The sequence below is a fragment of the Aquarana catesbeiana genome, linkage group LG04 (genome assembly GCF_042186555.1).
Source record: "Aquarana catesbeiana isolate 2022-GZ linkage group LG04, ASM4218655v1, whole genome shotgun sequence".
Classification (NCBI taxonomy): Eukaryota; Metazoa; Chordata; class Amphibia; order Anura; family Ranidae; genus Aquarana; species Aquarana catesbeiana.
In genome coordinates, this window is record NC_133327.1 from 320,022,730 (window position 1) to 320,094,818 (window position 72,089).

The 72,089-nt window shown below is 44.3% G+C and overlaps 1 protein-coding gene and 1 pseudogene across 1 annotated transcript; both read left to right on the forward strand.

The window, feature by feature from the left end:
- The first annotated feature begins 31,041 nt into the window (after positions 1-31,041).
- LOC141140067 (nuclear receptor subfamily 0 group B member 2-like) lies at positions 31,042-36,796 on the forward strand. The gene is made up of 2 exons (XM_073626853.1): positions 31,042-31,698; positions 34,586-36,796. The coding sequence occupies exons 1-2, from the start codon at positions 31,074-31,076 to the stop codon at positions 34,828-34,830; spliced, it is 870 nt and encodes a 289-aa protein (XP_073482954.1). The 5' UTR covers positions 31,042-31,073; the 3' UTR covers positions 34,831-36,796.
- Positions 36,797-64,388: 27,592 nt separating this feature from the next.
- Positions 64,389-64,507, forward strand: LOC141141668 (5S ribosomal RNA; annotated as a pseudogene).
- The last annotated feature ends 7,582 nt before the right edge of the window (positions 64,508-72,089 follow it).

Genomic DNA, 72,089 nt, shown 5'->3' on the forward strand with positions numbered 1-72,089 from the left:
GTATGGCAGAGTATGGCAGCGTATTGCAGGCTATTGCAGAGTATTGCAGGGTATTGCAGAGTATTGCGGGGTATTGTGGGGTATTGCAGGGTATTGCGGGGTATTGCAGAGTATTTCACAGTATTACGGGGTATTGCAGAGTATTGCAGGGTATTGCAGAGTATTGCACAGTATTGCGGAGTATTGCAGAGTATTGTGGGGTATTGCAGAGTATTGCGGGGTATTGCAGAGTATTGCACAGTATTGCGGGGCATTGCGGAGTATTGCAGAGTATTGCGGGGTATTGCAGAGTATTGCAGAGTATTGCGGGGTATTGCGGAGTATTGCAGAGTATTGCAGAGTATTGAGGGGTATTGCAGAGTATTTCGGGATATTGCAGAGTATTTCGGGGTATTGCAGAGTACTGCACAGTATTGTGGGGTATTGCAGAGTATTGCACAGTATTGCGGGATATTGCAGAGTATTTCGGGGTATTGCAGAGTATTTTGGGATATTGCAGTGTATTTTGGGGTATTGCAGAGTGTTGCACAGTATTGTGAGGTATTGCAGAGTATTGCACAGTATTGTGGGGTATTGCACAGTATTGTGGGGTATTGCAGAGTATTGTGGGGTATTGCAGAGTATTGTGGGGTATTGCAGGGCATTGCAGAGTATTGCAGAGCATTGAGGGATGGCTGAGCATAGATGGATGGATGGCATTTGTCACTGAGCAGCGTGGTGGGCACCACAGATCCAGCCCACAGCGCTGCTGCCATCTGATCTCTCCCCTTCTCTGCTCACAGTGTACCGATCGGTACAGAGAGAGGAGGAGAGGAACCTGCGTCATGACGTGACGCCGGTTTGTTTACATGTGATCGCTCCGTCATTTGACGGAGCGATCACATGGTAAACGGCCGCGATCAGCAGCCATTTACTGGGATCCGTGATGCGCCGGGTCCTCTGGACCGGTCACAGATGTTCTCGGGTGCGTGAGAGAAAGGAATTCTGGAAGGACGTCACTGTACGCCCTCCCAGAGTTAAAAAAAACACCCGGTAGCCGTCATTTGGTGTTTAAGTGGTTAATAGAAAACACCAGTTGTCTTTCACTAGAAACATTTGTTAGTCCAGTCCTGGAAATCTGCATCTGCTTTACTATTAATTTCCATAAAAATTGGGTTCCTGCAGCTAGCTGCACCAAATGCATCTAGATGCGCGACCGCTGTGTATGTGAGATATGCACCTGCTGTATGCGCAGAGGTATGTACCCATGGCACATATCTGGTTCCCAGAAGCGGTGGCCAGCACACAGGCATGACATCACGCCCCTCCTTGTACTGCTGCTAATTTATTTTACAAGGGATGGTGTTTGTGTGGGTCATGTGTGTATGTCTAAATGATTTGGCCTCAAAACACACACCTACTTCCTGAGTACAGATTCACTTCTAGGCCAATGTTTATTGCTTCCTGCTTCAGTGTGTGTGTATATACATAGATATGTCTATAGATATATAGATATATCTATAGATTTAGGTTCTTGTGTCCACCAGCAGAAAGAAGTTGGGTAGATGCCACACTCCCAATTCTGGAGGCATAATAATGGTCTAGCACAGGGGTCTTCAATCTATGGCCCTCCAGTTGTTCAGGAACTACAATTCCCATCATGCCTAGTCATGTTTGTGAATGTCAGTTTTACAATGCCTCATTGGATGTGTAGTTCCACAACAGCTGGAGAGCTGTAGTTTGAAGATTCCTGATCACTCTTGCGTGTCTTGAAAAAAGGTGGTTTCTCATGTGTCTTGTATAGTGCCCAAGAAATATTGTTGGGAAATACAAGTGGGTCATGGCACATCTACAGTACACTCCTCGCATTTTTGTAAATATTTTATTATAACTTTTCATGTGACAACACTGAAGAAATTACACTTTGCTACAATGTAAAGTAGTGAGTGTACAGCTTGTATAACAGTGTAAATTTGCTGTCCCCTCAAAATAACTCAACACATAGCCAATAATGTCTAAACTGCTGGCAAAAAAAGTGTCCAAATTGGGCCCAATTAGCCATTTTCCCTCCCCGGTGTCATGTGACTCCTTAGTGTTACAAGGTCTCAGGTGTGAATGGGGAGCAGGTGTGTTAAATTTGGTGTTATGGCTCTCACTCTCTCATACTGCTCACTGGAAGTTCAACATGGCACCTCATAGTAAAGAACTCTCTATGGGTCTGAAAGAAAGAATTGTTGCTCTACATAAAGATGGCCAAGGCTATAAGAAGATTGCCAATGCCCTGAAACCAAGCTGCAGCACGGTGGTGAAAACCATAGAGCGGTTTATCAGGACAGGTTCAACTCAGAACAGGCCTTGCCATGGTCGACCATTGAAGTTGAGTGCACATGCTCAGCGTCATATCCAGAGGTTGTCTTTGGGAAATAGATGTATAAGTGCTGCCAGCATTGCTGCAGAGGTTGAAGGGGGTGAGGGGGGTCAGCCTGTCAGTGCTCAGACCATATGCCGCGCGCTGCATCAAATTGGTCTTCATGGCTGTCGTCCCAGAAGGAAGCCTCTTCTAAAGATGTTGCACAATAAAGCCCACAAATAGTTTGCTGAAGACAATCAGACTAAGGACATAGATTTCTGGAACCATCTCCTGTGGTCCAATGAGACCAAGATAAACTTATTTGGTTCAGATGGTGTCAAGCGTGTGTGGCGGCAACCAGGTGAGAAGTACAAAGACAAGTGTGTTTGCATCATCAAGCATGATGGTGGGAGTGTCATGGTCTGGGGCTGCATGAGTGCTGCCGGCACTGGGGAGCTACAGTTCATTGAGGGAACCATGAATGCCAACATGTACTGTGACATACTGAAGCAGAGCATGAGCCCCTCCCTTCAGGGACTGGGCCGCAGGGCAGTATTCCAACATGATAACAAACCCAAACACACCTCAAAGACGACTACCGCCAAGAGGAAAGGGGGTGGACTGGCCAAGCATGTCTCCAGATCTAAACCTATTGAGCATCTGTGGGGCATCCTCAAACGGAAGGTGGAAGAGTGCAAGGTCTCTAACATCCACCAGCTCTGTGATGTCGTCATGGAGGAATGGAAGAGGACTCCAGTGGAAAGTTATGGTGAACTCCATGACCACGAGGGTTAAGTCAGTGCTGGAAAATAATGGTGGCCACACAAAATATTGACACTTTGGGCTCAATTTGGACATTTTCACTTAGAGGTGCATTCACTTTTGTTGCCAGCAGTTTAGATATTAATGGCTGTGTGTTGGGTTATTTTGAGGGGACAGCAAATTTACACTGTTTTTTTTTACATTAAATTTACATTCAAGCAGTACACTCACTACTTTACATTGTAGCAAAGTGTCATTTCTTCAGTGTTGTCACATAAAAAGATATAATAAAATATTTACAAAAATGTGAGGGGTGTACTCACTTTTGTGAGATACTGTACATTCCAAATTTGGCACTTAAGATGGTCATACACTATGCAATCTGATTGGCCAATCTCTGTACAACTCGATATTTAGGCAAAATAGGTAATAGGAAGACGCACTTGAACAATTAATTCAAATTATAGGAAATCAAACAGGCTCTTGCACTACATCTAATTTATTTAAGATCTGATTGTAGTGTATAGTCACCCTTAAAGATCAAGATCTGAAAATATTAATTTATTGCGTTTAAAAACACTTCTCTGTTCTTTGTAATGTATGAATGAATGAAGGATTTGTAGAGCGCTGCAAATGCGAACTAAATCGCCTCAAGGCGCTAGAATGCGTTCTGTTGCCAGCTTCTTAGAAAAGGAAGGTCTTTAGTTTTTTCCTGAAGGCCTGATGGTTTTCTTCCATGCAGATGTGGGTCGGAAGAGCGTTCCATAGTCGAGGTCCTTGGACTGCAAATCTTCATTCTCCCTTTGCTTTGTAGTGATATTTTGGAATGATGAGGAGGTTTTGGTTAGCTGATCGAAGGCTGCTATTGGGTGTGTAGTGTTTTATTTTCTCCTGAAGATATAGCGGAGCATTTCCTTGTATGCATTTGTGGGTGAGGCAGAGGGTCTTGAATTTGATCCGATTCTTTACGGTTAGCCAGTGTAGGCACTTTAGGGATGGTGAAATGGATTCCCATGGTTTTTTTCCTGTTAACAGTCTTGCCGCCGTGTTTTGAATGAGTTGTAAGCGCGCAAGCTGATATTGGGGTAGTCTTATGTAGAGCGAATTTGCATAGTCGAGTCGGGAGTTGACGATTGTTCCCACAACTGTCGGTTTGTCTTCTTCTGGGATGAAGGGAATGAGTCTGCGTAGGAGGCGGAGGAGATGGTGGGATCCGCTCACCACTGATCCTATTTGAGCATCCATTGTCATTCCTGAGTCAAAGATGACTCCGAGACTCTTGGCTTTGGGGCTTGGAGTGATGGTCTGTCCGAGGATGGTGGGGGGTGTCCACGGGGTCTTCATTTTGGAATTTTTGTTGGCATGTAGGAGAAGAAGTTCTGTTTTTGAACCGTTAAGTTTGAGGGAGCTGATGGTCATCCAATCATCAATTGAACTGAGGCATTCTTCTAATTGTTGATGATGGTTTTTTTGTCCGGTGATGCGAAAGTAGAGTTGGGTATCATCGGCATATGAGTGGAAACAGAGGTCCGTTTTCCTGATGATATTGAGAAGTGGGCGGATGTAGATGTTGAATAGCACTGGTGACAGGGGTGAGCCCTGGGGAACTCCGCAGGAGACTGCCCGGGTTTCTGAGGTGAATGTTCCTAGTTTCACTGTCTGAGAGCGATTCTCTAGGAAGGATGCAAGCCATTATAGTGCCAGACCTGTGGCTCCTGCCACTTCTGAGAGGCGGGCAAGTAAAGTATTGTGGTTCACTGTATCAAATGCTGCGCTGAGGTCCAACAGTACCAGGAGACTAGATTCTCCGTCATCTGCTGCTTCAAGGGCGTCGTCCCATATTTTGAGGAGTGCTGTTTCTGTGCCATGGCCCGGGCGGAAGCCTGATTGCAGTGGGTCCAGGAGTTGATGTGTGTCCAGGTGGCGTTGTAGTTGCAGTACTACTGCTTTCTCCATAATCTTGGAGATGGTGTTGAAGCTTGTTATCGGTCTGCGGCAGTTGGGGTCCTTAGGGTCAAGACTGGGTTTCTTCAGCAGAGGTTTGACGATGCCTTGCTTGAGGGAGGTTGGTACAGTCCCTTCTTTGAATGATTGATTTATGAGGTGTGTCAGAGTAGGTGCCAGGATGTCGGAACATTCTTTAAGGAGTTTTGTGGGGATGATGTCATTTGGGGATGTGCTGTCTCGAAGGCTTCTGATGATGTTTAACCACCTCAATACAGGGCACTTACACCCCCTTCCTGCCCAAGCCATTTTTCAGTTTTCAGCGCTGTCGCACTTTGAATGACAATTGCGCGGTCATGTTACACTGCACCCTAATTAAATTTTTATCATTTTTTCCCCACAAATAGAGCTTTCTTTTGGTGGTATTTGATCACCTCTGCGTTTTTTATTTATTGCGCTATAAACAAAAGAAGAGGGACAATTTTGAAAAAACACAATATTTTTTACTTTTTGCTATAATAAATATCCAATTTTTTTTTTTTTTTTTTTAACAAATTTTTTCCTCAGTTTAGGCCGATATGTATTCTTCTACATACTTTTGGTAAAAAAAAATTGCAATAAGCGTATATTGATTGGTTTGCGCAAAAGTTATAGCGTCTACAAAATAGGGGATAGATTTATAGCATTTTTATTATTTATTTATTTTTTACTAGTAATGGCGGCGATCTGCAATTTTTATTGTGACTGCGATATTGCGGCGGACACATCGGACACTTTTGACACATTTTTGGGACCATTCACATTTATACAGCGATCAATGCTATAAAATTGCATTGATTACTGTGTAAATTTGACTGGCAGGGAAGGGGTTAACACTAGGGGGCGCTCGAGGGGTTAATGTATGACCTAAGGAGGTGATTCTAACTGTGGGGGGAGGGGACTGACTGGAGGAGGTGACCGATCGCTGTCCCTATGTACAAGGGACACGCCATCGGTCTCCTCTCTTCTCTGACAGGACGTGGATCTGTGTTTACATGCACAGATCCACGCTCCTGCTCTGTTACCCGGCAATCGCGGGTGCCCGGCGGACATTGCGGCCGCCGGGCACGCGCACCGGGTCCCGAGCGACGCAGCGCCGGCGGCGCGCGCGCGCCCCCTAGTGGCTCGGGAGGGCGAGGACGTCATATGACGTCCTCCCAGAACAACAGAAGCCTCGTCCCGCCGTCATATGACGGTGGGCGGTGGCTTAGTGGTTATAGTCGTGTCAGCGGTCATAGGGGACAAAGAAAATTTTGGTGGTTGCGTGATGTTTGTGTTAATATCTTCTTTTTGCTTTGGTTGAATGAGGTTGGTTGTTCTTTTCTGATGAATCGATTTCCGAATGTTGTCGATTTTGTCGATGAAGTAATCTGATAATTCATTGCAGAATTCTTGAGTATTCTTTTCGGGTGGCTCTAAGCAAGTCGGGTTCATTGACTGAGTGACTAGTTTGAAAAGTTCTCGTGGACGATTTAGGGCAGTTGAGATGGTGTCCGAGAAATGTTCTTTTTTGGCTTTGAAGATTGCCTTGTGGTATTTCACAGTAAGTTCTTTGTAGTTGGTACGGTTTTCCTTAGTGGGATTTCTTCTCCATGCTCTTTCAGCTCTTCTACGTTCCTGCTTGAGTAGGGTGAGCGTGGCATTAAACCATCTCGAGTTTTTATTGCGGATAGGTGTTCTGCGTTTTGGCGCCACTAAGTCTGCTGTTTGTAGTAATACCTTGTTTAGGAAGTTGAGTGTTTGTTCCGTTGATAGGTTTGAGTTTAGCAGAAGTATTTTTTTTGATAATGTGGTTTTGAAGAGTTCGGAGTGTAGTTTCTTCTGGGATCTATTCCAGTTTGTTGTTGTCCATTTCTGTTTTTGGGAGGTGGTGTTGATGGTGATTTTGAATTTGATAGCGTGGTGGTCCGTCCATGGTAGTGGAGTGTTGTCCAGTATGTTGATGTCCATATTCTGTTTGAAGATGAGGTCTAGAGTGTGTCCTGAACCGTGTGTGGGAGCGTTTATCAGTTGTTGCAGGCCCAGTTCTTCCATTTGGTTGACGCAGGCGGTTGCGATACAGTCTTGGGCAGAGTTTGCCCAGAGGTTAAAATCCCCAAGTACCAGCAGGTTTTTGGTTTTCAGGGTGTGTATTGAGAAGAATTCGGTGAGTGGAGTAAGGAGATTGGTCTTTGATCCTGGTGGTCTGTAGCATAGTAGTATGTGGATGGTGTCTTGAGGTGTTGCTTGAAGGTGCAGTGAGAGAGTTTCCATGAAGGGCACTGAGTTCTGTAACGTTGGTTTGGTGAAAACAAGGTGCGATTTGAAAATCACTGCTAGGCCTCCTCCTTTTTTTCCTATTCTATGCTCCGTTAGGATACTGTAGTTTTCGGGCACCAATTCAGCTAGGATGGTGTTGCAGTCAGGAGTTAGCCAGCTTTCTGTAATGAAGAGGCAGTCAATGTTGTTTTCGATGATAAAGTCGTAGATTTCCAGCCTGTGCTTGACTGCAGATCTGGTGTTGATCATGGCGCATGCTAGTTGTTGTGCTTGGATCGATGTCTCCCTGTTTCTGATGGTTGATTGTGGCTTGGTCCTTAGTAATTGTTCTTTTTTTAGTCTTTTTTCAGTGGCGGTTGGCAGGATTGAGGCAGCGTTTCTTAGCCTGTGAAGGGCGTCTGCTGTGTATTTGAAGTTGCACATGATGAGGAGGCAGAGTTGTTGAAGGAAGGTTGATCTAATGATGATGATGATACTGATGTAGCGATGACGAGCTTGCAGGAGAATGTCGGGATCGGATGGTCACCACTGCTTCTGGAGTGGTGTGGGTGACGGGTTAATGTGGTGCGGAGGTCCTGGCGGAGGTGGTGTGTCTACCACCCTCTTGTTGATCCAGAGGAAGGCAAAAAACCTCCGCTGCGGTAGCCAATAGCGCAGCAGAGGAAAAAATTCCTTCCTGACCCCCCGAGGGGCGATCGGGCTCGGCCCCTGGATCAACTGCTAGTGAGCTCGGTGCTTACCTGTAGGATGGTGGGTGGTGCGGTGGCTGCGTCTAGGGCGATCTGCGGTGGATTGGGATCAGGTGAGTCATCAGTGCCCTCTCTGGTGAGGTCCAGTAGCGGGGGTGTGTTCCAGGTGTGGAGGGGGAGGGCTCTGTTGGGAGAGGGGGGGGTGTGAGGCTGCTGGAGCTGGGCCGCAGCCGTGGTCTGTCCCACCAACCTAGCGGCTGATCGGGGTGGCTAGACAGCGGCTGCGGTGGTGTCCGGGGGGGGGAGGGACTGGGGTCGATTCAGGAGGTGATGCGGCCGAAGTGCTTGCGGCCTAGGGAGGGAGGCCCAGAAGCTGTATCGTTCAGCCTAGGTGTAGCAAGATGGCCGCCGGCTAGGCCTGAGCGGTGAACAGGCCAAGGAGAGGAGTACTAAGATGGCCGCCGGCTAGGCCCAAGCCACGGGCTGTCCTAGCGTGGTTACCCGGGCCCTTATGCTGTAGTGGGCGGGTGGAACCGGTGGATAGGCTGGCAGGAGGGGGGCGCGGGTCCGCCGGACGAGCTACCAGGCGGTGGTGTGAGGAGTGGCAGTGATGTGCTGCCGGCAGGCAGCCGGAGCTGGGCAGGAGCCGGAGTGTCCTGGGCGGCCGGCCGGACTGGCTGAGTGCAGCGCCCCGAGGAGGTCAGAGGGGGGGATCCTAGTGTACCGCTAGAGGGGCGGCGGCTGAGACTAGATCCGTGGGTATTGTATTGAAAGATTTGGGTAAAAAAAGAAAAAAACACATTTCAAGGATATATTAGAAGTGATAGGAATGAGATTAGCATCAAAAGGGTTAATTAACTGAGAACACCTACTAATTGCCTAACAAGACACATCCAATGAGATGAAATTAACCAATTGTATTGGGCATGCGCTATTATCAATGAGAAAACCGCAGTTACCCTAGCGACAGTTGCAGTTTACATATGTGGGTATTATCGCTATTTGCGCTTCAATCACACGTTCAATTAATTACTTTTCCAGTGCACCAATTAATGTATGAACTGGTGCAGTGCCTTCTTCTTAGTAATCCCCCCCCCCCCCCTGTATGAACTGAGAGGAGAGTAGATCATTTTTGGGGGAGTTTGAGCTGTTTAAACAAATATGTTAAGAAGGATTGGTGGTGTCAGGGAGTTCCAATTTAGTGACTTTATCCAATAAATATTTGTAAGTAATGGTTTTGGTATAGCTGAGGAAGGTGGGGAAGGGGTATTTAATTAAAGGTGAGGGAATGTTAAAAGAGATTCAGGATAAAAAAAAAACAAAAACAAACACACATACTCACCTAGGTGGATACTGCATCTGTCCCCCACCACCTCTAAGACTGAGAACGAGAAAACTGGTTTCCCCCCGGATGGTGGGACTTTAAAGGCACAGGAGCATCAAAAATAATTTTTTAAATTTTAACGTTTAATTGTATCAAAATGTATTACATTAGTAAAAAAACAAATGAATAATAAATAGAATACAAAATTTCCAAAATGTAGAGTCTAAATTACCGCACCATACTGAACATGGCAAAGAACCATTAAGGGTAAAGTTTAAGTCAAAAAACACTGCATGAATATATCCAACACATTTTGGAGTAATCTTCACTGCTTCCTTGGGGACAATTAATTTGCAAACATTGTAGGTACAGTCTGTGAGATAAAAATCAAGTTATAAAGCATTCATTAAATTATACAAAAATTGGCTGCTTATTGTCAGAGCTGGGCTCAGCCCTTCCTTCTCTGAGCTGGCCGCTCTGCTGTCGGCTAATTGCCAGCTCCCATCTCTCTCTACAGTTACTCAGCTGTTGTCCATATCTTGCTCGTCAGTCCTGCCTACTTAAGCCGTCCAGTCCAGAGGGTCTCTGCCTTTGCCTTGGTCAACATCACAAGAAACATCTCCTGCGTTCCTGTTTAAAGACTGGCTTTGCTGACATCCCTTCTGGCTTTAGATCCTGCTTGCTTTTCCACTACTTTGATCCCTGATTTCTGTCTCGGTCTGATTCATGGTTTTTGACACTTATATAGCGGTGAATGGGACAATTGATGTGGTTCTCACAAAGCTTCTGAGCCCAGGACTCAACACTGGTCAGCACATAAAAACAAAGAAGATAGTGTGCAGTGGCCAACTGTTTGGACATGCAGTCTGCCAATAAGAAAAAAATAAATAAACACACAGGGGTTTTATTAATAGCCTATATTTTTAAATAAAATATACAGGGACCTACCTAGAGAACCTGAATCCTGGGTATAGTCACCAACATATAGTGAAGTGGACTGGCAGATTCTCAGTATTATAGGGGCAGAGGCTGCCCACAGTAGCTAAATCAAACAAATAAAACAATTTATCAATGTTGTTCACATAGCAATGGGAAATGCCACATATGCAATACCATTGAAAATTAGAAAAAAAGAAGGGGAAAACACAAAGGAGAGCGTACCTGAATATGTCTGCACTTGACAAACTCTGCGTCTGAATATGTGAAGGAACCAAAGGCCACTGATTGAGCCCCCTTTCCTATTGCCCCTATTTTATAGCTGGTACCTAAGGGAGGTGACTTCCCCCATATTAAGTAGAGTTGTCCCGCTCTGTATCTCCGCCATTGTATTGGATCTCCTGGGCGAGTGGCACGTGGCGTCACCCCACCCAATGTGGTGACGCTGGCGGGATGGCATCATGCGTCAGCCACCCGCCAAGCGCAGGTCCAATGTTGCCAAGCAACCACCAGGAGGGGGGAAGCCACGGCTGGTGAAGGGCATGGGACTGACAGCCCGCCCTCATCTGGAAAGACTGGCGCACGTATAGAAGATACGTAGACACAGCTCCATGTGTTGCCTAGCAACGGCTGGAAAGGGGAAGTCGGGACTGGCAGAACCCATGGGCTTAAAGCCTGCCCCTACCCGGTAGGATGGGCGCAATACATAAGCCAAACGGCCAGCTATCAAAAAAGCGGAAGGGGGACATCCACCATCCCAAGACTGCAGGCTGAACGGCCCACACATGCCGGGCGTACACATTCACGAGCCCCCTCCAGGTGGCCCCAGAGATGGTGAAGTGGAAAGAGGAAACAAACAAAAGAAAAAAGAAGGGCAGCCTGTACAGCTGGGCTGGGGAGGAGAGAGTCCGGGAACGCGCACCACAGCACTGTGTGCAGACACTCCGAGCAGAGATGGCAGGATGATCGGTGGAGCCGGGAGTGTATGAGATATTTTCGTATCCAGGCGAGGTTAATATCCTACCAGGAAGGAGCTTGTCAGGTCTGCTGAGCCCAGGTGACAGATGAACCCCATTGGGGTCACGAATGCACCGCTAAGATAGTGGACCCTAAGGCTAACTGCTGCGGGTGGAACTTGGGGTGGTTCAGTAAGGCAGGTCCCCTGGAGCACCAACACAGGTCCCACAGGGAGTTAGAGCATAGATTCCCCAGGGTGCAGAGTCTAAGAGCCAGCAGGTGTTCACCAGAGCCTCTAGTGGTAAGGATGGACTGGGCTCCAACTGGCTCCTGGTCGCAGCCCCCAGGGTCTCCCAGCTCACGCTGGAAACAGCAGCCCAGGACAGCAAGGGATAGTAAGGAGGTAGCCAAATGTCGGGGCGACTAGCAGACAAGGATAACAGAGAACACGCCAAAGGTCAGGGTCACAGGCAAACAGGGATAGTCGAGAACACGCCAAAGGTCAGGGTCACAAGCAGACAGGGATAGTCGGGAACACAGCAAGATCGGTATCAGAGATAAACTTAGCGCACGGCAATATTGCACAGCGAGGCAGGCTTGAAGAATACGGTGTTAAATAGTGGTTCCTATTGAGGCTAGGGTGGAGCCACACTGAGAGAAGATTACTTAAGCATGCAGGTGTGAGAGTACAAGCCTCAAGGCTGATACACAGACCAGGTAAGAGACAGGTCATGAAAGTATTACTGCAAGGTCATGACAGAGCTTTCTTACTGAATTTTTTAGGAGTGTAACATCGCAGCTGATTAATATCATAACAAGCGTGTGAGATTCCCATCATCTGGGATTCATTACTTCTGGTAAGAGGCGCATAATTCCCTGTATATTAGAGAGAGCACAGTTTTAAGCACAGATGTGTATGAACTCACACAGAGTGACACATTTTTTATTGTAAGATAGTAATGACACCTTCAAGTGTGGACTTTTCTTTTTGCTGAGCTTTTTAGCACTGTCATTATATAATAGGTTGCGCACTTACTTGTTATATATACAATTGATGTTAAACTCACTGGACTGTAAGTGCCAGCTTCTACCTTGCTGCCCTTCTTGTGGATTGGTACAATATTAGCTGTCCGACAATCATGGGGAACTTCTCCTGTTAGAAGAGATTGTTTAAAAAGATCCGTTAATGGTCCAACAATTATATTTCTAAGTTCTCTTAGAACTCTGGGATGAATACCATCAGGGCCCATTGCTTTTATTAAGCTTTAACTGAGCCAGTTCCTCTGCTACCTCTGTCTCAAGAAATCCTAAAAATAAACCGTCAATACTAGAATCAATATGATTCCCCAACTTGTTATCATTAGTGCAATTTATTTCTGAGACGACCAAGAAATAATTGTTTAAATGGTTTGCTACATCCTTATTTAAATGGTTTGCTACATCCTGGTCTACCTCAACATATGCATTGTGCCCAGTTTTCATTTTATTGATCCAATTGCACTTCTCTCGGGCAAAAGTCCAGGCCCAGATGGCTTTTCAAGCACCTTTTATAAACAATTTCAAGACATTGTAGCTTCCATCTTTGATGTTACGTCAACTCAGTTTCTGACTTGTGTTCTTTTTCTTGCCAGTTGCAAGAAGCTCACATCACTCTTATCCATAAAGATCAGAAAGACAGTGCCGAATGCTCAAGCTACCCCCCTAATATCTTTAATTAAAGTCGATCTTAAAATATTTGCAAAATTACTGGCGGATAGACTTTAGTCGGTTATTCTATCTATTATTAGTCTGGATCAGGTTGGTTTTGTCCCTACTCGTGAAGAAGGAGATAATACTATTAAAATAATATCTCTTATCTGTCATTGTCAGTCTCGAAAGATCCCACTTTGTCTTCGCTCACTTGACGCGAAAAAGGCATTTGATCGTCTAATCAAGATCTGGGCATTCCGGCAAGCATCAATGGAAGAATTTGGTCTACCCTCGGATTTCATACATAAAATAATGGCTCTGTATTCCTGCCCAACAGCTCACATTAGTGTAAATTATCTACTTTTGGATCCGGTCCATAAATCCAATGGGACCAGACAAGGATGCCCTCTTTCACCGCTTTTGTACATACTAGCAATGGAACACTTGGTAATAGCTCTGTGTTCCAATAATTTCAAAAAAAGGTGTTGACATTGCTGGCAAGCAATATACGATTATTTGCAGATAACCTCTTACTTCATATTACCAGCCCGCTGATAGCATTCCCCTCACTATTAAAGCAATTGGAAATTGGATTGCGGCAAAATATTGTTTAGATATATCACTTCCTGCAGGCATCCAAGATTCCATCACAGATACATTTCTGTTTCAGTGGGTGCAGCATTCTATCAAGTACCCAGGAGTACAAATACCTTCACAACTGCATAAATTGTGTGAGTTAAATAACTGCCTGCTCCTGTCCAACATTTTGCTATGTGGTGTTTATAGCACTTTATTCTTTGAGCACTTATGATTTATTTGTTGCATCCTGGACGAAGCTCTATTTTTGAGTGAAATGTAGGGTATTTTGCTTTCACAGGGTAAGTTTTGGTGCACGATCACTTCAGCATGGGAAAGATTTGGTGGGAAATGGTTTTGATCAGTCTGGCTAATCTCCTAGATCAGAGATAGGAGTGATTAGTATACTGCAGCATAGGGCAGTTTTTGTGTCCATTTAGAATAGAAAGATTAGAGGTCGAGTTTGGATTTAAATGGTCGGATTTGGCCTTGAAATACCTGGGAACTTATACCCCTTCCAAATTTTCTTGTATAAAATGGGGTTGTGACCTGTGCACACCGAAATATAAACAATGATATGCCTATATCCCTAATTTGGATGAGAACAAGGGATAGAAATTGGAATGGGACTTTACATGAGGCATGTCAAAGAGTTGATATAAAGTCGTTAATCAAAAAATAAATTGGATTCATTTTTACCAATACTAAATCTATGATCCATGGTATTAAAAGTATATAAATAGGCAATAATGTAGACTGAATAACGTAATCACAAAGGATTTACATAATAATATTCATATAAAATTATTTTATATAATTAATCACTGGACATGATAGAGTAGGTACAAAAAAATTGAACAATAAATATAATTGATACAAAGACCAATACATAAAAAATTAATGAGTATAAAAGTTTTTTGGGCATCCATTAGTTGGTAACTCAACGCTTTTCTTGGCTTTCAACCAATCATCAGGAGTCAGATGCATAGTAACTATAAAATAGGATAATGAGACATCTGTTAGTATATGAAGCCCTCTACGTGGGTAAAAGGTAAGTAAAAAGGAAACACCAGTTTCAATGACACTCAGAAATCTCCACAGGTCGATCACAACTACTATGGTGGGATTTATCAGTGGTCTGGGTTAACAAAGTCTAACCTGGGGTTGAGGCAGAGAACATCCCCCAGGATAACCCAAGGAAAACAGTCGCCAAGGGTATCGGAGCACTCCAAAACATCGCCAATCACGGTGGGTGCCCGCCCGCCTACCGCTGCAACGCAGGATGGAACAAACACTGACTCAGTGGAGGGTTGCAGCGGTAGGCGGGCGGGCACCCACTGTGATTGGATGTATCGCGAAGGGGAGATCCCTTCCCTCCCACATGCCGCCCTGACGCTCTAACATGACGCTGGCATGAACACGCCCCCAACCCAGGGTACTTTAGGGGCGGCCAATAGCCGGTTCACTCTATACACCGCCGCAGTGGGGAAGTGATCAGTTTGCGCTACACCTTGACAAGACAGGTAACCACTTCACTATTTATCCTCCCTCCACATCCACCAATGCAATTTGGGTTTGTTTTTGCTGCATACCCTTATGGTACACATATATTGATTTCTTTGATTTTTGCTGTGTTTTTTCACATATACTTACACATATCTGGTCCATGTTTCCTAGTGGCCCTTAGTGTTTAATACATTTACACACACTCATCCTTTGGTGTGTACCTATGAATGTAACACTCACTCCCACCTACCTACACCAACCCACCTCCTCCCCTTCCAACCTCACTCAGTCATCTACACCTTTCCTTTTTACAGAATCTGATGTGCTTTGCGGCTTGGTTGCCCACTCCCACGTGGCGGTGTTTTGGGGTGCTCCGATACCCTTGGCGGCTGTTTTCCTTGGGTTATCCTGGGGGATGTTCTCTGCCTCAACCCCAGGTTAGACTTTGTTAACCCAGACCACTGATAAATCCCACCATAGTAGTTGTGATCGACCTGTGGAGATTTGTGAGTGTCATTGAAACTGGTGTTTCCTTTTTACTTACCTTTTACCCACGTAGAGGGCTTCATATACTAACAGATGTCTCATTATCCTATTTTATAGTTACTATGCATCTGACTCCTGATGATTGGTTGAAAGCCAAGAAAAGCGTTGAGTTACCAACTAATGGATGCCCAAAAAACTTTTATACTCATTAATTTTTTATGTATTGGTCTTTGTATCAATTATATTTATTGTTCAATTTTTTTGTACCTACTCTATCATGTCCAGTGATTAATTATATAAAATAATTTTATATGAATATTATTATGTAAATCCTTTGTGATTACGTTATTCAGTCTACATTATTGCCTATTTATATACTTTTAATACCATGGATCATAGATTTAGTATTGGTAAAAATGAATCCAATTAATTTTTTGATTAATAACTTTATATCAACTCCTTGACATGCCTCATGTAAAGTCCCATTCCAATTTCTATCCCTTGTTCTCATACAAATTTTCTTGTACCTTTGAACTTAACTTTCCCCCTTTCTTGACCAAAACCCGCACTCTTCTGGAAACTCGGCACCGAGGTTTACACTCATGGTTCGGTAGATACAACCGTCTCAAAATGTGCATCTTGCCTAAATATATTTATCTCTTTCAAACCTTACCAATAAAGATACCATCTCATTACTTTAAGCAGGTGCACTCTTTGTTCCTCAAATTCATCTGGGCGCATCGACGACCTCGTGTTCCCTGGAGCCAACTTTCCTTGCCTAAACAATTTGAGGATTAGCACTTCTGAAATATTATCAGGAAGTACACCTAGGTAGACTTATAGACTGGCACCGTCATTACACTGTCAAGCTCTGGGAGCAAATAGAACAGGCCCATGGATATAGCATTGAAGGGGGCTCCCTGGTGTTACAACAATCTACCGTCCTACCTAAAGTCGCATACCCTAATAGGGCCAACCATCCGCATATGCTCACATCTCTTTACGCAGGCCTCCCTCTCTACTACAGATGCTCTTTTATTAACAATTCTAGGGAATATTTCCGTTTAACAAAAATTTCCAAAAATTCGAAAATTTTGAAATTTAAAAATTTGAAATTCTGAAAATAAGAATGAAAGTCCGAAAATTCAAAAGAACGAAAATCCGAAGATAACAACGAAAATTCTAAAATCCAAAATAATAACTAACTAATAATAATAACTAATACTATTAAATTATAGGTATTGGAATTTCCTTTCAAATTTGGCTGTTAGTGAATAAAACAAATATAAATTTATATGAAGTTACAAATTATTCGAAATAATGAATGCCGCATCTAAATGAATGGAACGTAAGGAATTAATAATAATATATAATAATAATAAAAACTTTTTATTATTATTTATTATTATTAATTTGTTACGTTCCATTCATTTAGATGTGGCATTTGTTATTTCGGATAATTCGTAACTTCAAATAATTTGTATTTGTTACGTTCATAAACAGCCAAATTTGAAAGGAAATTCCAATACCTATAATTTAATAGTTATTATAAGTTAGTTATTATTTCGGATTTTCGAATTCCTGAGTATTCAAATTTCCGAATTTTTTAATTTACGAATTTTGCATCTAAACAAATGGAACATAACAAATTCAAATTTTTCCGAAGTTACAAATTTATTCGAAATAACGAATTTCAATCATAACGAATGACCCGAAAAACAAAAAAAACCCCAAAAGGAATGAAACGAAAACGAACAAATTTTTTGGCAGTGAACATGTCTAATAGGGAGTTCTCCTATACTTCTGTTAAATTGACAATGGCACTTCTTCTCGAACAGCTATAGCTGTTCGACCCTCTGGGTCAGACCTCGAGTTACCGGACATTATTGTAAATATGCATGTGTATGTATATGTGAGTATGAATATATAAATATATACAGTGGATATAAAAAGTCTACACACCCCTGTTAAAATGTCAGGTTTCTGTGATGTAAAAAAATGAGACAAAGATACATAATTTTTAACTTTTTCCACCTTTAATGTGACCTATAAACTGTACAATTCAGTTGAAAAACAAACTGAAATCTTTTTTAGGGGGATAAATTGAAAATAAAAAAATAAAATAATGTGGTTTTATAAGTGTGCACACCCTCTTATAACTGGGGATGTAGCTGTGTTCAGAATTAAGCAATCACATTTAAATTCATGTTAAATAGGAGTTAGTACACACCTGCCATCATTTAAAGTGCCTCTGATTAACCCCAAATAATGTTCAGCTGTTCTAGTAGGTCTTTCCTGACATTTTCTTAGTCACATTCTACACCAAAAGCCATGGTCCGCAGAGAGTTTCCACAGCATCAGAAGGATCTCATTGTTAAAAGGTATCAATAAGAAGAAGGGTACAAAAGAATTTTCAAGGCATTAGATATACCATGGAACACAGTGAAGACAGTCATCATCAAGTGGAGAAAATATGGCACAACAGTGGCATTACCAAGAACTGGATGTCCCTCCAAAATTGATGAAAAGACAAGAAGAAAACTGGTCAGGGAGGTTACCAAGAGGCCTACAGCAACATTAAAGGAATTTCTGGCAAGTACTGGCTGTTTGGTACATGTGACAACAATTTCCCATATTCTTCATATATCTGGGCTATGGGGTTGGGTGGCAAGACGGAAGCCTTTTCTTATGAAGAGAAACATCCAAGCCTGGCTACATTTTGCAAAAACACATCTAAAGTCTCCCAAAAGCATGTGGGAAAATGTGTTATGGTCTGATGAAACCAAGGTTGAACTTTTTGGTCATAATTCCAAAAGATATGTTTGGTGCAAAAACAACACTGCACATCACCAAAAGAACACCATACTCAACGTCAAGCATGTTGGTGGCAGCATCATGCTTCGGGCCGAAGGTTTACCTTCCAACAAGACAATGACCCTAAGCACACAGCTAAAATAATGAAGGAGTGGCTTCACAACAACTCTGTTATAAAAAAATAAATCCGCGCTTAGGACAAAGTAAGAGCTGCTGCCTATCTCTAATTAGTACCCCTAAGGGTCTAATTGCATAATAGATAAGTAAAATGAGACCATAAATGGCGCTGCCCTCTATAATATTAATGGGTACCAGGTAGAAAAAAGATCCACACTGAATCCAGATAACTCCGTTACATAAAAAAACTCCACCAGTATCAAAACGTACTACGGTTTAGGCCAGAAATGAACCATATATTTGGAGATGAGCAAAATTGCAAAAAAACAATACTTAAAAATTACTAAATAAGATGTGTTCCCCCAACGGGATATAAGTGTCATCCAAAGTAAAATATGTAATACCTGAGTGAAAAAATATAATACCGGAGTGAAGAAAAATTAGGTTGGACAGTGCAAACCAAAGGACAGTGTAAAAAAGGGAACAAGTTAAAAAATTTATTTTAAAAAACTTTTTACCCCAAAGTTCAAAAGTATTGGGACAAACTGACGCCAAAGGAAACCTATTAGGTGTAAGGATATTTGTGCTTAATATTATCAGTGTGGTGTCTGTGTGTCCCCTTCCATATATATATATGCAAACAATATTAAGTAGAATTGTGTTTGACTCCAATGTTCAAAAGTATTGGGACAATAATAGGTATAAGTAGATATTATACGGATAAGTGTACTAAATATTATCAGTGTGATGTCTGTGTGTCCCCTTCCGTGTGTATATGCAAGAGATATTAAGTATAGTTGTATTTGACCCCAATATTCAAAAATATTGGGACAATATGGCGCATGAGAAACGTGAGATGTGAAATGTCCTTTTGTGCGAACCGTGAATTGTCCTTCTATGTGATAAGCAAATAATAATGAAACCACTCCCAATATTTAAGTGACAGTTCATAAAAAGGTATATACAAGTAATTCAGATTTCTTTTGTTTGAAACAAGTAGTATAGTTAATTTCTAAAAAGTTCATGTATATAATCCGTGCAGGACAAATATTGTTAACCAGGTAGAGAGGACAGAGTTCAGCTGAAAATGCTGTTTATTTCACCCAAGACGATACACCGTAGTGACTTCTGTGCGATTTTTTCATAAGGTGACTTGTAGTGCTCGCCCCCCTCTGCTGCCCCACTCACCAGAAATAATCACCCCTACAGGGGTACCAAGCGACAAAGTGGGTGCCTCAGGGCGAATGATGTTTACTTCAAAAGTGCTTCCATTCCTCTGCTCTGTGCGATCCTTATGGCTGTTCCAGGTAAAATGTGTGCTTTGACATGACCATACTACTCCAGCAATGTACCACCTTAAGCTGTTAAACACTCCAGAAATCCAGAGAAAAGCGAGAAACACAAGGGGCTGCTAGCAGCTTCAGTGATGTGTGGGTACCTGGTACCCATTAATATTATAGAGGGCAGCGCCGTTTATGGTCTCATTTTACTTATCTATTTCACAACAACTCTGTGACTGTTCTTGAATGGCCCAGCCAGAGCCCTGACTTAAACCCAATTGAGCATCTCTGGAGAGACCTAAAAATGGCTGTCCACCAACGTTTACCATCCGACCTGACGGAACTGGAGAGGATCTGCAAGGAGGAATGGCAGAGGACCTCCAAATTCAGGTGTGAAAAACTTGTTGCATCTTTCCCAAAAAGACTCATGGCTGTATTAGATCAAAAGGGTGCTTCTACTAAATACTGAGCAAAGGGTCTGAATACTTAGGACCATGTGATATTTCAGTTTTTCTTTTTTAATAAATCTGCAAAAATGTCAACAATTCTGTGTTTTTCTGTCAATATGGGGTGCTGTGTGATTTTAGCAAATGACTGCAATATAACAAAGAGTGAAAAATTTAAGGGGGTCTGAATACTTTCCGCCCCCACTGTATATATATATATATATATATATATATATATATATATATATATACACATACAGTACCTTAAAAAACTATTCATACCCCTTAACATTTTTCATATTTTGTCATGTTACAACCAAAAATTTTAATGTATTTTATTGGGGATTTTATGTGATAGACCAACACAATGTGACACATAATTGTGAAGTGGAAAGAAAATGATAAATGGTTTTCCAATTTTTTTACAAATGGAAGATGGATGGAGCCAAATACAGGGCAATCTTAGGAGAAAACCCATTAGAGTCTGCAAAAGAGACTGGGGTGGAGGTTCACCTTTGAGAAGGACAACAACCCTAAACATACAGCCAGAGCTACAATGGAATGATTTAGGTCAAAGCATATTCATGTGTTAGACTGGTGCAGTCAGAGTCCAGACCTAAATCCAAACGAGAATCTGTGGCAAGACTTGAAAATTGCTGTTCACAGATGCTCTCCATCCAATCTGACAGAGCTTAAGCTATTTTGCAAAGAAGAATGGGCAAAATTGTCACTCCTAGATGAGCAGAGCTGGTAGAGACAGCGAAAGGTGGTTCTACAAAGTATTGACTCAGGGGGGCTGAATACAGATGCAGGCCACACTTTTCACATATTTATTTGTAAAAAAATTTGAAAACCATTTATCATTTTCCTTCCACTTCACAATGATGTTCCACTTTGTGTTGGTCTATCACATAAAATCCCAATAAAATACATTTAAGTTTTTGGTTGTAACATGACAAGATGTGGAAAATTTCAAGGGGTATGAATACTTTTTGAAGGCACTGTAATTGTGAAGTGGAAGGAAAATGATAACTGGTTTTCCAATTTTTTTACAAATAAATATGTGAAAAAAGTGGTGTGCATTTGTATTCAGCCCCCTTTACTCTGATACCCCTAACTAGAATCTAGTGGAACCAATGGCCGTTTAGCTGTCGGTTAATTGCCAGCTCCTATCTCTCCACAGTGACTCACCTGTTGATGATTTGCTGCTCGTCAGTCCTGCTTACTTAAACTGTCCAGCCCAGATGATCTCTGCCTTCGCTTGGTCAACATCACAGAGACTATCTCCTACGCTCCTTTTAAAGACTTGCTTGGCTGACGTTCCTTCTGGCTCCAGATCCTGCTTGCTGTTCCACTACACTGATTCCTGGCTTCCTGACTTTCTCTCTTGTCTGACTATCCATTCCGGTTGCTGAACTTTGTTTATGTTTTGACTATGTTTGTTCTATTTACTTTTATTATTAAACAAGTGTGATTTAACTGTACTTTTGTCTCGGTCTGAGTCATGGTTTCTGACAGTAGGCGAAGGCCATAAATTCAGAAGATACAGTCAATCCACTTGTTGGTAATATTTTTTCCAGATTGGATGAGCAGGATCACTGCATGGATCAGTTTGCCATGATGTTACAAACGCTCCTGAGTCACAAGGCTCACCTGGAATCTCCCACTGTGGCTGCTCCACATACAACCTGTGTTGCAGGCCATCCCTGCTGCTGCCCCAGACGTTTTCCACGGACAGAAGCAAAGTAGGTTTTGTGATATCTTTGCTTTCTGAGAGAGTGTTGGCCTGGACAAACCCTCTGTAGGAGACACAAAAACCCATTGTCCTGAGTTACCCAGAGTTTGTGGCTTCTTTTAAAAGGGTATAAAAAAGGGTTTAAAAGTGCCTCATGTCCATCAGAGTACGAGAACTGTTGCCGATTACGCCATTGAATTCCGTACTCTGGCAGCAAAGGCAGGGGCGGATCCAGGGGGGCAACGGGGCAATTGCTCCCCCCAAGAAAATAATGAGTGGGTGACCCGGCGCGTGACTGAGCAGGCTGGCGGGTGAGTGAGCAATCATGCCGGCGGGCTGGCGTGTGACTGAGTGAGGCGAGCAGGCAGGTGTTGTCAGGAACCCGCTCCCCTTCTGAATATGTGACTGAAGGGACGTTGCGTCGCGGCCATCTTGGTACTCCCACACTCGTCCACAGTAAGCCTAATGTTATAAGTCGGCAAGCGGAGATCTTTATACACCCACCAGAGTCTTGCTTTTCACAGTTATTTTTAACAGTAAACTCAACTTATATTTCACTAAATAAGCTGAGTTTACTGTTAAAAATAACTGGGAAAAGCAAGACTCCGGTGGGTTTATAAAGATGTCCGCTTACCGACTTCTAACTCTAGGCTTACTGCTGACAAGTGGGGGGTGTACCAAGATGTCCGCAATGCAACATCATTTTGGTTGCATATTCTGATGAGTAGCGGCTTTCTGGCATCATCTCTCACCCTGCATCACCATCACCACAGCTCAGCTTCTGACAGAACATCACCATCACTGTGCAGGCGTGGGCAGCAGAAAGATTACATTATCTCTCACTGCTCGCCCTGACTCTGGGACACAGCCACTGGTAAGTGACAATCCGCATCTTGTGGCAGGTGACATTGGCAAGTGACAATCCGCATCTTGTGGCAGGCGACATTGGCAAGTGACAATCTGCATCTTGTGGCAGGCGACATTGGCAAGTGACAATCCACATCTTGTGGCAGGCAACATTGGCAAGTGACAATCCGCATGTTGTGGCAGGCGACATTGGCAAGTGACAATCCGCATCTTGTGGCAGGCGACATTGGCAAGTGACAACTCTCATCTGGTGGCAGGGAATGTGGAAAGCGACATGGCAAGTGACAATCCGCATTTGGTGGCAGCCAACAGTGGCAAGTGACACGCTCGGGGCTCCCACTGATTCTGCATTATGGTGAGTTGAACTATTTAATTCTATATTACAATGTAATAATAGAAATAATGCGCTTCGATCATCCTGACACCATATCAACCATGGCGCTGTGATGATTGAAGCGCCAACACCAGCCATTGACCCGACAAATTGCCCGCAAAATTTACTGGCAGTGCCCCTCCCGAAACTAGGCTCTGGATCTGCCCCTGAGCAGAGGTTGCTTGGAACAATGAGGCCCTGGTGGCTGCTTTTTCTCATGGTCTCTCAGATACCATCAAGGATGAGATAGCAACCCGAGATATACCCACTGGAGCTGGAGAAGCTGATCACGTTTGCCATCCTTATTGATTCCTTCACCTCCCATGCCTTCTGGTACCGAGTCTGTCAGTGAAGGTGAACCCATGCACTTGGGCTTCACGTGTCTCTCTGTGGATGAGAGAGCCCTTAGGAGGAGGGAGAGATTATGCCTTTATTGTGACCAAGTAGGTCACTATTTGAAGTCTTGTCCTACCCGTCCAGGGAATGCCCGAACCTTGAGGTCCTGTCACAGACAGACCTTAGGTGGCGTTGTTTCGTCCCCAGTTATCCGGAAGGATAAGCCCCTGGTTCCGATTCCCCTTTTTGGGCTGAGTCGTCCGTCGAGATACAGGCTCTAATCGACTCTGGGGCTGCAGGCCTGTTCATTGATGCTGCCTTTGTATTGAAGCACTCGATTCCACTGCAGCTGCATGCCACTCCACTTGCCATTGAGGCTCTTGACGGAAGAACTCTACAGCCTGCCCATGTGACTCATGAGACTGCTCCATTGTCCATGGCCGTAGGGGCTCTTAATCATAAGATAATTCAATTCCAAGTTATTTCCTCACCTAAACTTCCACTGGTTATTGGTTATCCTTGGTTACAGAGGCACAACCCCTCTTTCGATTGGCTTCCTGCTGAGGTTCTCTCCTGGTCGCCACAGTGCAGTAAGACATGCTTTCAGAAGGTGGCTAAGGTCCTGTGCACCTCTTCACTCTCCCCCCTGCTGGAGGAGTACCACGATTTTAGCGTTGTCTTCGACAAAGGTCAAGCCGGTAGTTTACCTCCACACCGGTCATATGATTGCGCAATTGACCTTCAACCTGGTGCCATACCCCCTCGTGGCTGGGTTTACCCTTTGTCGGTCTCGAAGGATAGGGCCATGGAGGAGTATGTTGCAGCCGCATTTTCTCGTTGTTTCATCCGCAAATCCTCGTCTCCTGCCGGTGCTGGTTTTTTCTTTGTGAAGAAGAGTGGTGAACTGAGACTTGATTATAGGGGTCTCAACAGTCTCACGATTAACGAATGGAAAACTGTGCTTAATACCAGAACAGGCCATTATGAGTACCTCGTAATGCCATTTGGCCTTTGAAACGCTCCAGCAGTTTTCCAGGAATTTATCAACAATGTCCTCTGAGATTTGTTGCAGCTATGTGTGGTGGTTTATCTCGACAATATCCTCATATTTTCCAAGTCCCTAGAGAGCCACCACACAGATGTTTATCGTGTGCTTCGGAAGCTGAGAGAAAACAATCTCTATTGTAAGTTGGAGAAGTGCGAGTTCCATTCTGAACAGGTAAATTCCTGGGTTATGTAATTTCCACAGCTGGTTTTTAGGCTACACGCCTCTCTCCCAGAAGGGCGCGATGGGCTCTTTTCTTGTCAAGTTTCAATTACATTGTCTTATTCTTACCCGGTACTAAGCATGTAAGGGCTGACGCTTTGTCGTGACAATTTTCCTCCACTTCCAAGATGGAGTCAGTTCCAGTTCCTGTGATTCCTCCTGATCGTATTTTGGCTACAGTTCGCACCAGTCTCACTTCCCCTTTGGGTGAAAAAATTCTTGTCACTCAGGTCCATGCTCCTCCTGAGAAACCTTGTGACCGCTGCTTTGTCCCTGAGAGTCTCCGTACTGCCGTGCTCCAGACTTACGATTCTCCCAAGGCTGCTGGCCACCCTGGGAAGAATCAACTCTTTTGGGCCATTTCTCAACAATTCTGGTGGCCTAGTCTGGGTGCTGATGAAGCCGCCTTCGTGGTTACATTGTCTTATTCTTACCCGGTACTAAGCATGTAAGGGCTGACGCTTTGTCGTGACAATTTTCCTCCACTTCCAAGATGGAGTCAGTTCCAGTTCCTGTGATTCCTCCTGATCGTATTTTGGCTACAGTTCGCACCAGTCTCACTTCCCCTTTGGGTGAAAAAATTCTTGTCACTCAGGTCCATGCTCCTCCTGAGAAACCTTGTGACCGCTGCTTTGTCCCTGAGAGTCTCCGTACTGCCGTGCTCCAGACTTACGATTCTCCCAAGGCTGCTGGCCACCCTGGGAAGAATCAACTCTTTTGGGCCATTTCTCAACAATTCTGGTGGCCTAGTCTGGGTGCTGATGAAGCCGCCTTTGTGGTTACGTTGTCTTATTCTTACCCGGTACTAAGCATGTAAGGGCTGACGCTTTGTCGTGACAATTTTCCTCCACTTCCAAGATGGAGTCAGTTCCAGTTCCTGTGATTCCTCCTGATCGTATTTTGGCTACAGTTCGCACCAGTCTCACTTCCCCTTTGGGTGAAAAAATTCTTGTCACTCAGGTCCATGCTCCTCCTGAGAAACCTTGTGACCGCTGCTTTGTCCCTGAGAGTCTCCGTACTGCCGTGCTCCAGACTTACGATTCTCCCAAGGCTGCTGGCCACCCTGGGAAGAATCAACTCTTTTGGGCCATTTCTCAACAATTCTGGTGGCCTAGTCTGGGTGCTGATGTAGCCGCCTTCGTAGCCGCTTGTTCCGTGTGTGCTCAGAGTAAGACTCCATGACACCTTCCAGTAGGTCTCCTACAACCCATACCCAATGGAGAGAGGCCTTAGACCCATCTGTCTATGGATTTCATTGTGGAGTTACCCAACTCCAAGGGCAACACAGTTATCCTTATGGTGGTTGACCAGTTCTTCAAAATGTCTCATTGTATTCCACTTAAGAAGTTGCCCACTTCTAAGGAACTAGCTTCCATTTTTGCTCGGGAGATCTTTCGCTTACATGGGCCACCCAAGGTGATCGTCCCGGACAGGGGTAGACAGTTTGTGTCCCGGTTCTGGTGAGCCTTTTGTGCTCAGTTAGGAATTCAGCTTGCTTTCCCCTCTGCGTATCACCAGCAGTCTAATGGGGCCACAGAACGAGCCAACCAGTCCTTGCAGCAGTTCCTAGGTTGCTATATTTCTGACCATCATAACAACTGGTCAGGGCTCTTACCTTGGGCGGAGTTTACTCACAATAGTACCTTGAATTCTGCTTCCCGATTGTCCCCGTTTATGGCGAACTATGGTTTCCAACCTTCCATGTTGCCTGACTCATTTGTTCCGCAGAGCATTCCTGCATTAGAGGAACATCTCCGTGATCTTCGTTCCACTTGGGCACAAGTCCAGGAGGCTTTGCAACATGCCAATGATAGGTACAGACTGCATGTTGACCGACAGGGTCTGGCTGTCATCTTGCAACCTCCAACTCCGTGTTCCCTCTCTGAAGTTGGCACCTTGGTTTATGGAGCCTTTCCGTATTCTCCGCAGGATTAACCTGGTGGCTTATACTTTAGACCTTCCTTCTAATATGCGTATCTCAAAGCTATTCCATGTCTCCTTATTAAAACCTTTGGTCTGCAACCGCTTTACCACCTCGGTGCCGCGTCCTCACCCTGTACAGGTTGAGAACCATGAGGAGTATGAAGTACAGTCCATTGTTGACTCCCGTAGGTTCAGTGGGCGCATACAGTACCTGGTGTATTGAAAAGGGTACGGTGGAATCGGAGGAACGCTCTTGGGTCTCATCCTCAGATGTACATGCCCCTGTCCTCCTCCTTGATTTCCATAGATGTTTTCCCCTCAAGCCTGGGGGTCCTCCAAAGGGGAGGGTTCGTTAAGGAGGGGGTATGGTCAGGGCTGGGCTCAGCTCTTCCTTCTCTGGGCTGGCCGCTCAGCTGTTGGTTAATTGCCAGCTCCTATCTCTCCACAGTGGCTCACCTGGATGATTTCTTGCTCGTCAGTCCTGCTTACTTAAACCATCCAGCCCAGGTGATCTCTGCTTTCGCTTGGTCAACATCACAGAGACTATCACCTGCGTTCCTGTTAAAGACTTTCTTGGCTGACGTTCCTTCTGGCTCCAGATCCTGCTTGCTGTTCCACTATGCTGATTCGTGGCTTCCTGACTTTCTGACTTGTCTGACTATCCATTCCGCTTACCGAACTTTGGCTATGTTTTGATTATGTTTGTTCTATTTACTTTTATTATTAAACAAGTGTAATTTAACTGTACTTCTGTCTCTGCCCAATTCATGGTTTCTGACAGGAACAAACCAGACAGGTCAGGGCTAAAGTTGTGGAGAAGTTTACAGCAGGGTTAGCTTATAAAAAAAATATCCCAAAATTTGAACATCTCACGGAGCACTGTTCAATCCATCATTTGAAAATGGCCACCTAAACTGACAGGCCGGGCAAGGAGAGCATTCATAGAAACAGCCAGGAGGTAATTCTGGGGGAGCTGCAGAGATCCACAGCTCAGGTGGGAGAATCTGTCCACAGTACAACTATTAGTCGTGCACTCCACAAATCTGGTCTTTATGAAAGTGTGGCAAGAAGAAAGCCATTGTTGAAAGAAAGCCATAAGATGTCCCGTTTGCAGTTTGCGAGAAGCCATGTGGGGGACACAGCAAACATGTGGAAGAAGGTTCTCTGGTCGAATGAGACCAAAATTTTACTTTATGCATGGAAAATTAACACTACACATCACCCTGAACACACCATCCCCACCGTGAAACATAGTGGTGGTAGCACCATGTTGTGGGGATGCTTTTCTTCAGCAGGGACAGGGAAGCTTGCCAGAGTTGATGGGAAGATGGATTAAGCCACATACAGGGCAATCTTAGAACAAAACCTGTTAGAGTCTGCATAGGAATTGAGACGGGGTGGAGGTTCACCTTCCAGCAGGACAACAACCCTAAACATACAGCCAGAGCTACAATGGAATGGTTTAGATCAGTGTTTCTCAACCAGGATCTCAAACCGGATGAAGTCCCCAGGGGTTCTGCGGCAATCTACCTATCAATCACAGACAGCTGGCGGGTAGATAGAGTCTCAGCCAACATGCAGAGAAGCGTGGGAAGCAGCTGTAATAAGACCTGTCTCACATTGTGATCTTTCCTGCTGGCCCCTCCTTTCCTTCCATCCACCCCAGGTGCTTGTATATGAGAGGTCTTTTTATAGCCACTTCCCATACTACTCTGCATTTGAAAAAACTGCTGTATCCTTCCGTGTGCCCCGTGTCTTGCACTCTCCTGTACCCAGCATCCTCCTATACCCTGCCTTGTGCCCCATGCCCAGCACCCGTCTGTACCCTGCCGTGTGCCCTGCATCCTCCTGTACCCTGCTTTGTTGTGCCCGGCATCCTCCTGTACCCTGCCCTGTGCCCAACATCCTCCTGTACACTGCCTTGTGCCCCATGCCCAGCGTCCTCCTGTTTATTTTTATTATTTAATGCTATTTCTTAAAATGATTGTTATATTACAGCTAGCTAATCACACCAATGTTCCATGAGCTGTAGATCTGAATGCTTTTTTAATGGTTCCCCAAGATCTCAAACCTTATGCCAGGGGTTCCTCGGCAGTAAAAAGCTTAATAAACACTGGTTGAAATCAAAGCATATTCAGCTGTTAGAATGGCCCAGTCAAAGTCCAGACCTAAATCCAATTGAGAAGCTGTGGCAAGACTTGAAAATTACTGTTCACAGACGCTCTCTATCCAATCTGACAGAGCATGAGCTATTTTGGAAAGAAGAATGGGCAAAAATGTCCCTTTCTAGATGTGCAAAGCTGGTAGAGACATACCCAAAAAGACTTGCAGCTGTAATTGCAGTCTCCTTCTCTTCTATAAACCTGGAAGCCTGACTTGGCCATTTCCCCTTCATTGGATGCCTCCTACCCTCTTTTTCTTTTTTATGTCTTTCTATCCTACTTTTATTTAGATCCCCCGCCCCCTAATATGTTGGAAAAGATGGCCCTGACAGTAAACACTGCACTATTTCATCCTATATTGATAGCTTTTGCGTGATTTGATGACATGTTGACATTTTTATCCTTGGTGGTTAGTCCTTAGCAGAGTAAATGATAATAAATAGAATGCTGTCACTGTAGTGCCACATTCTTCAATAATAAAAATGTAAAAAAAAATGTGCATTTATTATTTTTAACACTGGAGCCTGCAAAGCATTACACCCACAATCAGTGGATCGCAGGTGCAATATCAGGCTCCTGCAAACATTTCCTACAGATCTCTGCCTGTACTTCTATAAGGACTGTCAGTTACTGGGCTGCAGGAAGTGTCAATGGACTACGAGGATGCTCATCAGTACACTGGTATTCCCTTGAAAACTACAAGTTTGTTTGTCACGGTGGAAGATGGGATTTGTAGTCTATTCATTCACAAATCTCTGTAAATGAATTACATGTCTGTGACGGGGGGGGGGGGGGTGAGTGGGCTGGTGCATAGCAACACGTTACATCCTGTATATGGGTGTAGTAGCGTGAACCATTTTGCTAAAGGTGAACCTAGCCTTTAATTTTCATTAAAAAGAGAGGTAACACTTATTGAAGTAGCATGGCATTCACAAAGTTTTTATAAATATTTTAATGTAAACTGTTTTACCTGTCAAAAGGTTTGCAATTCTGCCCAGGCAGTCCTGTGATCCCGGTGTTCTGTCAAATTAGCCAACTCGTCAGAAACTCCAACCACCTCACTTCCGGTTTCCTTAAAACATCAGCAATTGGAGATTTTGACAAATTGCTGTTTGGACACAACACCAGCAGCCAAATACAGTCAGGTACAGGAAGATTTTGCTGTTTTGATACCACAGCGGCTAACGAGGACAAAGTTCTCGTTGCCTCAGAGGGTGCCATTTTGTTGGTTAGGTCGGAGCGAGTAACAATCTCTACTCATAATATCATGCAGCAGACTGTAAACAGTTGCCGGTGTTGTGTCTAAACAGCAATTCGTCTAAATCTCCAATTACTGATGGTTTAAAGAAACTGGAAGTGAGGTGGTTGGAGTTTCTGACGAGTTTGCTAATTTGACAGAACACCGGCATTCCTGCCACACCTATAGTGAGGTTGGTGACCTCTTTTTTTCCACTGCAGTTAAGCAATACAGCTTGGTGACCAACACACCCCAGCATGCTGACTGTGCACAGTGGTAAAACATCATAATAATGAGCCGACAACAAATAGAGGGTTTCGCTCATGATTAAACTCTGAGGGCATTGCTGGAGCTCGAGCTGAGGCTGTCATTTCACATATCCACAGGGTTGTGCAATGATGTGCAGCGCATAGAACCTTTTCTGTCTCTTGTATCATAATAATGAGGTCACCATTCTTTCCTCTTTTGTAATGGCAAGTTATGCATGTGTCTGGGTACCTTTTAGCATTTCTTTACTGCTCTTAGTATAGATTATCCGTTACCCAATTTACACTGATAAATATTTCAAACTGAAGTGCTCCTCTATGTGTGCTGAACATTTAATAAATAAAAAGCTAAATTAAACCATGTCTAAGGAGATAATAAATGAACTCTTTGGCCTGATGGTTGCTCTATCAAGATTATTTTATAATGTAATTCTTAGATTGGTAAGAAACCTGTTAGAGTTGAGAACTCAATAGGTGTCCTTGATATCATGGCACAGCTTTCCACCATATCTTAGTGACAGAGGACACACCATTTCTTATTGTTCCATGCCTATCTGCGATCAGTTCCCTCATACAGATAACTGTCATTATTAAATACTGTGCAGCTGAAAATCATGCCTTCCTGGATTGTGAATGAAAACACACTAGTAAGAATAAAGTTCAAGGCAGTTATGACACACCACAAGGTCACGTTACTGCTGAACGTCTATAAAATCACATCACCTACTAATCTAGCAGGAAGAAGGTTTGCCTCATGTATGACACCGTTTACAATAACCTGAGTGCTCCATTTAAAGACACGTACAGCACAGCAATGGCTTGTAAGTCTGAAAGGCCTAGTGCCTGTCAATGTAATAGAGATCCAGTCAATAGCATTCTGTTCCGAATGCTTAATTCAGAAGTCACACCAGAAGCTAACAGTCAGCAAGGGTATCATCAATACAGCTGTAATTCTACTGGAGGATGTCCTTGTGAGGGCAACAAGAAGGTTGTGCTAAAGAACTCTGAAAGTATCTGCAAAAAAGCATCTGAAGTTTTATTAAAGACAGTGGCTTTCATAAAAAATGTTCCATCCTTCTACCAGCTGCCACAGGAAGATCAGATCCTTCTCATACATAAGTGCTGGGCTCCACTTTTTGTTTTAGGACTGGCTCAAGAAAGAGTGGATTTTGAATGGAAAGAACTTTCTGTCCCCAGCCTCTTGAAAAAGATTCTTCTTAATCAGTCTTCTAATGTCGGTGATACCACAGTGAGGCCTGATGCTGGAGTTCCTTTTAGAGATGTCCAACGCATGAGGATGCTTCTACATAAACTGTGGAGCTTGGACATTTGCACGAAAGAGTATGCGTATCTTAAAGGGATGGTATTGTTCAATCCAGGTACGTGTTTGTTTAATCTAAAAAACTTCACTTAACACTAGCTGTATATAAACTGTCTATTTAACATACTGCTAATGCAGGCTCACAAGAGCAATAACTTTTTTTTTTTCAAGGAAAATAATGTATCTAAGAATTAAACAAAAACTCAGAAAGGTGACTTCAAAAACTTTAATTTTTGAGCACTGGCATTCAGTTACAATTCTGTTGAACATTACTGAATGTGTTTTAACTATATAAATACATAAATTATAAGCAGGTGCTTACTTGATAGGCGAATCCTCATAGGACATGAGCTTCAATAATTCAGTAAGAATTTTTTCCTTCCTTTCTTTTTTCAATTCTCGGAATCTTTCAATAAATATGATGGTAGAAATGGATTGAGAATGACATCTCTCCTTTTCAGGTACTGGGCTTCTTTCCTATGGTAAGTAACTGTGGTTTATTAGTGATAATTGGTATTTGGTTATATTTAGCAAGCAGAAGTAGCTCTTCCTTTTAAAACAACATTTTTATTTTCCTGGAATTTATCTTTAATTTTTATAAAATTCCAGTGGGAAATAATTATTTTTTGCTAGCTGCCAATCTGCCAATATTTAAATGTTGTTATTGTGATCTGAATGTTTCTTTGTGTGCAATACATATCTTATAGACAAAACCATCAATTGTATTTACCGGTATATACTGTATAAATCTAAAGAAATTGTGTTTCTGAGAGATATCATCTACCAATTTCAGTATAATGTGCTGTTATTTTTATGTTAACTAACTTTATAGCATCGGATTTTGCTATAGCTCTTAAAAAACAGAGGCTTGAAAATTACACCATCACGTGCAATCACCTGAAATCGGTAGCTTTTTCTGAATGCATATCCTGCTTTTAACTAAGCCCGCTGTATCATTTTATTTGCATAAAATATAAAGATATATATTGCCTAACCAAGGAATTAAATATTAGTTCTACAAACACAGTGCTACAAATGTTCTTATTCTTTCCAACCCTGAGTGTTGTTAATGGCCCAACATTTACTACATAACATACTGCAAATTAACGTATATTGAGGGCAATAATACAAATGAACTAATGCTAACCTAACTTAGGTTTAAGCAATCCTTGAACTTCTGCCTATAAAACATAAACTATGTATGCTTTAATGTAGTTGAAGGGAGGGTGATCACATTACCCACAAACAAGATGGGTGGGTTGTCTACGTGCAGTTATACTCCCCTAGGGCAAACCTCAGGTGAGAGAGACTGGTACAGCCAGGAGCTTTTACGTTATCGTAGTTCACCCAGGACACAGTCATAAATTGTATTTTGTCTATGATACAATATTCCTATCAAGCGTACTGATCTTGACTCATCTATTGCACAACTGCTATAGTACTGTATAACAGCTACTGGATATGAGGGTAAAAGGATGAAGGCAGCAACAATTAAAATTATTCATGAAAAATTATTTAATTCAAACATTACAGCCCAGCCAAATTTTTTTCTTTTACTTTTGTTTCAGATAGAGATCAGCAAGGTTAATGTTAATGTCTCTTTTTATTGCCAACTTTGTCTCTATTGGGAGATTTAAGGACAGAAAATCATGAGAAATCTCCCCAACTGTGACCCAGATAAATATAAAATCATAGTTTTAGTAGAGTGGGCAAGAGTTAGAACTTCGGACAATGTTTTTATTGCTGACCATGCCTTCCTGTTCCAGGGGCAACTACCCCCCACCCCGACCCCCATTCCTTGTATGGCTTGCACAGGGATGTGAGATTAGGGAAAATCTCTGCATTTGGGTCACAGGCAAATATAAAAACCTGAAGAAAAAAAAAACTCTTCCTTACTCTATCCAACATTTAAAAAAATGGATGAAGTTTGGCTTTGTTCAGTAAATACAGTTAGATGAAGAAAGATATGCATTGAAGGGGTTGTATAGACAGAAGGTTTTTTATCTTAATGCACTCTATGCATTAAGGCAAAAAACCTGTTGTGATTTGCAGCCTCCCCAGCACCCCCTAGTTACTCACCTGAGCCCCTTCTCTCTCCAGCGATGTCCATGAGTGTCTTAGCTGTCCAGGACACTCCTCCTGATTGGCTGAGACACAGCATCAGTGCCATTGACTCCCGCAGCTGTCAAGCAAAGTCAGCCAATCAAGAGAAAGGGGGCGTGGCCAGGTCAGGGCTTCATGTCTGAATGGATACACGGAGCTCTGACTCGGCTTGGGTGCCCCCATAGACAGCTGCTGGCTGAGGGGGCAAAAAACAGGAGGGAGGGGCCAGGAGCAGCAAAAAGGGACCCAAGAAGAGGAGGATTCAGCTTGCTCTGTGCAAAACCAACTGCACTGCACAGAGGAAGGTATGTATAACAGGTTTGTTATTTTTTATTTTTTTTTAAACAAGACTTTACAATCACTTTAAGAAACGCAGCATTGAAAACTTGTTTTACTTTTCAAAACATTGTGGGGTTAGCATATGAATACAATCTTCCCCCTTGCGCATAAAAAACAATGCATTATATAAAGAGAGGATTAGAGGAGGTGCAAGACATTTTTCCCATCTTTGGTTATGTGCAGCAACATAAGTCAGCCTAGGTAACATCAACTATTAGAACAGATGCATTCAAAATCAGTATGAAAACAAAGGAACTGCGAATCAATAATACCTTTCTGTCCTCTATCAACATGCTTAAATTATTATTTTCATTTCATTCTGTCTATCTGAAATAAACAAGAACTTGTTTTAAAGTAATGAATATTTGAATCCATCGTGCGCTTATTCACAAAAATAATTTCCATTGATAAACCTATATGGTGTTCATGTTATTTGTTAAAACCAATTGAAAAATATTTACCGTAATTCTAATTTGTTTCTGTTCACTTTGCTTGGTCCCCAGGTATTAGTGGTATTAGGTACCCGCAGTATGTTCAGACCCTGCAGCTGGAAGCACAGCAAACACTAATGGAGTTTACATCAATGACACACAGCAGGAGTCACACCCGCTTCACATGGATGCTAGAAGCTGTGGACATTGTGAAGGCTATCGACTCCAAAATGATCACAGAACTTTTCTTTAGACCGGTCTCTGGAATAATTAATCTGGAAAAGGTGTTGCTTGAAACTTTGCTTATCAACCACTAAAACAGTGAATCCAGAACATTTCCCTGATGCTTTGAACAAAATTAAACCTCTTGAATTGAATGGGCCTTCATAGGTGTAAGCTGACTTACAGCTTTGGTCAAATATTTCCTTATATTGCACCAGTGCATATACTGAAAGATAGAGAACAGATAAAACCCATACTAAGAGATAACGCAAAGCTCCATAAAGGAGTATAATATGTGCTGTAGTCATTAACTATTTTAACTCCAGTTTGTGCATGTACGTAAATTTAAGCACTAAAGTCTCTGATACAGTGTTGGCTACTGGAAAGACATACCAGAATAATTTTTATACCTAGTGACTATTAAGCTTTTTTACTGTTTACAATCACAGGAAAATGGTGATTATCTTCATCTTGTCAGAACAGAAATATGGGAGCCGACATGTTTTTGAAGGTGGGCTTCAAGAATGTCATCCTTTTTCTTCCTTCACAACCTTGTTAGTCAGTAAACTAGAAAATGCATGGGCATAACTGTTGTACTGATACTTCACTGACTGCTGGATCAGTAGTGGACAAAGATAAGCATGGCAATGCAAGAGCTTTCACCATCAAATACAGGTTAGCAGTGGCCGCTCCTATATTTCTATCCTGAGAAGTCACCAAATGATTACCAAAAATATCCTACTAAAAGTAATGACTTTTAGGTGAAGTACACAAGAAAGCTAGATGCTTGTTAAAAAGGAGTTCCGTCCCCTCACAAAAAAATTAAAAGTCAGCAGCTACAAATACTGTAGCTGCTGACTTTTAATATTAGGACACTTACCTGTCCAGGGTTGCCGCGATGTCAGCACCCCAGCCGATTGTCGGATCAGCTCTTGGGTGCTGCAGCCGACATTCATGTTAAAGTGGTTGTATACCTGCACATCTAAAAAAAAAAAAAAAAAGAAAAACAACCCTGTAAGGCAAAGGCATAATGAGCTTATTATGAAATACTTACCTTAGATCGAAGCCCCCGTATCGCAGCTCGGTCCACGCCGAGGGAGCTGACATTTTGCCCTCGGCGTTTCTTCCGGGTTCACGGCTCTAGCGCTGTAAGTGGCCGGAGCTGCGATGAGGTCGCTCCCATGCATGCGCGCGGGAGTCTTCTTCCCAGTAAGGTCCGGCAGCCGGGCATTCAGAGCGCATGTGCCGCTGACGTCAGCGGCTGCATACAAAGTGAATATCTCCTAAACTGTACAGGTTTAGGAGATATTAATTTTACCTAAAGGTAAGCCTTATTATAGGCTTACCTGTGAATAAAAATTACAAATGAGGGTATACAACAACTTTAAGGGAAACTGGCAGTGAAGCCTTTCGACTTCACAGCTGGTTCCCTAATGCGCAAAGCGCGCTGCTCTCTTTTACTGGCCCGGTGGCGGAGTTAGAAGGAGGGGGGCTAAACTTTCGAGGAATGGCACCCTGGCGCTGTCTCCTGGAAGTGGGGAAGAGTACCTGAAAGGTGCCAAATGTGGCACCGGAGGAGGGGAGGAAGCATATAAGCGAAGGTTCCACTTTTGGGTAGAACTCTGGTTTAAGCATCCTTGTGGACAAATTTCACAACTGTATAATAAAATGTTTGTTCGTCAAAAGAAGATTGTACTACAGCAGCATCAATAACTGTCCACAGTTTATACATTCTGCGCTGCTATGAAGCATGCAATAGAATTAATTACATGGTGCTCATATGCATTTGTTCCAACCCTAAAATTATTTTAAAGCACCTGGCAGTAATGATTGCTTGCAGGTTTTGGCTTGTATGTGTTTTGACCTTATGTTCAAAGATTAAAAAACAAATGTAATAATAAAATATGTGGGGTAAGGGTGCCCAAAATACATAAATTAGGGTGGGTGTGCGACTGTACTGGAACCCACTAAATTCTGTGTAGCTTTTAGGAATTCGAAGAATGACCTGCAACGAAAACTGGAATTATTTCTTTGAACACATAAGTACTCGCATAAGATAATCAACATATCGTAGAAAGTACACTTAAATTATGTATATTTACCAGTTATCCTGATACAAGATCAATGTTTTCTGTTTAAAATGTGTTCCTGCATACACAGGAATAAGTATGCACTTAAAAAGCAAGTTGACTTTATAAAGTTTAAAAAAGAATTAGTTGGCACTGCACTAGGCAAAGCAAAGTTTACAGCTTTTAATTTACTGTATCTATCTGTATTACTGTATTAATCTCAGCATTTTGTGTATTATTTTTCTATTTTTATTTAAAATGGTTTCATGTATTGGTCTGTTAAATTTGTTATGACTCATCCTATCTGGGATATTCTGCTGATCTCTTATATTTTCTGTTTACACGATCGCTGAAAAGCTGCAATTTTATGTTTTATGTTGCACTTAACCTACAACTTTATTTATTATTGAAGTAAGAACATTTCTCACCAAAATAAATTAAAATATTTTACTAGTAATATTTGCATATTATTATTAATATTATACAGGATTTATATAGCGCCAACAGTTTGCAAATGATTTTTTAATATGTATTGTATTCTCTTTTTTTCACTCCTAAGTCTGTTTTCCACTTTAAAGTGGTTCTAAAGTCTTAAGGGTTTTACTTTAATGCATTCTATGCTTTAAGGTAAAAACCTTCTGTGCCAGAGGATCCTGCCTCAGCCTTCCCTTATACTTACCTGAGCCCAATCTCGACTCAGCATTGTGCACGAGAGCAGCGGCTCTCTTCCCCCTCTCTGGGCAAATTGGTAGCAATGGGAACCATTGGCATTATCGTTGCCGTCAATCAAAATCTGTGACAAGAGTGTTTGGGGCGGGCTGAGCCACACTGTCTATATATGTTTATGTTATAGAAGCTCGGGAGTGAGCCTGCATAATTGCCTTCATAGAGAACGGCTTTCTATGGTGGGCACTTGCCAAATAGTAGGTGCCAGAAGCGCTGTTTGGGAACATAAGAAGTAGAGGATCAGGGCTGCTCTGTGCAAAACTATTGCACAGAGCAGGCAAGTATGAAACTTTTATTTATAATAAAAGATGAAACATTGCAATCACTATAACTCTAAAATAAACTCTTAACTGTAAAAATAAACAAAATTGCTAGGGGGTAGGGATTTTTGGCAGAAGAGACATAATTTCTCTGCTGCCAAAATTCTCTTCCCCCTAGTAGGTCACTGGCCCCCTCATTGTTGGAGGACAGTACAGAAAGAGGCAAGTGTGTACACTTGATGAAGCATGACACTTGTGCTGGTAGACAAATCTGATAATGAATCTACTATTGCTAGATATGTCACATTTCCAGTAAAGAATGTGCTGGCATTTTAGAGAAGAAATCTTATGAAGGCTTACACAGAATGTATTTATTCCATATGGATAAAGAATGAGGCACCAGAAAAATAGCAGTCCTGTATGCAAAGACTAGGGTTTCAGGAGGGATTTCTTAATCAAGTATTCAATGCTTTTTTCTTAATATCTAAAAACAGAGCTTAATATCTAAAAAGAGCTTCAACTTTCCCTAAAACCTTCCTTTGAGTATTTACATGCTAACAGATTACATACCATATTGCAGGTCTGGGCAGAGAAGACATAAGACCTTTTGGTCAGATGAAAAAGAAAGGGGGACTGGTGCGCTTATTCAATATAATGTGCCGTTTACACAAAACCCAAAATAAAATAAAGTTAAAAAAAAGTCCAAGTAAAAACAAATGGTAGGAATCAGTTTATATATAAATAGATGTCTCATAAAACAGTAGCTTGATAGAAGAAAAAACAAAGCATCAGCCCAATATCGATTGTAAAATGTATATATTGGCCACTCACCTCCAACAATGACCCAAAGGTCAAACAAGGCTCATCAGATAGCAAATGGGAAATCCTGCTGGTGGATCTGCGGAGACAGTCCGGTCCCAAGCGAAGACGAAATGCTGCATGGAATCTTAGCGTCCTTGGACGTAGATTGGATGTAGACAGTAAAACTGCAATGACACAAACACATGACCTTCAGACTGATAGACTGGGTAGCAACTGCTATTCCAATTAAGGAGATTTCCCTTGAAGGCACAAGAGGAAGTAAGAGGAAATCTCTCAAAAGCAGTGCCATCCACACAAGAAGCAGTAGTTTTTTTGGAGCGAGTTTTTCTCTATGTATGGAACTATCCAGTGGTGAACGCAGGATGTGTTGGTGCTAAGATTCCATGCAGCATTTCGTCTTCGCTTGGGACCGGACTGTCTCCGCAGATCCACCAGCAGGATTTCCCATTTGCTATCTGATGAGCCTTGTTTGACCTTTGGGTCATTGTTGGAGGTGAGCGGCCAATCTATAAATTTTACAAGTGATGTTGGACTGATGCTTTGTTTTTTCTTCTATCAAGCTACTGTTTTTTGAGACATCTATTTATATATAAACTGATTCCTACCATTTGTTTTTACTTGGACTTTTTTTTGCACTTTATTTTATTTTGGGTTTTGTGTTAACGGCACATTATATTGAATAAGCGCACCACTCCCCCTTTCTTTTTCATTTGTTTATGTAGTGATTCTGAGTACACTCCTAAGTGGTTGCAGCTGTTCACATTTATTGTTTTTTTTAGTTTATTTTGAGTGTTTTGTTCCGACTATTGTGTTCTTAGGAAGATTCCTCTACCACAGGAAGTTGGATTTACCCCCTCCATACATACACTTGTTGATTAGAATGCAATTATACTAGTCCCAGAATCAGTGCCATTAGAGATTCTACTTCCCATTTTAATCACAAAGAATAAAACAGGCTGACACCAAGTTTTCAAATTCCCTCTCTTCTCCTCTGTTCTCCTAAAGTTTTTGAGATAAAAGAATTCAAGATGGTATCTATGCATGTAGTTGATTTGTCAGTAAAGTTCAATTTTCGGATGTTCTCCAAAAACAAAAATGACTATCAACATATTCCTGTATTATCATAACATCATAATTTTTTTGCATTCAGTTAAGAATGACATTCATCCTTAGTTTATCTGTCTATTTTTTGGCATATAGATGATAGTCAGTACCTTCTCTTAGACACTTCTGGCAGTTGTCATGTATCACAGAGAAAAAAAAAATAAGCAGCGACTCAGAGATTTACTGCATGCAATAATTCTGAGCCTTGTGAACTGCCTTGCTGGAATTTAAGACCCTCTGTAACTTAATCAGTCTGAGAGACATTTTTATTTTAATGGACTATAGCTCTGCATCATGTGACATACTGTACAAAATCAAGGGCGCACCCACAGCATCCTTCTTCTAGGAAATTTGGAGCCTCTGATGTGCTGGGTGGAAAATAATCATTTAGGCATTTACCTTCTACATGCCAGAAAATCTAAATTCCAAACAGACTTTGACAACTAATGCTGTCCAGAGATTTTTCTGCACAGCACAATCATCATCATCTGGTGGACATTCAGTGGACCACTTTCCCTCCACGATGAACAGCAAATACCCATTATTTTTTCCAGGTTTCCATTCAAAGAATTAGCTGGCATAGATGTAGTCAACTAGTTCTAGTTGAACAGCACCTTCAAGGCAATCCCTCTTATACTTCAAATCCTTAACAGGCTCAAATCAGAAAGAAACTGGTGGTGATCATATTGGCCAAGCAGGTCATAGCTCTTGCCCTATTCCAAGTCAGTATTTGCAGTCCTCAAACTGCTGCATCTACCAAATTTTCCTCAAATCCAGAAGAACTTCCACTAATTTAATCTAAAGCAGAGTTTAGCAGAAATTAGCAAATTTTGCCCGGGGCTTAGAACTTTAAAGGGTAAGTTCACCTTTTAAAAAAATATATAAATGCACATATTTTTGCAGGAAAACGTGCATTTATTTATTTTTTTTCACAAAAGTCTGCAAAGCATTGAATTCACCATCAGGGAATCATGGGTGAAATGTCATGGTTGCTGTAGCGCTTTGGGGGGGTCGCTTAGCAACATGTTACAATCTAAATACAGGTGTAATATGTTGCTAAGGGTGAAGATAGCCTTTAACTCTTAATTACCAAAGTTTCAATAATTCCTCTTTTCATGCAATCCAGCCTGAAAAACGGATAATAACCTTCTAATGCCACAGTGGACGACTACAGAATGTACTGCACTTGGTGTCTCTCACTCTGGGCTTCCTTCACTGAGGTATCTGTGGAAACGGTATGCAGGAAGCTAGGCATTCTTTACATTGCAGAGCTATAGAAAGATTGTCCATCAAGTTTTCCATAAAATAAAAAGCAGGCTCTACTCCTATTCGGTGCAAAAGGTGAAAAAACAAAGTCTTTTAAAACATGTTCCAACTTATTTTAACAAGAAAAATGTGAACAAATAAAAGAAAAAAAGGCGCCTTTAAGTGCAGAATTAAAACTTTTAATATCCCCAAACAAGATTAAAAACACTTACAGAATCAAGGATAAGAAGAGGCATAACATAGATGTATGAAGCAGGTGATCCGGCATCAGGAGGTCCCAGTGTATCACAGCTTTCCAGGGATAACAATATGCAGCAGCAGAAGGTCCCAGGATAACCAGCAGGTGAACACCCCAGGCTCTGGGAACACTGGTGAAGCAATCGCGTCGTCTGAGTCAGCATGGAGCATGAATCCCGGAAATTACGTCAGCGGGAGGGGACAACAACCAGCATGGACCGCAAACAGGAAATATGTCATCAAAATGGGACGCGTTTCAGGACTACTGATTGGTTCCTTCTTCAAGCCAATGACAAATGATGCCAGATCACCTGCTTCATACATTCATGTTATTCCTCTTCTTATCCTTGATTCTGTAAGTGTTTTTAATCTTGTTTGGGGATATTAAAAGTTTTAATTCTGCACTTAGAGGCGCCTTTTTTTCTTTTATTTGTTTTCTATTAGAGATTGCTTCCCTCTTTGAGTGCAGCCCTAAGTGTTTGAAGACCACTTCATCCATCCAACAAAGACACTAACTGCCTGGTCCTGGCATTCTGAGCGCCCTTGACATACGTTTTATCAAGAAAAATGTGATTCCTGACTCCAAAAAAATGATATCTCATTGGATTAAAGGAAAAAAACGTATTTTCTCCAACAGCAAGGAATACCATTATGTGTTTTGTGGTCCACTGTTTTTTTTTTTTTTTTTTTTTTAATTATGTTAAGCAATCATATTTCCCCTTACTAAGGGAATACATTAAAGTGTACCTTAAGCCAAATTTTTTTTCAGTTTTGGATGTAGTGATAAGGACTATAGAATATAATTATCATCCCCGTTTGTCAAGGACAGTCCCAATTTTGAGGGCCTCTGTCCCTAGCAAACAAATGTCCTCAGTGATGTAGATATAGAGCTTACTATGCAGATGCCACCTCAATGTGTCTGGTAATGTAATGTAATTGTATTTCAGTGCGCAGGCGCAACACACCAACGTCCCAGGTGGTATTGTCATTACACTGTATAGGCACAACCCCAATATGACACTGCAATCTGAGCAGGCTAGAAAAGGAAAGTCAGCCCCCCCCAACTGCCACTAATGCTAAACTGGCTCAAGCAGCAGCATACTGGGGTGGTGCCTGCACACTGTGATGGCTACATTAGTCGTCGCAATGTGCAAGTGCAACCCCTGTATTGCAGTAATAGAGTCAGTTGTTCATACACAGCAACTGGGGCAGGCAGAAAAGATTCAGTGCTGCAGCGCAATGACTACACCGCTGGGCATTGATTGGATGGGAATAATACTCAAGAAAAGGAGAGGGGTGGACAAGCATTATATACAGACATCAGGCTGGGGAAGCATGGCAGCAGACACCATTTCATTTAGTAGGAGCCTTCTGCTTTTCAGGACCTCTTGGCTGAACATACATAGTCCAGTGACTAGTGACCACTCTGCACAAGTGACACAGAACTTTTTTTTTTGAGAAAAAGCAGTTTGCAACTGTCTTGGACTACATAAAGTAAGTGTTGTGTATTTTGTTCCACACTAGTGTACCTTGAAATACTGCTAAAGAGGTTATTTCTGTGCATGCCTGCCACACTGGGCCCTGGGTTAGGGGTTTATTACTGCACAAACCTGCCACATGGTGGGGTAATTATTAGGCAAGTCTGCAAAGCTGTGGACATTAGTAGTACAGAAGGCCACATGGTGTTTTTGCATTACCGGCCCACCTGCAGATGATTATTGCACTAGCTCACCAACAACTTTTTGGGATATTGTAGCCCACAAGAGATTTGGGGATATAATCATCATGGACGCGTTTATAATATTGATCTTCATCACAGGGACAAATTGGGGTTGATTTACTAAAACTGAACAGTGCGAAATCTGGTGCAGCTGTGCGTGGTAGCCAATCAGCTTCTAACTTCAGCTGGTTCAATTAAACTTTGGATTAATTTCTGTGCAGAGCTGTAGCAGATTTTGCACTCTCTGGTTTTATTAAATCAATCCCAGTGTGTACTGTATAACCTTATTTTCAAATTAGTAGTTTAGTTGAACTAGCATTATTGGCTGCTGAAAGAGTTCCCGTTCCCAGGCAATTAATATAAAAAACAATCCTATCCTTAACATATTTTATGAATTTAGATCTGAGACTGCTGTTGGGTACAACCATAATAGATGTGATATCAGCAGCCCCAGAGCTACAAAAACCACTTAATAGTATTTCCTTTTACTTCTTTCCTTGCAGTTATATATAAGTTTATGTAGGGTGGCAAGAGGTGGAGGAGCTTGGAGCCTAACTTCAGCTTGTTCAAATAAGCTTTGACAAAAAAACCTAGAAGCCGATTTGTTTTTTTTGCAGCACTGCACCAGATTTTGCACTCTCCAGTTTTAGTAAATCAACCCCATTGTTTATGTGAGGTTCACTGCATGCTTTCCATGTTAACTCCCCTAGCTGTGACCTGTGTGAGGCTTCAGGTTGCCAAGACCATCTTTAACTGCTTCCCGCCTGGCCTATTGTCCAATAACGGGTGAGCAGGAGCTCTCTCATCCTTTGTGGATGTCATATGATGTCTGCCGAGGATTGGGCTGTGCTGCAGCGCAATCTGTCACCTGGGCCAGTGCCATTACCATGTGATCGTTGTGACCAATCACAGTGATCACATGACAATTGTACACAATGAATGGCTTTCATTCATAGCCATTCATTGTGCACTATTGTGTTGTTCTCTGTGATTAGTCACATGGTACTGACAGGGCCAATCACAGTGCATCTGTACCATTCTCTTTACCCGTAGCAAACTTTGGTTTGGGGAAACAGGGCTAGCAGACCTTACCGCTTATCTTGGCACTGTAGTCTTCACTGCCACTAAGTAGCCCTCCTTAAGGGACACAGTCTTGGTCCTTAACTTTGGTTGTTGTTGGTTGAGGGCCAAATGCCCGCTCTTTCTGGTAAAGTATATAGAATCTGTTTAAAAAAAACAGAAAAAAAGACAAGGAGATCCAAAATCTGTTCCTTGATCTTGGGTGTTGGTTTATTCATATTTAGGAGTAGCTTATCCAGATGTGTTTGGGCTTCATGCAGTTTACTGTATCACTGTCATGGTAACAATGAAACCATGATGGGAATGTCTACAAGTTGTTGTCATAACACCTAAACTTAGCTTCCTTTCTAGCATCACAACTGGTGCTATTTGCAAATACTCTGGGAGTTGTATCCCTTGTCAGTCAGGTTTGAAACCAGACATATTCTCTACTTACCTTGTTGCCAATTCCTGGCATTAGCCACACACCCATACATGGTGAAGTAGGATTCATTATCATTCTCTGCAATAAGTTTTGGTATTTTAGTGTCCCCCACCTCTTGAAGTTCCAGTGGTTGTGAAATTGTTTCTGTCTATAATTAATGTTTACATTGGAGGTTTCAAACCTGCATTTCATTGCGAGTTTGGGGACGATTTGAAAGACATATGTGTGGGTTCATGCATAGATGTCTATTGAAATAGCCCCTGAAGTCACCAAAAGTAGTGCAGGAACTACTTTTGGAAATTGGTGCGGTGCCACAAAGTCAGCATCGCAAAGATTTGGACGATGCTGTTCCCGGCAATAGGTCCAGATGTGAACGGGGGCTTAAGTAGAGACCCCATTCATTTTTTTATGTTGCTTTTGGTATATCGCCTGATGTTGGCAACTTTGATCATGTCACCTTCATTCCAGATCAAGGTAGAGCTCTTATTAGAAAGACCGTTTTCCTCCTGTTATTGCCTTTTGTAATGTATCTCCTTTCGAGGTGAAGTCAGCATAAAGCTGCATCATAGTATCTGGTGGTTCAGAAGTGTGTAGGCTTTTTCTCCAGGTTAGCAGTTCAGGAAAGCAGTTTAGGCCTCATCAGGTGGCCCAGACAATTGATAGGAAGTAGAGCTACAGCCTCATCTAGCTTATGTTCCCTCAGCATTGTCCCTTGCTTCCCAATATCCTTATTTGTCTCTATCAGTATTTGTTTTTGTACTTCCAAAGTTCTGAGAGATACACCAAAAGCTGTTACTTTGCCTTCCAGATGCTTTGTTAATACAGTAGCTGAAATTGAAAACCTTTTTTTGGTAGTCAGTCATCTTTGGGGTAGGGCTTCATTATATTTCAACATTTTTGCTTTAATTCTGGCCCCAATGGCTGCCTATATACCTTTTCTGCTCTTCCATTTCTTAATTTGCATGCTAAGCGATGAGGATTCATAACCTGGATCACCAAAAGATGATAGCGTTAGGTGCATGAACAGCTAATTGCCAAGCATCAGCACTGTCTAGTCAAGGTTCAAACTACAGATAACAGGATAGAACAATGGTCTCGTAGGAAAGAGAAATGTAGTTTTATTCTGTACAAAATGCAGAGTGAGAACACAGCTGGTCTAAAGAAAGCCCCCCCCCCAATTGGCTTTTCATGGTTGTGCCCCCTATATTCTGAACCCTCTGTTAAGCCCAAACCCAAAATAACTTAGTCGTTATTCCCTTCCAAGCAAAGCTGTTGTCATTTAAAAACATAAAAGACAGCTCAGGTATTGCCATCTAGTGGAATATAAGAAAAATTAATACTTTTTACAGTACATAGATTCACACAGGCCCCTGCCAACAAAGGAGCTTACTTACAGTCCCTACCACACTTATACAAGAACACACACATGCACATTCTAGGACCAATCAGAGAGGTCAGGTAACAAGGGACACTCTTTACATCAGGAGGAAAAGAGATTTAATCTCCAAATATGTAAAAGGTTTCTTCACAGTAAGAGCTTGAATAGACTCTTTCAAGAGCTGGTTCTGTCCAGCTCAGTAGATTGCTTTAAGGTCTGGATTCTTTCCGAAATGTAACTGGATACTAACATTTATAGGTGAAGTTGATCCAGGGAATGTCCTATTGCCTCTTGGGGGATCAGGAAGGATTTTTTCCCCTGCTGGAACAAATTAGATTATGTTTTGCTGGTGTTTTTTTTTACTTCCTCTGGATCAACTGTGGGTATAGGATTGTAGGTTTGTGTATATGTGATTGTATAATGTTTGTCCACTTTTAATTGGTTGAACTAGATGGACTTGTGTCTTTTTTCAGACTAACTATGTAACAAGGAATAATGCTCAGGTGCCAGGATGATAAATATGAAAGCTATGATAAATGTGAACTGTCCACAAATAATGCTTCTTATTGAGTGCGATTATGAGGGAAAATGTTAGAAAAAATATCTTATCAAGACATGATTATTCATTGTTTACTGCAGACAGTAATAGGTAGTAACTGATGTAAATTTCCCTAAGTTTCCTCTCATTGGTTGAGTGAAAAATAATCTGGGATTGGTGTAAATGTGTCACATGACTTGAGGATCATATGACTGGTCTTGTAAGTGTTTAGCAAATCTCTCTCTGGCATATCTTGCATTGTAATTAGCCTCCATTTAACACAATTACAATATTAAATCTATTGATGTTTAGCAACAGAAAAATTCTTCATGGTATTTCTTTTCCCGGGGATGCCTCATGTATTTATATATCTGTATAAGGGTGGCCGTACATGGATTGAAATTTCAGTAGAAATCAGCCAAATTCTGATCCATGTATGGGCAGGCTGGTTGTACAGAAGTTGATCTACCAATCAACTTCTATACAACCAGCCTGTTGTGTTTTTTCCAAATGATCAAGGCTGTAAGCTATAGCCAGCAGAGCTGATCAGTGTATTCTGATGGCAGGGAAGGCTGCCTGATTTCAGAATACAAACATACAGCGGGAAGGATCCCCTGAATGTGTGGGTGGGGGAATTTAGTCTTTTTTTTTTTCCATTCAACCCGCTGGTTGAAAGAAAATAAATGATTAATGTATGGCCAGCTTTAATGTGAAACTTATGCCGCATACACAGGAGCAGAATTTTCGACCGGACTGGTCCGATGGACTGAATGTGGTGGACAATCCGACCATGTGTGGTCTTCATTAGACTTCCGACGGACTGTTTCGGTCGAAAATCCGACGGACTTTAAATTTGAAACTTGTTTCAAATCTTCCCGCCGGAACTCCGCCGGACCCAGTTCCTATCAGGAACCCAACGGACCAAATACAACGCAAGGGCAGCTACAGCACCTGCCCGCGAGAATGTTTCCAGCGCGATCCTATTGTGCTGGTTCTCGGCGACAGGGTACTGTACATCACGCGCTCGGTGCAATAGGAAAAACACATTTTCCTATTGCAGCGAGCGCGAGAGGGGGGCGACAATGTCTCTTAGGTTTGGTATGGATTTCAAGGGGAACCCCCACACTGAAAAAATGGCGTGGGGCTGCCCCCCAAAATCCATACCAGACCCTTATCCGAGCACACAGCCCAGCCGGTCAGGAACGGGGGTGGGGACGAGCAAGCACCCCCCTCCTGAACCGTACCAGGCCACATGCCCTCAGCATGGGGGGGTGGGTGCTTTGGTCACAGTCCCAGTATGCCCCAGGACTGTGCCGTCATAAGGGGGCGGGGTCACCGGGTGACATCACCCGGTGACCACACCCCAGGCTTATATAAGTCGTTCAGCACCGCTCAGACAGCATTACAGCGGGAGAGAGCGTCATGTCAACATCGGAAGAAGAGAAGAGGGAACAAGACGACGTAGAAGACCGGGCCACCGCTAGCAAAAGAGCAGTAGATAGTGGAGGAGCCCGGCAGAAGAACCGGAGAGCGGGAGAAGAACAGGACACCGGGAGAAGAGGCCGGACACTGGGAGAAGAGGCCGGAGAGCGGGAGAAGAACCGGACACCGGGAGAAGAGGCCGGAGAGAGCGGAGAAGTCGGAAGAAGACCCCCGAAGTCAGAAGACCCCCGGAGCTGCCTAATAAATTACTTTTAAACCTGTGTAGTGTGTTTTTTTATTGACACTTTTTTCCCCAGGTGAATGGGTAGGGGTACGATGTACCCCATACTCATTCATATAGGGTGGGGGACCGGGATCTGGGGGCCCCCTTATTAGAGGGGGCTCCCGGATTCCGATAAGCCCCCTGCCCGCAGACCCCGACAACCAACGGCCAGGGTTGTAGGGGAGAGGCCCTTGTCCTCATCAACATGGGGACAAGGTGCTTTGAGGTGGGGGGGCCGCAGGGCGCCCTCCTCCCCCAAAGCACCCACCCCCCATGTTGAGGGCATGCGGCCTGGTACGGTTCAGGAGGGGGGGCGCTCGCTCGTCCCCACCCCCGTTCCTGACCGGCCGGGCTGCGTGTTTGGATAAGGGTCTGGTATAGATTTTGGAGGGGACCCCCACGCTGTTTTTTCGGTGTAGGGGGTTCCCCTTGAAATCCATACCAGACCTAAGGGCCTGGCATGCCCACTACGGGGCTCGCAAGGTGTCAATATCGCCGATAAAAGCGGCGAAATTGACTTCCTTTTCTAGTCCCGTTGTACCCGAGTCACGTTCAAAATGAACGTACTTTAGTCCGTGTGTGGGCAAGTCTGTTCATTCGGGAGTCCGCCGTAACTCCTAGTCGGCCGCAAAGTCCGGTCGTGTGTAGGCAAGTTTTTTTGTTCAGGAAGTCCGTCGGAAGTCCGCCGTAAGTCCGTCGGGAAGACTGTCGGACCTAGTCTGAAGGAAAGTCTGGTCGTGTGTACAGGGCATTATAAGTGAAGTGATGTGATGTGTAAAAATTTGAGTGTAGCAGACTCTCAGGAAAAATGGGTCTTATAGGATCACCAGACCTTATTATTGTTCCTGGATGACACCACCACACAATTTGTTTGGATTTGCATTGGAGCTCTTCTGTGGTTTTTACTTTTGTTGTGCAAGTCTTTGATGCCATGTATTGCCTTGCACCACAATACATGTAAATCCACTTATGCCAAACACATCCTGCTTACAGACTGTACTAACAGGCTTTCCAGGGTATATGCTGTGACGAACGCGGGTGTCAGATCCCTGCCCTCCTCGCTAACTCGCGACAAAGGACCGGCCAACCTCACACCACGCTGTCACTTACGTAACAATGCCACTCTCAGCTGCGCCCAGCACAAAGATTTTCCAGCTTGCGGGACCACAATCTAGGTGCGAGCAGCCTGAGAGTGATTGTCACTGGGCTAATTACACAATTAACCCTTTAACTGCCACCACCCCCGTTTAAAAGACCGAGCCGGGGGAGACTCGTAATTTTGCAATACCAATTATAATTTTAGAATAAGCGTCTGACACACACACTGCCACTACAGACAGATCTGCTCAGAGTCTTACTCTATAACAGTAGCGCCCTTCAAGAGGCAGGTTCGTTTATAGCTTGCATTAAGAGCTTTAGAGACAAGGTTAACACTTTTCAACATAAGGGTTTATTATGAAAAGGTCAAGGTTGATGCAAATAAAATATTTACAGAAGAAAGATGTTTCAAAATATAAAGACAATATACAGCCACAAAGCAATAAGGTAGAATTGGGAAGAGAGAATACTTGCAATTAATGTCCGAGGGTTGATCAGAGTTCGATCGATGAGCTAGGTAATCGGTTCTCGACTTGGCAGATGTTACTTCTTGGATGGTAAAAGGAGAACTGACCATTGTCTTGGCATCTCCTCTTTTCTGTCAAATCAAAAGGGGTGTTGACAGCGACCAGTAACCAATCATCTGGTCAGCTGGTGTAGGGGTTGGTTGCTGGGAGGTGTCTACACTCATGACCACGTCCCAGGTACATTTTGTAATACATGTTCATATATCTGCATCTGTAGGGTTTACAGACTCCAAATATCCATATTATTATTCAACTTGAGATTTCCTTCAAAACAAGTCTAAACATGCCATATCTATAACGTATAGCCTGCTTTGGAGGAATAAGTGGTCCCAGGGGTTTCCCATATGACCTGACATAGGAGTGTCTGGACTTGAAACGTTCCCTATTATCTGAGGAAGCTAAATATGTCCAGATTATGTCTGTGCTATTACTAAGTCAGAAGTTATGAAACATGCTGAAATTTCATACTTATTCTTATGAGGTGTATTCAGAAGACTTTACGACCTAGGCCTGTTTGGTCTCTGAATGGGGAGGGTGACAGTTTTACGACAGGCCTGAACTGTTTTCTCTGTTGAGATAACCTTTTCTGTTGAACTTAAAAAGCTTTGAATTCCTAAGGTGGGGAAGACGGAGTTCAGAGTTCTCTGTGAGGTTACATGGTTCTCAAAACTGTCATGGCTACTTCCACACAAGATGGCAGCTAGCTACAGCTTTTCATGTCCCATACGTGATATCGTTACACCTCCCCCCTTAGGTGGTTGCATGGGAGGGAACTACAATTTCCCTCCTGACGCAACCGACTCCTGCGGGCTCGGCTTGTCGTGACAGCCCATCAGCATTGCCATGGGCGCTGCCTTTCTTATGCTGGATGGTGAAATCGTATTGCTGAAGAATTAGGCTCCACCGAAGTAGTTTGCCATTCTCCCCAGCAACACGATTTAGCCAGCTCAAGGGATTGTGATCTGTGATCACAGTGAAGTGCCGTCCATAAAGGTACGTTTGTAACTTCTGGAGAGCCCACACGATCGCAAGACACTCCTTTTCGATCGTGGCATATGCTACTTCCCTGGGAAGCAGCTTCCTGCTCAGGTAGAGGATGGGATGCTCCTCTCCGGCCTCGTCCACCTGGCTCAGGACTGCACCCAATCCAAAGGCAGAGGCATCCGTCTGCACAAGGAAACGGCGGGTGAAGTCTGGAGCCTGCAGCACAGGTGCGCTGGCCAGCGCCCCCTTCAAGGCCTGAAATGCCTGCTCACATTCTGGTGTCCAAGACACCACCTTGGGCAGTTTCTTTTTGGTTAGGTCAGTCAGAGGTTTGGCCAGGCTACTATAGTTACATACAAATTTCCTATAGTAGCCAGCGGTCCCCAAGAAAGACATAACCTGCTTTTTGGTTTGAGGGGTAGGCCAGGCCAGGATGGCCTCAACCTTCCCTGTCTCGGGTTTCAGGGTACCTCCTCCTACCTGGTGTCCCAAGTACTGCACATCAGTCATGCCAATCTGACACTTACTGGGTTTGACAGTCAGATTGGCGGCTGTCAGGTGGTCTAGGACCTGTGACAGGTGCACCAGGTGTTCTTCCCAGGTAGGGCTGAACACGGCGATGTCATCCAAGTAGGCTACGGCAAAGGTTTCCAGCCCCTCCAGTAAGTCATTCATGACTCTCTGGAAGGTAGCTGGGGCATTCTTCATCCCAAACGGCATGACGGTAAACTCGAACAATCCGAATGGGGTGATGAAGGCCGACTTTTCCCGGGCCTCAGGGGCCAGAGGAATTTGCCAGTACCCCCTGCTCAGATCCATGATTGTTATATAACGGGCGGCCGCCAGCCTATCTAACAACTCATCAATCCGGGGCATAGGGTAGGCATCTGCAGTAGTGATGGCATTCAGTTTCCGGTAGTCCACACAGAACCTGGTCGTCTGGTCCTTTTTGGGGACCAAGACTACTGGGGACGCCCAGGCACTGTGGGACTTCTGAATCACCCCCAGCTGCAGCATTTCCTCCACCTCCCTTTTCATGTCGGCCAGCACCTCCAGGGAGACGCGATAGGCCGACTGTTTAATGGGGGGATGTGCCCCGGTGTCCACCTGGTGGACAGCGAGGTGTGTCCTCCCAGGCTTTCCCGTAAACCTGCTACCATGTACTGCCAGCACTCGCTTCAGTCCAGGTACCTGGGTGGGGGTAAGATTGGAGTTTATCAGGAGTTCTGAGTCTACCTCCCTGGTGTCTGCTAGCAGGTCCAGAAGTGGATCAGCCTCCTCGGGCTCTGGCCTGCTGCAGACCGGCATGACATAGGCCGTGCGCTCATGATGGGCTTTGATCATGTTAACATGAATGGCCTTCTGCCGTCTACGCCCTTCTCCCAACCTGACCAAGTAGGTGACATCATTCAGACGCTGGGTGATGGTGTACGGGCCTTCCCATGCGGCTTGGAGCTTGTTCTGCCGCAGGGGAAGCAGAACATACACCTTCTGACCAATGTCATAGGTCCGCTCCCTAGCGTTACGGTCATACCACTCTTTCTGCCTAGTCTGGGCCTGGGTCATGTTCTCCCGCACAATTTCCACCAGCGTCTCCATTTTATCTCTGAATTTTAGGACATAATCCACAACAGAGACCTTTGAGTCGGCAATCTTGCCCTCCCAGGTCTCACGGATTAGGTCCAGGGGTCCTCTTACCCTCCGTCCGTACAAAAGTTCAAATGGCGAAAAGCCTGTGGACTCCTGAGGCACCTCTCTGTAAGCAAACAGCAGATGAGGCAGATATCGTTCCCAGTCCTTACCCTGGGAGTGCACAAAGGTGCACAACATTTGTTTCAAGGTTCCATTGAAACGCTCGCACAAACCGTTCGTTTGTGGGTGATAAGGACTGGCCATGATATGCGTCATCTGTATTTTCCGACAGAGAGCTTGCATCAAGTCGGACACAAACTGAGGGCCTTGATCGCTAATGAGCTCAGCCGGGAATCCCACTCTTGTGAAGATTCCCAGCAGAGCATCAGCGACCTTGTCTGCCCGGACGCAGGAGAGAGCCACCGCCTCCGGATAACGCGTGGCATAGTCGACAACTGTAAGGATAAAACGTTTGCCTGAACTGCTAGGGATGGCCAAAGGCCCAATGATATCCACTGCCACCCTCTTAAAAGGTTCGTCAATCACAGGCAAAGGTTTTAGCGGAGCCCTGTGTACATCCCCTGCCTTGCCAACTCGCTGGCAGGTAACACAGGACCGACAGTAGTCAGCTATGTCAGCGAGCATTGTAGGCCAATAAAAGTTATGTATCAACCGCCCTCGGGTCTTAGTGATCCCCAAGTGCCCTGCGAGGGGAATCTCATGAGCCACTTTTAGCAGCTGTCCCCTAAATTGACTGGGTACAACCAGCTGCCTGCTACCTAGGTCAGCCTCATTCCCCTCTGCAGGCATATTTTCTCTGTACAGTTTACCTTTGTCCCAATAGACCTTTTGTTTGTCATTCTCTGCAGGGGGGCGATCAGCTAGACTCCTGAGCTGTGCTAGTGTTTGGTCTGTCTGCAGTGCTGTTTCAAAGGCGGAACAACAGGTCCCAGCCAGCAGTCCTGTGGCAAACATGGACAGCTGCTGAGGCTCAACAGAGGTGGAGTCCACTGGGTCAGAACAGGGAGAGGGCCCAGAGACCTCCTCCTGCTGTTCTGCGACCAGGGCCTGCACCTCGGCTGCCTTTGCAGCACTGCGAGTGACCACCAGTACTGGCAATGCATTATCATCATCATTATCATCATCATCATTATCATCACATTTAACCTTTATCAGTTCAGCATCATTGGAACATACATCAGTTACCTTCACTGGCAAGGGGGCCTCCTCTCCTGTCTCTGAAGAAGGAGGACCTTGCACTTCCACTCCACCCTCCCCCTCCCTCTGTCCATCTACAGGTTGCCCAGATATTACCCCAACATCTGTAAACAGTACCTTGGGAGGTCCGGAGAGATCCGTGGGAGCATCTGGGGTGCTTTTAGCAGGGGCATAGTATGAAACAAGGGTACCTAAATCAGAACCCAACAACACCGCAGTGGGGATCTCCTCCGAGACACCCACCTCTCTCATCCCACTTCCGGCACCCCAATCAATAAAAACATAGGCACGGGGTACACAGGAACGGGTCCCCCCAACTCCGGTGAGGGTAAGGAACTTCTCTGGGATGATGTCTGTTTCTTCTATAACCTCTGGTCTGACCAATGTGACTTCAGCTCCGGTGTCACGAAAGCCTGTTACAGTCCGGTGGCCTACGATGACTGGCTGCAAGTTGGCATTGGTTCCGGGAGGTTTCCCACTGACGAGCAGCACAGCGGAAGGGTTGCTAGCCGGATGGCCAGGTGATGTCGTCTTCTTCTGCTCAGGGCACTGCGCCCTGAGATGTCCGGCTCCCCCACAGTTGTAGCATTTGCGTTTGTCCGTTAGGAAGGCCTTGGCTCCAGGAGTTGCAGGTTCCGGCTGCTGAGGAACTTGTTTGGTAGGCATAGGAGGGGTTGCCGTGTGCGATTTCCCTCCTTTCCAGCCATTCAGAGGAGCCTTGCGATGGTCAGATACCCGAGAGTGGATATAGGTATCTGCCAGTTCTGCTGCTGCTTTGGCAGAGGCTGGCTTTCGCTCCAGCACAAACTGTCTGACGTCTGTAGGACAGATGTGCAAAAGTTGATCTGCAATCATAAGATCTTCCAGGGATTCAAAAGAATCGGCTTCCAAGCCTTTAGTCCACTGCCGGAATGTGGTACGTAAGCGACCTACCACATCCATGTATGAGTCCCCAGGCCCCTTTTGCAAGGACCTAAAACGCTTCCGGTACACTTCCGGGGTTAGCTGAAACTTTTGGATGATTGCAGCTTTTAGGGCCGCATAATCGTCGCACTGTTCTTCTGACAGTTCGACATAAGCATCCAGGGCCTTGCCTCGTAGCCCTGGTGTCAGGTACCGGGCCCATTGTGCTGGGGGCAGATGGTACTGACGGCATGTTTTTTCAAACGACAGTAGATACACGTCAATGTCACTGTCCTTTTCCATAACTGGAAATTTGGCTGCTGGGATCACTGGCAGAGAGGCATCCCTGTGCTCTAGGGATCCGAGGTTCTGAGCCTGTCGCTGCTGCTGGAGCCTAGCCATCTCCAATTCGTGCCGACGATCAGCCTCCCTCTCAGCCTGGCGTTCTGCCGCCTCTCGCTCAGCCCTGCGCTCTTCTCGCTCAGCCTGGCGTTCCAGAAACTGCAGGTACACCACAGGATCCGTCTCCCTGAGGTTTTGTAGAGTTTCTTGCATTTGAAGAGAGTCTATGATGTTTTCAGGCAATCTGATGCTAGCCTGCTCTTGTGGTGGCTTGGAGGTAACAATCCGTGGTATTCCAGTGTCAGTCTCTGCTTGCCCATCTGGTGAGGCCGCCTCTGAACCACTGGGCTCTGGAGTAGCGGAAACCCTTTCTGGTCCAGTTTCCCCCAGGTTCTGGTGTGCACGGATATCAAACTCCTGTAAGGCATGTATCAAGCCTTCACGATTTTTGCCACCGACATCAATTCCTCTTTCTGCGCACTCAACAGTCAGTTCATTCTTGCTCATCTTTTTATATGCTGATAACCCAGACATTTTGCAAGCAGAAGAGATAGAACAGAAAGAAGAGATAGGAAGAAGGTGTAGGAAGGAGCTGTTGCTGTATGTCTCTCTTGAAAAAATCGAAATAAAAAATATGCACCAGCTTGTCTCTAAGGACTGTTTCCACAAAGGTTACAATCCTTCAGTGCAGAGCTAATTCCTAACAATGCACTGAATGCTCTTAATGCGAAACTATCCCGCTACGCTGCCAACCAATATGTGACGAACGCGGGTGTCAGATCCCTGCCCTCCTCGCTAACTCGCGACAAAGGACCGGCCAACCTCACACCACGCTGTCACTTACGTAACAATGCCACTCTCAGCTGCGCCCAGCACAAAGATTTTCCAGCTTGCGGGACCACAATCTAGGTGCGAGCAGCCTGAGAGTGATTGTCACTGGGCTAATTACACAATTAACCCTTTAACTGCCACCACCCCCGTTTAAAAGACCGAGCCGGGGGAGACTCGTAATTTTGCAATACCAATTATAATTTTAGAATAAGCGTCTGACACACACACTGCCACTACAGACAGATCTGCTCAGAGTCTTACTCTATAACAGTAGCGCCCTTCAAGAGGCAGGTTCGTTTATAGCTTGCATTAAGAGCTTTAGAGACAAGGTTAACACTTTTCAACATAAGGGTTTATTATGAAAAGGTCAAGGTTGATGCAAATAAAATATTTACAGAAGAAAGATGTTTCAAAATATAAAGACAATATACAGCCACAAAGCAATAAGGTAGAATTGGGAAGAGAGAATACTTGCAATTAATGTCCGAGGGTTGATCAGAGTTCGATCGATGAGCTAGGTAATCGGTTCTCGACTTGGCAGATGTTACTTCTTGGATGGTAAAAGGAGAACTGACCATTGTCTTGGCATCTCCTCTTTTCTGTCAAATCAAAAGGGGTGTTGACAGCGACCAGTAACCAATCATCTGGTCAGCTGGTGTAGGGGTTGGTTGCTGGGAGGTGTCTACACTCATGACCACGTCCCAGGTACATTTTGTAATACATGTTCATATATCTGCATCTGTAGGGTTTACAGACTCCAAATATCCATATTATTATTCAACTTGAGATTTCCTTCAAAACAAGTCTAAACATGCCATATCTATAACGTATAGCCTGCTTTGGAGGAATAAGTGGTCCCAGGGGTTTCCCATATGACCTGACATAGGAGTGTCTGGACTTGAAACGTTCCCTATTATCTGAGGAAGCTAAATATGTCCAGATTATGTCTGTGCTATTACTAAGTCAGAAGTTATGAAACATGCTGAAATTTCATACTTATTCTTATGAGGTGTATTCAGAAGACTTTACGACCTAGGCCTGTTTGGTCTCTGAATGGGGAGGGTGACAGTTTTACGACAGGCCTGAACTGTTTTCTCTGTTGAGATAACCTTTTCTGTTGAACTTAAAAAGCTTTGAATTCCTAAGGTGGGGAAGACGGAGTTCAGAGTTCTCTGTGAGGTTACATGGTTCTCAAAACTGTCATGGCTACTTCCACACAAGATGGCAGCTAGCTACAGCTTTTCATGTCCCATACGTGATATCGTTACATATGCCACAACCTTCACACATGCTATGATGTTATCAGCCTAACAAAGAACAAAAACAAGTTTAATTACTTCCTGCCTGCGCTATAGCCGAAAGACAGCTACAGCGTGGGCTTAGTTTGCCGGGAGGGCGTCCGTGGACATCTTCCCGTAATCGCACTGTCTGCATGCCCCCCTGCAACATGCAGGCCACATACTCTTTGATTGCAGAGTCCTTCGGACTCGGCTGATCACAGATCGAGGTGAAGGGCCAATCACAGCGGCCTTTTACCACATGATCAGCTGTCAGCGAATGACAGCTGATCACAGGATGTAAACGCAAGATGGTTTTTAGCTTTTTTTCCCCTCACGCTAACAGTGTGAGGAGAGAAGAAGAAAGCTGATAACTAGCTTATGTTAAAGGGACATCGGCACTGATAATCAGGGCACTGATTATCAGTGCAGTGCCACCAGTGCTGCCAATCAGTGCCCATCAGTGCAGCCTCATCAGTGCCGCCTGTCAGTGCACATCAGTGCCGCCTGTCAGTGCACATCAGTGCCGCCCGTCAGTGCACATCAGTGCCGCCTGTCAGTGCCCATCAGTGCAGCCTGTCAGTGCCCATCAGTGCAGCCTGTCAGTGCCCATCAGTGCAGCCTCATCAGTGCCGCCTGTCAGTGCACATCAGTGCCGCCTGTCAGTGCACATCAGTGCCGCCCGTCAGTGCCCATCAGTGCAGCCTGTCAGTGCCCATCAGTGCAGCCTGTCAGTGCCCATCAGTGCAGCCTGTCAGTGCCCATCAGTGCACATTAGTGCAGCCTCATCAGCACACATCAGTGAAGGAGAAAAATTACCTGTTTGCAAATTTTTTTTAACAAACTACGAAAAATGATTTTTTTTTTTCGGAACATTGGATCTGATCAGTGAGCTGTAGATATAACAGGAATTAATAAAGCAGCATCAAATAATAGAATAAATATTAAAAAAACAACTTACCTCCTTAATGGGAAACTTGGGGTTGCTTTTTTCTGCCCAGATGCTCAATTCTGGGTCGAACTTGAAATAAGCACACATGAATTTCATCTTCAACTAAAACAAAACTATTTTGATCCTTGCTCTTGATGCTTCCTAAAACCGTAAAAACCTTGCTCACACAAGTAGGAAGTAGAAAACTGCAGCAAAACATTCAATGCCTTTCTGTAAATGGCAGGATACTCTTATTTGGCTGAAATCCAGAATTTGTCCAAACATAGAGCATTAAACCTCATCCTGAGGGTATCTGTTGTCTTTTAAACTAATTTTCTCTGACTGAACAGAAGGCTCAGAGAAACAATCACCCAATCATTTGTGTTGAAAGAAAAGGAAAAGAATATTCAATTTTGCTCTGCAATACATCCAGGTGGCTTTCAATTAGACTTGAAACCTGCTGGTATCCTTCCTGACTTCCAAGGCCAAGGAACAGGGAAAACCTCTTCAGATTCCCTTTGAAAAAAACATGGCTTTTCCAAAGATTCAATTTTGTTTTGAATCCAAATATCTTGTTGCCTGAAGTCAGGATATTTTCTCCAGAACCTTGCAGAGATGTTTTAGCAGGTTCACGTGATTAACAATGTCAGCTAAGTATGCCAGATTCTGAAGTCAATCTTCAAAACACTCAGCAAAATCTGACCTTCTAATTTCTTGAAAGTACTCCTTTAGTTCTTTCAGTTCAAACACTCTGGAGAACTTGTCCTCTACTTAGCTTTTACAAAGTTTTTGAAACATTCTTAAGTGAACTGGTCTTTGTTTAATAAAGTTCACCATTTATGTTGCATCATCCAGAACACTTTCAGTTCAGCTACAAGAGTTTTGGACATGAGGACTTCTCTATGCATAAAGCAATGTGTTGTGACAAAATTAGGGTTTTCCTTTTTTACAAGTAAGGGAAAGCCTTTCATGGAGCCAACCAATGATGGGGCACCATCAGTACAAATTCCAACACAACCATTCCAAGACAGGCCTTTTGATTACAGATAGGCAGACAAAACATTAAATATGTCTTGACCCTTGGTTGTTTGAAGCAGTTCTTTGCAGCAGAAAAAGATTTCTTGAATTTCACCACTTTTTTCAATTTGTACAAATGCTACAAGATGGCATGCATTGGTGGTATTGTTGGACTCATCAACCTGGATAGCGAAGCTATTTTTTTTCAGGAGATCACGCTAACTTATTGTACTGTATGAGTGCAACCTTTTCAAATTCTTTTACTTCAGCTCCTAGCATGTAAGTCACAATAATTTTACACCCTGGCATTATTATATTTCCACCAACTATGTGACTTTCTTTTCTGGGCAATTTCTGCCACCAAATAGTTTGCTTCCTGTGCCTTTTTACCAATTGAGACTTTTTTTTTTTTTTGCCGTACTTTGCGTTGAGATTCCAATAGCCATTTGAAATAATTTGTACCTTTTGTACCTTGGCTGTGGTTTGCAGTAAAGAGTCTTTTCAGGCGCTGTTGCAATTTTTGGATTGCTGTCCTCTTCCGTCGCTGCCTGCTGATGGTCACAAAATTATTAATGCTGCTACCCTGACAGTGGAGGAATTAGCCGAAGCTGTGGCAAGTTTGGCCAATAAAGTCCCCTGGTGTGATCTACAAGCGCTATAGTGAGCCTCTCTTGTCTATCTTGCTGGAGACCCTAAATGATGTTGTTAAAACTGGCTTGTTACCACCCTCTATGAATGAAGCCGTCATTGTAGTGATTCCCAAGCCTGGAAAAGACCCGGTGTTCCCTGATTCTTACCGACCTATATCTCTAATAAATACAGACATCAAGTTGTTGGCTGGAGTACTTGCCACAAGGTTAGCAAAGGTGGTGTCAGTTTTAATACATTTAGATCAGTCAGGGTTCATACCGGCTAGGTCGACTGCGCTGAATATCAGATTGTTTCTGAATATACAGTTACCGGTTGATAATCCGGGTAATAGGGTCGTGTTCTCCATCTAAGCTGCCAAAGCTTTTAACAGCGTTGAGTGGCGATACCTATGGGCTGTCATGAACAAATTCTAGTTGGATTAATGGGACCCTGTCAGATCCCTTTCCTCTGCATAGGGGCACTAGACAGGGCTGCCCCCTCTCACCATTACTTTTTGCCCTGGCGCTGGAACCTCTGGCAGCCAGGATGAGGGCATCCCCTGATATAGTGGTGTTTTGATGGGCTGGGAGATAAGATAAGCTCTCTTTTAATGCCGACACCTTAATATACTGTACCTGGGGGATACTACTGGATCATTGGAAACAGTCATGCGCCTCATTGAACAATTTGGGCAGTTATCTGGATTTGCTATAAATTGGCATAAATCCTCTCTTTTATTGTTAAACCCATTGAGGACACCCCTACCACAGGTAGCATCACAAGTTGAGATAGCACAATCCTTCAGATACTTGGGTATAATGGTGACTGTGTCAAAAACCATGAACCAGACTGAGACAGAAGTACAGTAAAATCACACTTGTTGATTAATAAAAATAAAAAGGTAAATAGAGTAAGCGTAGTTAAAGCATAGCCAGAGTCCAGTAACTGGATTGGGTAGTCAGCCAAGCCAGAGTTCAGTAACCAGATCAGGTAATCAGCCAAGCCAGAGTTCAGTAACCAGATCGAGTAATCAGCCAGGCCAGAAGTCAGGGATCCAAGTAGAGGAACAGCAAGCAGCAAAGCCAGTCTTTAAACAGGTATGCACAAGATGGTTTCTTGTGATGTGACCAAGGCGAAGGCAGAGCTCAAGTGAGCTGGATGGCTTTAAGTAGGCAGGACTGACGAGCAGAATCAACAACAGCTGTGTAACTGTGGAGAGAGATGGGAGCTGGATATTAGCCGACAGCTGAGCGGCCAGCTCAGAGAAGGAAGGGCTGTGCTCAGCCCTGACAGACTGCCAATGTCAATGACTATATAACTTTAAACCTCAAACCCATCTTACAAAAGTTTCAACATAAACTTGGTAGCTGGTGCAAGTTACCTCTTTCAGTAACGGGCAGGGCTAACCCAATTAAAATGGTTTGGGCTCCCCAGCTGTTGTATGTCCTCATAATGCCCCTGTATGTATACCACAATACTGGTTTCGATGAGTGGACTCGTTATATGGAGCATTATTAAGGAAAAACGCAGTGGTTAGGATTAAACTGACTTCCCTACAATACCCTAAGGATCAGGGCGGACTAGCAGTACCACATGCCCTTACATATTTTCTTATCGTACATCACGGGACACAGAGCCATAGTAGTTACTATGTGGGTTATAGGCCACCTTCAGGTGATGGACACTGGCACACCCTAAGATAAAAAGTGCACTCCCTATATAACCCCTCCCACTACTGGGAGTATCTCAGTTTTTTCGCCAGTGTCTAAGGTGTTGGTCACAAGTAAAGATGTGCTGAGCTCCACTGGAGCAATCCTTGCTGGGGCTAGCCATGCAGCCGGATCCATTCAAAGTGTCTTTTAGGCCGAATTGAATGGTACCTGGGCCTCGTGTCCGAAGAAACGAGGGTTTGCCTGTAAACGCTTCTCTTTTTCGAGAGCTGGACCCCGGAATCCAGAACTTTTGGTAGTAAGGTCATAAAGTTTTACTGGCGGTAGTGCTATTACAGATCCAGGATTGTGGATTTCCTCAAGGATCCCCAGCTCCTAAAGGTTTAATGAAACCCACCGTGAAGGGTGAAGATTGGGTCTGTTGGTTTTACCACAGAAAACCCTGCGGTGGGAAAGGTAAGTGGAGTTTTTCTAAGAAATTTTTGAGTTTTCTTATGAATGTCTCCTTTAAGTTAGTAAATGTTGTCATGCTTATGTGTCACCACTGGGGGCTGTATAGAGCACATACCTTCTCATACATCCTCTGAGAGCTCACGATGTGTCCGGAGCAGCAGCTTCCATTTCCTACAGCCAACAGCAGGCCTCCGGTAAGTCTGGAGGGGGTTTTCCTCCCCACTAGACGCCCCCCACCTTTGCTATTTGCTACCCCTCTTCAAGAGGAAGAAGCACTAAAAAAAAAACAAAAAAAAAACGAACGGCACACCACACTGCTCACGGCTTCCAGGCTCTCCTCACCATTTTCTCCCCTCTCTGTAAGATCCCATAGGATCAGAGGCCCGCGCTTGCGCAGGAAAACTCTTTTTTTTTTTTTGAAAGAGAGGAGGGAGGCCGTAGGCGACTGAGGGGGGCTGGGCTTAGCGCAGCGTTGGCATCCTTCAACGTCCAGCGCAGGAAAGAGTGTTTTTAAAAGCACTAGTGTTAATGCTGCAAGCTGCGGAGGGACACAAGAGCCTAGAGGGGCATGAAAGAGGTTGGTGACACAAGCATTCTTTTTGACACATTTACTATTGCATCAGGCTGAGCGTTAATAGCAGCGGCAGTGGCTGACTATTGCTCAAGCAATGGATGTGATTTCTTCTGGTAGTACCTCTGCTGTGTGCATCGGGCTATATTCAGAAGGGGGGGGGGGGTTGAAACACACCCAAAAAAGGAGCTAAAAGGGTCTCCCTCAAGCTTTGGAAAGCCTACTCTTCAAATGGCATCCTCCCCTGTATCAGGGGTCAGAGTGAGAGTGAGCATCGGGGCCATGAAATGTTTGCAACTGTTTTCAACACTGCAGCCCCTGTTCATTTTCCTCAGCCACAGTAGGTTTTTAAAAGAAGTTTAGCGACTTTAATTGCATCCCAGACGGGTTAACTGCATCCCAGTGTGGTCAAGATGTGACAGGTTCTTTTCCATTTTCCTAAGACCCTCAGGCTGAGGAACTAGGGGCAGGAGAAGACGATTCCCTCAGGGGACCGTGGTGAGGCTGATGACTCCTTTTCTGAGGTGTCAATTGCGGGAGAGTCAGCTTTCACAGTCTGTAAGATTGATGGTACAATTTCTTGCTGAATGATCCGCTCCACATTTATGTACCCTTAACTGAGTGTTTGGGTTCGCTAAAGCCTCTTCAAGCTGTGCATGCTTTTTCCTGTCCATTCTTTGTTGGAAATTTTTTTTGTATCTGGAGGATCACCCAGATAAGCATTATTTTCCTTTCTAAAAAGTTTTCACACTTTATCCTATGATAGAGAAAATTCACTAAGCGGGGTATACCAGCAATTAAGGCTACTATATCCTTTGTGAGTAAGTTTGTCTTGTCCAGCAGACATTACTCAAATACTTAGGGATCCAATGGATAAAAGGTTGGAATTCCTATTAAAAAAAAAAGAAAAAAAAAAGCACTTTTTTTCTGGCAGGTTGAGTGTCTCAGCCTGTGCTGACAGTAATTGGTTAATTGTTGATAAACCAGTTTTAACAGGTGTTAACCTGCTCAGCAGGTCCAGGAGGCAGCTTTATGTTTGCAATAGTTGCTATGACAGATTGCGCCTTCGCTAAGCGTCATGCAAGAAGATCCTGGCTAGTCTTCCCTTTTTCGGTAAGACAGCTATCTGGGGATACCCATTTTGCCTTTTAACTGAAGGACTAATTCTGTTTTTCATTTCAAAGTTCCTTCTTCTGTGCTGGGGGCATCAGCCTCCAGGCAGTCACGACGGCCTCCGCTGTCAGGTTCAAAGGGTGATCCTCAGGTTTAACCCCAGGGAAAAAAGAGGTCTTGAGGGAGAAAGCCTACAAGATACTGTAGCTTCTTTATGAGGAGGTGCCCCCCGCTTGTTCAATGGGGAGAATTCTTCTACAGTTCTCAGGGATCTGGCAGAAGGAATGTCAAGATGAATGGGGGACTTCCTCAATAGCTCCAACGTACAAACTGGAGTTCCAAGAGTTTCCGTCTCCTCGTTTTCTCAGATAAAACATTCCTAAGGATCGAGGATAATAAATCTTTCTCTCTAGCATTGGATCACCTTTTGGCAAAAAGTGTTCATGGTGGCCCCATGTAAGAGCTTGGGATTTGGTTAAATCCAAATGGACATTCTAGATCTCAAAAATCTAAAATTCAATTGCTGAATATAATCTCTCCCTTTTTTTCATGAAGGTGCATATCTCCATCTGCCTATTTCCTCTCTCACTAGTAATATTTTCTTTCAAAGTGGAAAATCTTCTTTTTCAGTGCGTAGCTCTGCTTTCCGATCTAGCTGCTACACCTCGGGTACAAGGTTCTGGCTCCTTTTCTAGCCAGATTGAGGGCCCAAGGTATAACAATTATGGTTTACCTAGTCGATCTGTTCTTGTTAGACCAGTCGGTAGCCCGCTTAGACCAAAAGTATGGTCACCACATTCGACTACCTGGAATATCTAGGTCGGATTCTCAACCTAGGAGGAATCTTCTTTAAAACATGAAGAAAATACTTGGGTCTGATCATAGGTACACCCAGAAAAGGGTATTCGTACCCCAGGCTAAGATCAGCGCCATAAAGGACTGATCTAGGTAGTCGAAGCAAGATGTTTTTCTCCTATTCAACTTTGCGTGAGGTTGTTGGGAAAGATGGTGGCTTCATTTGAGGCCATTCTTTATGCTCAGTCTCATTCTAGATTGCTGCAAAGCAGTAACCTATCAGTTGAAACAGAGAATTCAAGCTCTATATTCCCAATGTGTCTGACTCCAAAGTCTACGGCCACATCACCCTGATAGCGCTTAATTTCGTCCAATCTTGGAGGCTAAGCAGGGTCGGGCCTGGTTAGTACCCGGATGAAAGACCACCTGGAAATACCAGGTGCTGTAGGCTGAGTGCGCCGGAGCCTCAGTTTATGGTTAACATCCAAAAATCTGCATAGGGGAAAATCCTTATTTCAGTTACCTGGGAAATAGTATCAACATATGCCAACCTTTTTTTTGTTAGGTTGGGGGACAGTCCTGAAAGAGGCAGCTGTCCAGGAGAAGTGGCCTAGCTCAGAAATGGCCTTGCCCAATAACATTTTAAAAATTCAGGCAGAACACTTGGTTCTGAGGGCCTGAATGTCAGTTTAAGGTATTGTCCTGCTAGGAGTCAATCCGTTTATGATACAATGGCCTATATTAATCACCAAGGGGGCACAAGAAGTTGTGCGGCCCAGAGAAAGGTGAATCTTATGCTATCTTGGGAAGAAGACAATGTACTTTGCCTATCGGCAGTTTTCATTCTAGGAATAGAAAATTGGTAGGCGGACTACTTGAGTCGCCAGCAGTTTTTCCTGGGAGAATGGTTCCTTCACCCTGATATCTTCCTGTCAATATGTCAAGGATGGGGGATCCCAGGCATAGATCTGTTTGTGGCCAGGATCAACAAAAAAGATTGACAACTTTGTGTCAAGAATGTGTCAAGAACATGCGGAACGGATGCCTTGCTATTCCCGTGGAATCGGTTCTCACTGATTTGTGCATTCCCTCCTATTCTGCCTGCATCCACAACTTCTTCACAGGATCAACCAGGAAGGGAAGTCGTTGATTCTTGTGACCCCCAGCGGGGTCCAGGAAATTTTGGTATGCAGAGATCGTAGAGATGGCAGTAGGGAACCCATGGACCCTACCTTCACGGCCAGACCTTCTCTCGCAAGGTCCGAAGTTCCATCCTACTTTACAAACGATAAATTCAACGGTTTGGCTATTGAGGCCCACACTCTGGGCTGTCAGGTTCGGTAGTTTTCTACCTTGGTTTATGCAGAGCCAGCCTCCATGGTTATATATTATGGAGTCTGGGAAACATATGTCTCCTGGTGTGAAACCAGGAGCTGCACCCCAGGAAATAAGTCTAGGTAGAGTCTTTGATTTTTTTCTGCAGATGCGGTGAGAAATAAAGCTGGCCTTGAGTGCTTCTAAAGACAGGTCTCGGCCTTATCTGTATTTTTTCAATGACCACTTGCTTCGCATTCTTTGGTCCATAACTTTATTCAGGGGGTAACTCGGCTTAATCTCCGGTTAAGTAACTCCCGAACCCTTGGGACTTGAATTTAGTTTTGTCGGCATTACAAAACAGCCTTTTTTGGGCCGATACGACATATTCCCTTGGTCCTTTTTTTGACAAGGAAACTATTTTTTCTGCTGCAAGAAGGGTACCAGTATTGGCTGCTCTTTCTTGTAAAGAGCCATATTTTTGTTGTTCACAAGGATGAGGTAGTATTGCATCCTCATCCTAACTTTTTACCAAAGGTAGTATCAGGTTTTTATGTAAACCAGGATATTGTTCTACCGTCCTTTTTCCAGAACCCTGTTCTTTGGAAGAAAAATCACTACATTTTTTTTTTGATGTGGTGAGAGCACACTTAAAGGCGATTGCTCAGATTTGGAAAACGGATGTTTTTATTCATGTTGCCTGAAAGTCCTAAAGGAGGACAGGCAGCATTGAAATCTACTATTCTAAATAGATTTGACAAGTAATTGTTCAAGCTCATGGTTAAAGAGGTGGATTCCACCCTCTCAAATCAAAACACACTCCTCTAGGGATGTTAGTGCTTCCTGGGCAGTGCATCACCAAGCCTCCGTGGCTCAAATCTGTAAGGCCGCAATTTGGTCTTCAGTCTATACATTTACCAGATTCTATCAAATAGATGTAAAAGGTCATGAGGATATCACCTTTGGGCGCAGGGTACTGCAGGCTAAAGTATTAGTCCTCTAGTCTCTTATTGCCCTACTTTTTGTTGTGTCTCCCTCCCTTCAGTTGGCATTGCTATGGGACATCACACATAGTAACTACTATGGCTCTGTGTTCCGTGATGTACTTCAAGGAAAAGGATTTTACAGGTAAGCTGTTTTAAAAATCCTATTTTTTAGCTGCCCAACTGCAACATTTAACTGGATGGGATATACTAAATATGTTAGACCCCTCTAGAACTCTGTTGATATCTTCACTTGCGGATTACTCTGCAATGCAGGGACTTCTGGATCTGGCACCGCATTGCCCCACGGTACAGATGATTCTGAAACTCTGGACAGAGTTGAAAAGTAGACTGAGTACAGAGGGCTTTATGGAATCGACTCCAATTTGGAATAACCAATCCTGCCCCGAAACTTACCAATCAGGTTGTGTGGAGAGAAGCTGGAGTCACATACCTTGTACACATATATGATGGGTTAGAATTGAAATCTTTTGATCAACTATGGGAAGAGTTCCCCCATTGCATAACTGATACTTTATGTTCTTACAACTGCGACATGCTATTAGAGCACCGAATAGGGGTTCAACCCTGCGACTGCATGACTCGGATTTCTTAAATCTATATTCACTGCCACAGATAAAAAAGGAATTATCTCCCGCATCAACGCCTGTTTACTTATCCATATCCAAGCTGGAAAAATGGGAAGTTGATATAGGTCCAATAGATGGGCATAGGTGGGACCAATTATTGACAGCAGGCCCGCTGGTGTCTGTGTCAGCTGCCCAAAAGCTAACACATTTGTTTATTCTTCATCGCTCTTATAGGACACCATTGCAGTTACATAAGTGGTGTAGAAAGGACTCTCCTTTGTGTGCAAAATGCCAGTTACACCAAAGAACTCTAATTCATATGTTGTGGAGATGTCCCAAACTGGTATGATATTGGCAGGAGGTGCTGGGAATGTTTAATCATACCATACCTAAAATACACAGCTGCAACTTGTCCCAGTCACTTGCCTACTTGGCGGATTTGAGGAAGACTTATATCCCCCTACTACATACATAGTGATACTGAGGCTGTTATATTTAGCCAGGAGACTAATTGCAAGATAGACTGCCCCTACATCCCACCAAAATAGTTTTCAACAATTTTCATAATCGATTAATCGGCCAGCCGATTAGTTGGCCTGCATACAGAAGGCATTATTTGTTCACATATCAGGAAATACGGTGAAGCACACATACAGCTCAGTATACCATCCATACATGTCAAAAGAGACAGAGCAGCACACATACAGCTCAGTACACCGTTCACACATGTCAGTAAGTGCCTGAGAACTTGGGAATGTGTTAGTAGCAATCCCTCATGGGACATGTAGTCCTGGGCAGGAAGTGAGTGCTTCTAAAGGCAGAAGTTTTTTTACCTTGCTATAGGGACACATTATACTGTACTTTGCAGCTTGCTATTGGGACAGTTTGAAGGCAGGAGGAGCCAGAAGTGTTGGTGGGGGACCCCAGAAGAAGAGAATCAGGGCTGCTTTGTGCAAAACCATTACACAGAGCAGATAAGTATAACATGTTTGTTGTTTTAAAAAAAATCACTTTAAAGACTCTGTGCAGGGAAGATCAGCATCTGAACCCAGAGAAGGTGGAGACTGATAGACTGGAGGTACTATAAGGCATCACAATTACATTTAAAGTACATTTTTACCAGTATTATGCATTATATTTAAAATGATTATAGCCATGGGAAAAAAAGCCTCAGCTTTTAGTAATACTTTAATATAAAAGATTTATATCTCCCACCCCTCATATAGCTTCATGTCTGACTCCTAGTTAAAATGCCCATATATCCTACTTCTGGGTGTATTTATTATTATATATATATATGATATAACTAATATATATTATTACTTTCACTGTTTCACAGTATAAATGAACCCCTTATAGTATCGATTATCTGCTCTTTTTGTACTATTAAGGGCTAATTTTTGTTTTTTTAACCCATGATGACAGGAGATACAAAAAAAGCAGGCTGCTGCTACTAAACGTTAAACATCTTATGCCACGTACACACGAGCGGACTTTCCGTCATACTTGGTGGTCCGCCGGACAATCCGATCGCGTGTAGGCTTCGGCGGACTTTTTTCCCCTAAAACATGTTTTAAATCTTTCCGTCGGACTCAGTTTCTGACGGAAAGTCCGTTCGTCTGTATGCTGGTCCGACGGAAAGCCCGCTCATCTGTACGACGCAAGGGCAGGGTATTGCATCTCACGCTCGCTGCAATAGCAAAAACAAATTTTCCTATTGCGGCGAGCACGGGGCATACCAGGCCCTTAGGTCTGGTATGGATTTTAAAGGGAACCCCCTATGCCGAAAAAACGGCGTGGGGTCGCCTCTAGAATCCATACCAGACCCTGATCCGAGCACACAGCCCGGCCGGTCAGGAAAGGGGGTGGGGACGAGCGAGCGCCCCCCCTCCTGAACCATACCAGGCCGCATGCCCTCAACATGGGGGGTGGGTGCTTTGGGGGAGGGGGAGCCCTGCGGGGCCCCCCCACCCCAAATCACCTTGTCCCCATGTTGATGAGGACAAGGGCCTCTTCCTGACAACCCTGGCCGTTGGTTGTCGGGGTCTGCGGGCGGGGGGCTTATCGGAATCCGGGAGCCCCCTATAATAAGAGGGCCCCCAGGTCCCGGCCCCCCACCCTATGTGAATGAGTATGGGGTACATGGTACCCCTACCCATTTACCTAGGGAAAAAGTGTCAATAATAAAACACACTACACAGGTTTTTTAAATAATTTATTAAACAGCTCTGGGAGGGGTCTTTCTCCGGCTTCGGGGGTATTCCTCTGGCTTGGGGGGTCTTCTTCCGGCTTCGGGGGTCCCTCCGGTCCCTCTTCTCCCGGCGTCCGGTTGGTTCTTCTCCGCTCTCTCTGGCCTCGTCTCCTGGTGTTCCAATTCTTCTGCCGCCTCCTCCGCTGTCTTCATGCCGCTCTTTTGCCAGCGGAGGTCCGGACTTCTGGGCTTCTTGTCTTCTTGGCTTCTTCGATCTTCTCTTCTCCAGATGTTGACACGACGCTCTCTCCGGCTGGACTGCTCTCTGAGCGATCCGCTGTGACTTATATAGGCGGAGACCCCGCCCCCTTATGCCGTCACAGTCCCTGGGCATGCTGGGACTGTGAAGGCATAAGGGGGCGTGGTCGTTGACCACGCCCCCTAAAACCCTTTTTTTGGTCCGCGCTGGAATCGGATTGCATGGGTGTTCAGACCTATGCGATCCAATTCCTGCACCATTTCACAGTTCGCACTGCGATCTGCAAACCGATCTGGGGGTGTTATTAACTTTACATTGAGACCTCCAGCGGTTCGCAGATCTCAGTGTGAACCACTGTGTGATTCAGGTGCGACGCGGGAACCCACAATGGGTTCGCAGGGTTCTCGCATTGCACCAGTGTGAACCGAGCCTAATAGTATATACCAGGGGTAGGCAACCTTTTAAGCGCAGTGTGCCAAAAAAATGTTTTCAAAGAAATTGAACGCGCCGATTTTATAGCAAAAAAATGTCAACTTCACACAATCACGAAAAGGATTTTTTATAAAGGAAATGCTGTAAACTACTTGAGTATTAGTAAGAAATTAACATCCTGCACTCTCACTCTTCAGATCAGCCCCAATTCCTGCAACACCACACTTCAGATCAGCCCCAATTCATGCACCTTCACACCTCAGATCACTGTCCCCCCTGCAAATCTCTCCCACCACTGTAACCCCCTGCACATTTGCCCCATCGCTCTATCCCCCTGCACATCTCCCCCACCTCTATACCTCCCTGCTCATCTGCCCCACCTCTGTACCTCCCTGCTCATCTGCCCCACCATTGTAACCTCCTGCTCATCTGTCCCATCACTGTACCACCCTGTTCTTCTGTCCCATCACTGTAACTCCCTGCTCATCTGCCCCACCAGTGTTCCCCCTTTCTTATCTGCCCTACCACTGTACCTCCCTGCACATCTGCTCCACCGCCGTACCCCCATGCTCTTCTGTCTCACTGCTCAACCATCTTCTCATCTGTCCTAACACTGAACTTATCTGCTCATCTGCCCCATCTGCCCCATGTACCTCCTGCACATCTGTCCCAAATCTGATTCCCCTGCTCTTCTGCCCCACCACTGTAACCCCCTGCTCATGTGTTCCACCAATGCACCTCCTTTCTCCTCTGCACCCTTCTGCCCCACCTCTGTACCCCCCGTTCCTCTGCCCCACCGCTGCTACTCCCTGCTTATCTGTCCCAACAATGTACCTCCTTTCTCCTCTGCCCTGCCACTGTTCCCCCCTGTACATCTGCCCCACCTCTGTACCCCCTGTTCTTCCGCCCAACCACTGTAACCCCCCTGCTCATCTGTCCCACCAATGCACCTCCTTTCACATCTGCCCCACCACTGTACCCCCCTGCTCTTCTGTCCCACCACTGAACCCCCTTCTAATCTGCCTCTACACTGAACCCCCCCTGCTCATCTATCCCACCATTGTAACCCCCTTCTCATTTGGCCCAACACTGTACCCTGCTTTTCTGTCCCACCGCTGAACCCCCTTCTCATCCCTCCCACCATTGTACCTCCTGCACATCTGTCCCACATCTGTTCCCCCTGCTCTTCTGACCCACCACTGTAACCCCCCGCTCATGTGTTCCACTGATGTACCTCCTTTCTCCTCTGCACCCTTCTGCCCCACCTCTGTACCCTCCTGCTCCTCTGCCCCACCACTGTAACCCTCCGCTCATGTGTTCCACTGATGTACCTTCTTTCTCCTCTGCACCCCTCTGCCCCATCTCTGTACCCACCTGCTCCTCTGCCCCACCACTGTAACCCCCTGCTCATCTGTCCCACCAATGTACCTCCTTTCTCCTCTGCCCTGCCACTGTTCCCCCCTACATCTGTACCCCCTGCTCCTTTGCCCCACCACTGCAAACCCCTGCTCACCTGTCCCACCAATGCACCTCCTTTTACATCTGCCCCACCGTTGTACCCTCTGTTCTTCTGCCCAACCACTGTAACCCCCCTGCTCATCTGTCCCACCAATGCACCCCCTTTCACATCTGCCCTACCACTGTACCCCCCTGCTCTTCTGTCCCAATGCTGAACCCCCTTCTAATCTGCCTCAATACTGAACCCCCCTGCTCATCTTTCCCACCATTGTAACCCCCGTCTCATCTGGCCCAACACTGTACCCTGCTTTTCTGTCTCACCGCTGAACCCCCTTCTCATCCCTCCCACCATTGTACCTCCTGCACATCTGTCCCACATCTGTTCCCCCAGCTCTTCTGCCCCACCACTGTAACCCCCCGCTCATGTGTTCCACTGATGTACCTCCTTTCTCCTCTGCACCCCTCTGCCCCACCTCTGTACCCCCCTGCTCCTCTGCCCCACCACTGTAACCCTCCGCTCATGTGTTCCACTGATGTACCTCCTTTCTCCTCTGCACCCCTCTGCCCCATCTCTGTACCCCCTTGCTCCTCTTCCCCACCACTGTAACCCCCTGTTCATCTGTCCCACCAATGTACCTCCTTTCTCCTCTGCCCTGCCACTGTTCCCCCCTGTACATCTGCCCCACATCTGTACCCCCTGCTCCTTCGTCCAACCACTGCAAACCCCTGCTCATCTGTCCCACCAATGCACCTCCTTTTACATCTGCCTCACCGCTGTACCCTCTGCTCTTCTGTCCCACTGCTAA

What these genes read in the sequence shown, in the direction of transcription:
- LOC141140067 (XM_073626853.1), top strand. Translation starts at nt 31,074, where the DNA reads ATGTATGACACCGTTTACAATAACCTGAGTGCTCCATTTAAAGACACG. An exon ending in GATGGTATTGTTCAATCCAG is followed by an intron (nt 31,699 to 34,585) that starts GTACGTGTTTGT and finishes CTTGGTCCCCAG; the next exon opens with GTATTAGTGGTATTAGGTAC.